The following is a 72,089-nucleotide window of genomic DNA, read 5'->3' on the forward strand; positions in this document are numbered from 1 at the left end:
TTAGCGGACGACTCAATTGACTAGGAACTGTTTAGAATATACAGTGATTATAAGATGTGTTTAATGATAGTCATTCAATTCTACTATCACATCTTACATGCACTCTAGTATATTCAAGGTCTTTATCTAAACATCGTATAGTACGTCACAACATAATAATATGATAAAAGATAAAGTAAATGCCAATATAAAAGTGTAAATTATATTAAACAAAGATTGTTTACACATAGAGTCACAAAAGCCCTTAGCCACAAGTTGGCTAACCGGGCACCCACTCTTTCAATGTATTCAAATCTGAAAAATGATACACTCTATCCTATAAGCTTCTCAACATGTTTCTATATCCTTGACATGCATTTAAACATCAATCTACATATCTGTAATACATGAATTCTCAAGTATAAATCAATACTCGACAACAACATATACAATGGTGCTTGTTGTTCTAACATGTTTACCACATTATAGACTACATGTCATCTTCCTAAAACCCGAGTCACCACTTCTAATCTTTCAATCTCGTACTATCCAAGCCAATTCTGACTTGATCATACCCCAACCTGATGCAATGCACACATACAAACAAAGAAACAACCGGATAACTCCGGTGAGAATATAATTCTCAGTATGAAAGACATGCATATACAGCATATAAGCATATTGAATATATATGCTATAAGAATTCTCAATCATCAAAACATGTAAGAACATGTAATCATAGAAATATACTCCATTCTTAAATTCTTAAAGCATAGATATTCATCTAAAGCAATAGCATATCAAGCATATCAATACATTCATATCTAGAATGACATATCACAACATGCTAGCATTTGTAACTGCATATTCTAAACCATAGAAATCTCTAGGTTAATGCATAAATGCAATGCATGTGTCAAGGAATAGGCTATCAATCTGATACCAATAAATTTTAGTTCTTGGGATCCCAGGAAAATAAAATCTTTAACCGACCACCAACTTACCCAATCGAGGTGGCGTTAAATATCTCAAATCCCCTGACTTTGGTGCAACTATAGTGAGTCTTCTAGATCTGGAAGTAAATCTACATTCCGTGCCACTCAACTACAGACCTCCAAACGTCATATGCATTCTAGGCCAATCAATCCTCTGTGCTGTTCAAGGTAGGGTTCAAGATGAATGCAACATAATCTGTATGCATTACTACTGTAAAACATCTTGAACACTCAAATCACTTAATCAAGCCAAGCAATAACAAACAACAATTCATATGAACGCATATAAACAATTAAGTATGTGATTTTAGGAAAACTCAAAAACCACCACGTTCTCGAGTTGTTCTACCTGGCGAAGATAATGTCGAATCATACCTTTGATCTGGTTTCAAAAATTTTGAATCGTTGCAAAGTCTTGCAAATGATGATCAATAGAAACTTGCCAAATCTGTCATCAAATGATGTTCTTATAAATCTTTGCTAATTGAAGGTGTTCTTGATTCAACTTCAAACACTTCAAGTCATTCAAACTCGAACTCGTCAATTCAACTTCGATAATCTTCAATTCAAATCTGAAATAGTTTATAACATAACTAAACATCAATTTCCAATCTGAATCGATGTTTCTTTCATGCTTATATAGTGATAAGACAATCGGAATTCAAACTGACGACGCAACGCTTCGAGTCCAATAATTCTAATGACTCAATCTCAAATTCAATTCATCAATAATACTCTTGAAGATCAGCTCTAAACATTTAGAATGTGTATCAATTCAAAATCTCGAACCGGCGGCGTAACGGATCAAAACCAAAAATTCCAAAAGCATAAACATCATCTTGTAAATCATTTAAGCTCAATATCATCACCAATTCATCCACTTATACACGTGATCAGAAGCTCTTAAAATTCATATTTTACAAAATTATTCAATAATTCGAAAACATGTCCAAACGTCGATATTTTCTCGATCCGTCTTAGATATACTATCGCCGTATAAACTAGAACACGTTTATACAATCAAATCTTAATTCTAACAACATCTTAAACTTCAAACATAGTAGAACTTCATAAAAATTACGTCAAAACGTAGCACTCAGAGCTGTGATCGCGAATATATGATCACTCGGAAATTCTACCGGGCGGATCAAAAGATATTGAAGCTTGAAAGACTTAAAAATGGCGTGAGGTTATGTTGCTGGTTTCTTCTCCCTTGAATTTGATGAGTTTCACGTTTAATTGATATAAATCAAGTCGAAATTTGGATATATATAATTATATTTGAAGTTTAGTCCCTGAACTTTGGCCTATTTGCAAATTAGTCCCCGAACAAGCGATTTAATTCAATTTCAATCCTAAATAATTTAAGAATATTATAATTTAATTCTAAACTCTAAATATTCTCAAATTAATTATTCTCGAATTAAAATTAAATCATTTCGGACCTTATCGCATTTTAGTCCTTGAATTTCTCAATATTTGCAAATTGATCCTTGCTCGGATTTCATCCTCAAATCAATTCTTGATATTTATGATCTTGGAATTTACATCGTAAATTCCATAAATATCAATTCAAATATTTTTAATCTTTTAATTCAAGAATTCCGGATATTAAAATCTTAAAATCAAAAAATTCTCAAATTACATATTTTCGATCTGAAATTTAAATCTCTAATTCGGATATTCCTCAAATTCATATTTTCTCATATTCAGAATTTAAATCTTAAATCCCGTAATTAATAACTTAATATTTTCGGGCCTTACAATTCCTCCCCTCTAAGGAATGGTTTAGTCCTCGAAATTGCATTCGATCTTACTGCTGATTCTCGTAAGCTGTATAGCTAACTGAAGTAATACATACTTCAATTCTGTGAGCTTTAGATATCTATTCTTATATCTTCTCTTCTATAGTATTTTATTCTTCTTTCTGATCGCTTCTGCAATCATATCTATTCTCATTAACATATAATCAATGAGTCAACTTATATCTAAGTTGCTTTTTCTCGTGATCTAACTCTGCATCGGTTAGTTGGCTTCTCTTACAATCTTATCGGCTTCTGATTTATCTGAATTGAATGCACATACATATTCTAGCTGATATTCTTCAGCCAATGCATATGAATAACAATTCATCTATCTGACAATTCGAGATTGAGTATTAATCAATAAGTTAGATCAAATACTCACAGAGATCAATTATTATTTCACTTCTGAACTCTCTTTCTGAACCTAATGATGCTCGAGAAAGAACTTCTTTGCTGATCTTTCTGTTCAGGCTTCAAAATCTATATATGTTGCTCATTTGCTAACTCTGTCTATGCTGCTCTGTTCTTATTCTGTTCAATTACTCTTCACATTCTCTATATTTTCTTGACTCATATCTGGTCTGATAGCTGATACTTCTGAAATATCGTTTCAATATAAAGACAATTCTTCTTTTCTTATCATCTAAAAATCAAAATACTGTCTCTATATCTATCAGATAGCTGTCACAGGAAATATAGTAATCAAGTGGAAAATAATCAATCAACTAGTACCAAATCTAGTACTATAGTTCTGAGCATATCCTCGAAAATTTGGATAATCACATCTAATAGTCCACTAATCGGAGGATGGTATAATGAAATCTCATACAACCAAACACTCAAAACATCTGACAATCAATGCCACAATCTAGAAAACAAACCTATAGTCTCTATCTCGACAATATATTTCAATAATTACTGTAATCTGATCATCTTGCTAACTTCGTAACAAGTATCTATTTATGTTTGTATCATGTTTAATACAACATATTCTTGAATATGTCGAAATCTACTACAATTTAAATCGCATAATCATGAAGATTTGAGTAGAGTCGAACTAAAATATTTCACAAAGTTGATCTTCTTTCAGCTCTTATGTAACTATTCTATTACAGAAACCACTTGGGTTCATCTTTTCGGCTTCTTTTACTGAAATTTTTAGTATTGGTAATGTCAATTCTGTCGTATCTGCTTTCATTTCTTTCACAAATACTGATTTTCAAGTCATGACTACATGTAAGTCTTACATGTTTAGACAACTGAATGGATAAAAAATCTGTTGTCATATGCCTCTTTCAGGATCTGATATTCCATATCTAAAATATCTGGCATCCTCAAACGATTATTCACCGTAAAATTCATCTGTTCTGATCTGCTGTCTTATCTGATCTGTGAATCTAGTGTTCTCAATCGAATTTTCATTGCTTGATCTAATATCAATGTTGTTGTAATCTTTCCAAACTAGTATAGCTTAGCTTGGATTGCAACACTTTTAATTATCCGAGTATCTGTCTAGCAACTCACATATAAAAATTACAGATCTGTAATCACTCGATCAAGCATTCATCTACTTTTCTTCTTTCTATTTCCCAAGTACTAGCAAATCATGCAATCAACCCATAAATATTGTGGATACTTTGAATCTGAATTTCTATCAGTTACGAGCCAAAAACTTCAAAATATATTTAATATACACATCAAATAATCAATGACTCTCAAATTCGAATCAAAGAAACTCGCTCAAGGAAATGTCAGTCAAAATCAAATATTCTGAATGACAGCGAGTGAATCAAAGCAGACTCTAACAAAAGAATAAGAGTCAATCAAAATCGATCGAGGTCAAATAACACAACCTCGGAATCGATATCAAGAAATTCAAGAATCATGATTTCTATGATGTAATAGCTTCAACAAAATTGAAGAGAAAGCTCGACTGTAACTGATTTTTCTTATTCTTTATTGACATGAGTTTATCAATTAATTCCCAATTGACAATAGTCGAATATCATCTTTTCGACTTAATTCATTGTCATAGAATTAATAATCAATTCGTTACTAGGATAAGTCTGCATTTTCTGAAGTTCTTCAGTTCAAGTAGTGCTTTTCTATACGAGTTGTCATAAGACTTTCATACTAGACATCACTTTCTATAGAACTCTTCATTTCGTAGAAAGGTCGGAATATTTCATCTGAATAATTTCTGTATAGTCTAACCACTGTCAGATCTGTCAATTCTAGGTTAGTTCTATACTGATCTAGTACATCTACTAGACTTTTTCCGACATTCTTTACTTTAATCTTGATATAATCAGTACCGAAATAAAAGGAATCTTATTTTTTAAAACTCATATAATAAATCTCTAGTCATTTCTATTGCTTATCTAACTTAATCATTACACTGAAAACAATCAACTGTTAACTGGTACTCAGTTATTGCATTCATATCTATAATGCATGCTAGCTTAGTACCCTAAACTTTTAATTATCGAATTAAATCTTATTTTCTCAAATCTGTATTGTATCTTTTCTGACTAATCTTATAAATGCGTTCCATCTACTCAAAGGCAAACTCTCAAAAAATACAATTAATAAAGGCTCAATAGATAAAGATTGTAGCATAACAAATCACTGTTCCATGAATGTATGCTATGCAATCAAGATATAAGCAGATTCAGTCAATTACTCAATTACCTGCAATCTCATTATCTGGTGCAACTTGAGCCTTATTTTTTGTACTTGTTTATTGCCTATGAAATTATCTGCCATTCAAATTTTCTCTTGATCTGTTTCAGCTAGGGTAGCTATACTTATATTTCTTCATCTGCTGGCGTTTAGGCTGAATCGATCTTTGCTGTTGTTGTCACTATCTCTTGCTTCATAAATATACTGCTATGGAAGTTGTAGTGGAGGTGATGATCATAGTTTTTCACAATTATAAAGGCATGAATAAAATTCTACTATGCTTTATACAACCGGTTTGTAGTTTCTTTATTCTATCTCTGGCTTCAATCAAGTCATTCAAGTTGATATGCTTCTGTTTGACACATTTTGCTTTTCTATGTTTTCTAGTACATATAGAAAGAAACAATTCTGTTTACTTACCTGCCAAACCATTTCAATACGTCTGCTCTTTCATAAGTTCTTCTGGAAAATTCACCAACTTCTTGCTAAGCCATGGAGTTGATATAAAATCTGGCTGGTTCTATGTTCATCTGAATATTCTTCACTTGAACAACTGATCCAGCTTTTCAACTCAACCCCTTTCTAGACATAGCATATTTTGTATCTTTCTGAGTTGGTGATTAATAGCTCTGGAGTTGTTCAACTAACATACTCCTTAGGGCAATCATCATATCGATCGGCTCAAAACCTTACCTCAACACTGTTTTGTTCTGTTTGAGGTTCTGTTCTGTCTGAGGTTCTCATGCTATCTACACAATCTGTCTTATTCGATAACATGAAGCAATATATATTGCAGAGATTATAAAATACTATGTCAGTATAACATACATATAATCTCATGCTTCTGAATAGAACACATACTTGCAAATGCTCATGCTTTTCAAATAATACATGATTACAACGAATTCACTTATTCTGATGAATTCAATATATCATGCATACATATCAGCATATAAGCATGTAATTCTCATATCGGTGAAGCAAGCAGTGTTCAATCAATATATCATGTTCGCATACAATTTCTCAATTCAAGTAAAACATAATCATGCAATACTATAAATGCATGCGACTCATTCTACCCCGCTCAACTTCTATCTTAGTCCAAGACTTTATGCTCTGATACCATCTGTTGTGGGGACCTCGGGTTGCTAATCTTTTCTTAGGGAAAATTAACAATTAATCATAACTGAATCAAACTAGAAACAATAAAATCAAAGACTAAATTTTTTTTTTATTTACAGGTTGCCTCGCGCGCGTGCGAGATAGGAACTCGCCCACGCACGAGCCACCATTCTAGCGGCCACGCTGAAAGCTCACGCACGCGGGATGAGGCCTCTCATGCGCGCAAATTCCTGTTCCATCGAACTGCAATAAACCTCGCTCGGGCGGAAAACGCACTCGCTTGAGCGTGGTTAAATATTCCATCAGCAGCATAATTTGCTTGTTCTATTGCTGTCAAATGCCATTATTCTATGTAGCACATAGCTAATTCTTTCAGGCACACTTTATCAAGTATCTAAACAAACATATGTATTCATACATTAATACATATGTATTCAAATCTGAAAAATGATACACTCTATCCTATAAGTAGTTCAAATATTAAAAAAAATTTAAAAACATGTTATTTTTTCCAAATTTGTTAATATGAGTAATTAACATGAATTGTTGAAAGTTAACGCTATTGTTATTATTTTTTGTTTAATTAATTAATTTTGGGTCAGGTCTCTTTTCAGACAATTTTTATCCTTGAGATCAGTCACTGATCTTGCTCATATTTACAAATAAAAATAAATTTTTTGACAGAAAAAATATTAATAATTTTTTATGGGTGACCTAAATAAGAAATTAATCTTACAAAGTTGACTCGTGAGACTGTTTTATTGGAATTTTTGTTTTAGTTTTGTTTCGACTTTTAATTACTCTATCGTATGCTCACCACGTGCAACACACGTGCATGTTATCTAGTATATATATATATAGAGAAATTCTCAACTGTCCAACCATGTTTTTCCACTTGGTCCGCGACCACTAAACCCGGTGGTGGGTTTTAGTGGTTTTTGTTTTTTTTTTCGCATCACTAAAACCCACTATACCGGGTTTTAGTGGTCGCGGACCAAGTTGGAAAATATGGTTGGGCAGCTGAAAATTCCTCTATATATATATATATATATATATATATATATATATATATATATTTCACAACACATAGATAATGGATGACTTTGGAATCCAACCTTCGTTAATCTGATGCTTTCAAAACACATCTTAAAACATTCTACATATATGAGAAAAAGGCGAAACCAGCTGCTGTTTAATCAACAACCAAATTATTTAGTCATATCTATAGATGGACTCGAAGGACATGGGGCCTGCTCTCATGTGCTGCCATTGGAATAATACTGAACTTACAATCCACCATCAAAGCCGATTGCACCGCGCTTTCTTGAATCCCCATTTTTTTCAATAAGTTGTAGTAGAATGCTTTCTAGCTCTGCTCCATCCATCCATTCATGGATGATAGTCGTGTTTTGTTTGCATATTTTGATGTTATTTTGTTAGTAATTTGCATGCATTTATTTGCTTTTGTTCTTGTTTGTTCTTAGTTTTGTAATTTGCATGCATTTAGCTTCATAACATATTTTCGGGTTTAATGTGTAGGAGGTGAAGAAGTTGAAGAAAAGGAAGGAAGAAAATCGAAGATTCTCGAGCGGATGAACTCGAGAGACCGAGCGCCGCGTCTGGTGAGGCAAAACAGAGAATTACATATTTTCGAGCGCTCGAGCGGATGAACTAGAGCGATCGAGCGGCAAAGAAGTTTGAAAAACAGAGAATTGCATATTATTGAGCGATCGAGCGGCCGTACTCCTGCGCTCGATCGCGCGAGGCTTTTCGGGAAGGATTTTGTAATTTTGGAAACTCTTTTATTTTGGACTCTAGGATTTATTAAGTTGTTAATTCCATTTTTGGGGGATTATTATCAGATTTTGGAGACCCTAAAAGGCGGCTAGGTTTTATTCTTTCAATTCTCTCTCTAATTTTCTTCTCTTCTTTGAATTTTCATGGATTTGGTGATGAATCTTTGTAGCTAAACCTTTTTACTTGGTTGAGGGAGACGAAACCTTGATATAATTTATTCATGAGATTTGAATTTCAGTGTTTAATTCTTGTTAAGTATCAATATTTGATCTGGTTTATTTCATGCTTGAATGCGAGATTTTAGGATTGGCCATCTTAGGATTTTGTTTTGCAAACTATAGCTAAATTAGAGTTCAAATCCGTAATTGTTTGAATTAACTAATTTGTGAAGCAACTACGTTTGATATTTTCTGCTGTTGAATTTATTGAATCGTAGGGTCAAGTATTGACTAGGATAAATACAACCGCTGGTGTTTGTATTGTCTAGGTTCGTCAGTTTTACTAGTTTGAATGTTATCGTAAATTTAAATCTAGATCGCTGGAATCCGGGTTAATTTATTGGTAAGGGTTAATCTAGAATGTTGTTTTCTAATTAGCTAAACTTAAGGTGAAACAGGAATTTGGTTTCAAATGATGAATATTTGATAGGATTAATTATTTTTAGGGAATCGATGAATGAATAATGAATATCAAGGGTGTAGTCGACTGATACCAAGTCTCGTCTCTTATTGATTTCTCTAGTTTGATTTTCAATCTTGCATGCTAGTAATCTTATTAATTTTAATTGCTTAAAATTTTCAGTAGTTAATCCAAATCTCAAAAACCCCTTTTATTTATTTCCAGTATTTTAAGAACACAATTAAATTTACCTTTTTCTCATGGGAACGATCCCTACTCACACTACTATATTTTTAGTGATTATCTGATTCAGTTGGGTAATTTGGGCGTGACACGATTAAGCGCTACCAAATTTTGGCGCCGTTGCCGGGGAACGGTGTTTAATTTATTGTGTTCTTTTTATTTTTATTTTGTTCTATTTTATCTCACTCTCTTCTCTTTTCTTTGTTTCTAGTTCCCTTTTGTTCATGCTTTCAGGTGAATTTGCTGAAGAGGACTTTCTTTACGACCCAAAGATTGAAAGAACTTTGCATAGGCGAAGGAGAGAACTTCGTAGACAACAACAAGAGGCAGCTGCTCGAGCTGATTTTCCAGAAGAAGAAGAGATGGCTGCTAATGCGAACCTGAGTCTTAGACAATTGGGCACTCCTGATCCCAATCAACAACCTTTATTCATTACTTTTCCTACACTAGAAAATAATGCTACTTTTGAGCTTAAGTCTGGATTAATTCACTTATTACCTGCTTTTCATGGTCTTGCAGGTGAGGACCCGAATAAACACTTGATGTAATTCCATGTGGTTTGCACGAGTATGAAGCCCCATGGAGTGACAGAGGAGCAGATTCAGCTGAGAGCTTTTCCTTTCTCTTTGAAGAGTGCTGCTAAGGATTGGCTATACTACTTGTCCTCTGATTCTATCAAAACTTGGACAGAGATGAAAAGAACCTTTTTGGAGAAATACTTCCCAGCCTCTAGAGCTGCGAACGTCCGGAAGGAAATCTATGGAATCAAGCAATACTCAGGAGAATCACTGCATGAATATTGGGAGCGGTTCAAGAAACTTTGTGCTAGCTGTCCGCAACACCAGATAAGTGAAAATCAATTAATACAATTTTGCTTTGAAGGTTTGTTACCTCATGATACGAGTATGCTAGACGCAGCCAATGGAGAAGTTTTTGTGGACAAAACTCCGGTACAAGAAAGGAATTTGATAGAGAGTATGACTGCCAATTCTCAACAATTTGGCACCATCAGGAATGAGCATGCACCAAGGAAAAACAACGAGGTAAATGTCTCTTCCCTTGAACAACAATTAATTGAATTGACGTCTCTTGTGCGTCAAATGGCTGTAGGGAATGGACAAACTGCAAAGGCATGTGGGATTTGTGCTGCAGTGGGACATGCTACTGATACGTGTCCCACACTTCAAGAAGAGTTGGTAGAACAGGTCAATGCTACTGGAGGATTTCCTAGAACATCACAGCGGAAATATGATCCCTATTCCAACACATACAATCCTGGTTGGAAGGATCATCCCAATCTGAGATATGGGAATCCTCAAGCAAATCAATCGGGGCCTCAAGCACCACTGCACAATCAAGCTTATAGGCCACCGTACCCTCAACAACACCAGCGACCTCAAATACCAACACCTGGTGAGTTTCTTGAAAATAACGTTAAGGATCTTGCAACTAATATTGTAGATTTTCAACAGGAAACAAGAGCAAGTATCCAAAACTTGAACGCCCAGATGGGGCAGCTCGTCACTGCCATCAATAAGCTAGAAACACGGCATTCTAATGCTTTACCATCTCAAACAATCCCAAACCCAAGAGAAAACGCAAGTGCAATCACTCTAAGGAATGGAAAGGAGTTGAAGATCAAGGAGAAAGAAGTGGACACTCCAACCAAAGAGGAGCTATGAGAAGAGTCGAAATTGACTGATGGCAAAGCATCCAAGGAAGAGACGCCAAGAGGTAAGTTTCCTCCACTTTCTGAGTATAAGACTGTTGCCCCTTTCCCCTTAGCACTTAAGGAATCTAGAAAAGATGAAGGGATAAAGGATCTTTATGAGACTTTTCGTAGTGAGGTGAATATTCCGTTGTTAGATGCTATTAAGCAGGTGCCTCGATACGCGAAGTTCTTGAAAGAACTGTGCACAGCAAAGAGGAAACAGACACTGAAGGGTTGTCAAAAAGTGAAACTTGGTGAGAACATATCTGCTGTGATCCAACGAAAGTTACCCGCAAAATGCAAGGATCTAGGTATGTTTTCTATCCCATGCACTATTGGGAACGTTAGACTTGAGAAGGCCATGTTAGATCTAGGAGAATCAATTAATGTTATGCCATATTCTATTTATGCATCCTTGAAACTTGGTCCATTGAAGAAAACTAGAATTGTTATTCAGTTAGCGGATAGGTCTAATGAATATCCTAGGGGAATAGTAGAAGATGTGTTGGTGCAAGTGAATGAATTGGTATTTCCTGCAGATTTTTATGTGCTAGACATGGAAAACGGTGATCATAATAGTCCTATTCTGTTAGGCAGACCATTCTTGAAAACTTCCATGACCAAAATTGATGTTCACAATGGCACACTCACTATGGAATTTGATGGAGAAGTTGTGAAATTCAATATCTATGATTCCATGAAATTTCCTGATAGTGATGATTGTGTATTTTCTGTTGATATTGTGGATTACTTGGCACAAGATTATTGTGAGCATGCAGGAAAAGATGATCTACAGGTGGCTATTGTTGCACCCACTCAGCAGGATGATGGAATTGGATTCAGCGAAGAAGTGAAGGAGATTGAGGGGATGTTGAATAATTCGCCTGAGCTACCCCAGTCAGGTAATGTCTCCTATTTATCTTTACCAATCCCTAATACTAGGCGCCTTCCATCTGTTTTGCAGGCAGCAGTGGTCGAACTAAAGACACTTCCAAAACATCTTAAGTATGTTTTTCTTGGAGAAGGAGAAACATTACCAGTCATCATCTCCAATAGTTTGGAAGCCGATCAAGAGGAACAGTTGGTCAAAGTATTGCAAGAGCACAAGACTGCTATTGGATGGACCATAGCAGACATCAAGGGAATCATCCCTTCTACATGCATGCACCAAATTTTAATGGAGGAAGGAGCGAACCCCTCGCGTCAGCCACAAAGGAAGTTGAACCCACCCATGATGGAGGTGGTTAAAGCTGAAATTCTGAAATTACTTGAAGTTGGGGTCATCTACCCAATCTCTGACAGTCAGTGGGTCAGTCCGGTTCAAGTGGTACCCAAGAAAATCGGAATTATTGTGGTGAAGAATAAGGATGACGAGATGGTTCCCACCCGTATTCAAAAATGGGTGAAGGGTTTGTATTGATTATAGAAAGCTTAATGCAGGAACCCGAAAGGATCACTTTCCTTTACCATTTATTGATCAAATGATTGAACGTTTAGCATGCCATCCTTATTATTATTTTCTTGATGGGTATTCTGGTTATTTTCAGATTGTTATTCCACCAGAGGATCAGGAAAAGACGACATTTACTTGCCCGTTTGGCACCTTTGCTTATCGACGGATGCCCTTTGGACTTTGCAATGCACCGTCCACTTTTCAGCGGTGTATGGTTAGTATTTTTTCTGATTTCATTGAGCATATCTTAGAAGTTTTTATGGATGATTTACTGTCTATGGTGATTCATTCGAAAACTGTCTGTCTAACCTTGCACTTGTCCTTAAGAGGTGTGTCGACACCAACTTAGTCTTAAATTCTAAAAAATGTCACTTTATGGTTGGGCAAGGTGTTGTATTGGGACATGTCGTTTCATCTAAGGGAATAGAGGTAGATAAGGCTAAAATTGATATTATTCAGTCTCTCCCTTATCCCACATGTGTGCGGGAAGTGCGTTCTTTTCTTGGCCATGAAGGTTTCTACAGGAGGTACATTCAGGATTTTGCCAAGATCGCATCCCCCATGTGCAAATTGTTACAAAAAAGATGTCCCATTTGAGTTTGATGAACCATGCAAAACATCTTTCGATAAACTCAAAGACTCCTTGACATCTGCACCAATAATCCAGCCACCGGATTGGAGCAAGCCATTCGAGATTATGTGTGATGCCAGTGACTATGCAGTTGGCGCAGTGTTAGGCCAAAAAGTTGGGAAAGCATCGCATGCTATTTATTACGCTTCGCGTGTCCTGAACGATGCCCAACGGAACTACTCCACCACTGAAAAGGAGCTTTTAGCTGTTGTTTTTGCATTAGAAAAATTTTGCTCTTATTTACTTGGTGCTAAAGTCATTGTCTATTCTGATCATGCAGCTCTTCGCTTTCTGATGTCGAAGAAGGAGGCAAAACCAAGGCTGATAAGATGGATACTACTTTTGAGCGAATTTGATGTGGAAATCAAAGACAAAAGAGGGACCGAGAATCGAGTTGCTGACCACTTGAGTCGCCTAGTTCATGTCGATGAGGAGCTGAATTTGCGATAAGAATTTCCTGATGAGCAGTTATTTTCAGCAAGCGCCGAATTACCCTGGTACGCAAATATTGTTAATTATTTAGTGACTAAAGGGTTTCCTTCTGAATTTTCTAAGGCGCAAAGGGACAAAGTGCGGAGCGATGCAAGGTATTATGTATGGGATGATCCATACTTGTTGAAACACTGCACTGATAAAGTTATACGTCGATGTGTACCCGCGAGCGAGGTAATCCCTATCCTCACATTTTTTTCATTCATATGCATGTGGTGGCCATTTTGGAGCGAAAAGGACAACAAGAAAAGTGTTAGATTGTGGATTTTTCTGGCCGTCTTTATTTTGAGACGCTTACGTGTTCTATAAGTCGTGCGCTCAATGACAAAAGACAGGTAATATCTCCCAACGTAAGGAGATGCCCCAGCAACCTATTTTAGTTTGTGAAATCTTTGATGTTTGGGGCATCGACTTCATGGGACCTTTTCCTAGTTCATATGGATTTATCTATATATTACTTGATGTGGATTATGTCTCGAAATGGGTGGAAGCAAAGGCCACCCGTACTGACGATTCTCAAGTTGTTGCAGAGTTTGTCAAACACAATATTTTCTCTAGGTTTTGGATCCCAAGAGCCATCATCAGTGATAGAAAAATGCACTTCTGCAACCGAACTGTGTCTAGTTTGCTTAAAAAGTACCATGTGACGCACAGGGTCTCCACCGCATACCACCCACAATCCAATGGTCAGGCTGAAGTTTCGAATAGAGAAATTAAATCCATCCTAGAAAAGACCGTGAATCCTACAAGAAAGGATTGGAGCTTGCATTTGGATGATGCTTTGTGGGCGTACAGAACCGCATTCAAGACGCCGATTGGGATGTCTCCATATCGGCTGATTTTTGGAAAACCGTGCCATCTGCTAGTAGAATTGGAGCATAGATCCTATTGGGCTATCAAAAACTTTAACATGCAGATGGATGAGAGCGGCGCGCACCGAAAGCTGCAGTTGCAAGAGTTGGAAGAGATCCGAAATGATGCTTATGCCAGCTCAAAGATTTACAAAGACAAAACAAAGGCATTCCACGACAAGATGATCTCTAGACGGGCCTTCGAAGTCGGTCAGAAAGTTTTTCTCTATCATTCACGACTTCGGTTGTTTCCAGGTAAGTTACGTTCACGTTGGAATGGACCGTGTGTTGTAACTAATGTATTTCCTCATGGTGCAGTCGAAATTCAAAGCTTGGACACATCCAAAACATTTAAGGTGAATGGCCACCGGCTTAAACACTACTATGAAGGAGTCCAAGCGAATGTAGGAGGGGACGAGCATGATATCACTCTCGATGCTCTGCCAATTGTCGACTAAATCGCGGCATGCAGTCGAGCTATAGACTGACTGCAAATTTAGCGCTGGCTGGGAGGCAACCCAGTGTTTCTTTCCCTTTGTGTTTTTATTTGATTTTTTATGTTTTGTTTTGGTTTATTTTTGCTTTAATTTGTTTTTCGGTAAATTTTGGAAAATTTTATAAATAAAAAGATTTTTTTATGGCGCGCTCGATCCTGCGTACTCACGCGATCGAGCGCCCATTTTTTTCGAATTCTCTGCCCCTGATTTTTTTAGGGCGCGCTCGATCGCCTGTACTCGCGCGATCGAGCGCGCGTCCCTGGGCGTGTTATTTTACTCTCTTTTCTTTCTTTTCTCCTCACTTCTCTTCACCCCTTCTTCTCGGCTAACATAGATCCCTAAACCCCCAAATTTCGAATTGTGCAATTTTCACCAATTATGGGCCTGAAACGCACTCGCAATCTCGGCAAATCTTCTCGCCAACAAACAAGAGATGACCCCGATTCACTCAACCTTTTCGGACGTTTCGTAAGCCAAGCCGCTCAAGAGAGATACGATCATGCGAAAACCCGTCGCTCACCTATTACTGAGAGGGGTTTTGCTCTAATGGGGTATGACAGCGATGTGGCTAATCAAGTCATGAACCGAGGGTGGGGGCCATTTTCTCGACAACCATCTCCGGCTATTGTCCCTATTGTGAGGGAATTCTATGCCAATGCTACGGAGCGCACGGATAGTAAGGCCTTCGTTCGAGGCATTTTAGTTTCATATGCGCCCCAAGATCTGAATAGCCTTTTGGAGATGCCCGACGTCGATGATAGTTTGTACCAGAGCCTAACCTCCGGCCCGGATTTGCACGAGATCATTCAACAAATATGCATGGCAGGGGCTACCTGGAAAGATCCTGTCAAGGTTCAGTGCTTCAAAGAGAAATATCTACATATGGATCCGGCCACTTGGTACATTTTTGTAACCCTCCGTCTGATGCCTATTTCTCACACGAGCGAAGTCCATCTTGAGAGAGCCGTACTACTTTACGCTCTTGATATCAATCTACCGATGAATGCGGGGTGAGTAATTCACGCACAGCTGAGGCATTCCATCACTACCAGGACATCGGATCTTTTCTTTCCGATGATTATCACGCAACTGTGCTTGTGCGCTGGTGTACCACATCGACCCGACGAGGAATGGTTGCAACCCATGCGCCCAATTGATCACGCCACTGTTGACGCCAAACGTACTTATCGGATGCACCAGGTCATGGTGGACGATCGATTTGTGCCAGCCCCCGATCCAGTACGCCCTCTGTCGCTCCCCCGTCGAACTACTACTGTCACTGTTCGGGAGTTGGCCCACCAGGCTCAATATCAAAACGCCTTCAATGCCGCTGTAGCCTCGAATTTTCAGGCATTGGACTTCATTTTCCGAGGCATTTCAGAGCGACTCGGGATCGACCCTACCACACTTCCACCGACTGTCCCATTTCCACAGCCTTCCAACTTTCATGGCGCCAATCCTGTCCTTCCTCCCGAGCATGAAGAGGAAGACGCCGCCAACCATTGAACCAGGGGAGTTTCGTTTTACATTTTCGCATAGCATTTTGTTTACTTTGTTAGGTTGTGTTTTGTGTTAGCATGCGTTGGGGACAATGCTTAGTTTAAGTGTGGGGGGTTTTGCATTGCATGCATATTGTTTTCTTTGTTTGTATTGCATTCTCGTGTTGTGTTACTGCATCGTATTTTGTTTTTGTCGTTTGTGTTGTTTGTGTCTTGTAATGCATGAGTTGGGGATGAGATTTTAGCCTATGATGAGATGGTTAAAAATAATGAATTTTTTTTTGAAAAAAAAAAATATTTCACTCTTGATCAGATTTGAGAAACCGTAGGTTCTTTGTTGAATATTCTTAAGCACGCATGTTTAACCGGTGAAGTGTAGCGATGTATTAGATATCGTGGATGTCTGTTGGACCATTGCACGACAATAGGTATTTGTGGAACATGATAGTCCTCAAGTTTCGATGATCTTGTTGATTTAGCATTTACTCTCTTGGGTATGTTTAAAAAAAACATCAGTTTTTATAGCATATTTATGAAGCAATCAACTACATCCGGGTTGTGAGCGATATGTTTGAAATCCTATTCATCTTGCTTGTGGCTAAGTTTGCGGATAAAATGGGGTTTAGCCTTGAAAAAAAAAAATTTAGTAAGGCATCAGTTCCATTCGGGTTATAAACAAGGGGATTGAAATTCTAATCCTATCTTAGTTATAGCTAAGTATGCTCATTGGGACTGTAAAAAATAAAATTTTTGGTGCGTAATTAGCTTAAGAGAGTTTGTGTTTTGTTGATGGATTGTTGGGAGGAGAGTTCTTGATTGTGAGGCTTACACTGAATTGTTATAGGTCGGCGAACAGTCTTGAAACTGTCTTTTGAAGTTGCATGTAACTAGGGTAACATGACACACACACGTTCGCATTCGACCGAATGTGTATCATTGATGATTGAGAGTCGCTATGAACTTGTTTTTGATAAAGTGGTTTTCTCTGAGGCTATATTGTGCATACTCATCTTTACTTATGTGTTTGTTTGTTGTTTCATTTTGTTTTTGCATAACTTGCTCGAGGGCGAGCAAGGATTAAGTGTGGGAGTATTTGATAGTCGTATTTTGTTTGCATATTTTGATATTATTTTGTTAGTAATTTGCATGCATTTATTTGATTTTGTTCTTGTTTTATCTTAGTTTTGTAATTTGCATGCATTTAGCTTCATAACATATTTCCGGGTTTAATGTGTAGGAGGTGAAGAAGTTGAAGAAAAGGAAGGCATAAAATTGAAGATTATTGGGCGCTCGAGCGACCGAGCGCCGCGTCGGGTGAGGCAAAACAGATAATTACATATTTTCGAGGGCTCGAGCGGATGAACTAGAGCGATCGAGCGGCAAAGAAGTTTGAACGCGCTAGGCTTTTCGGGAAGGATTTTGTAATTTTAGAAACTCTTTTATTTTGGACTCTAGGCTTTATTAAGTTGTTAATTCCGTTTTTGGGTGATTATTATCAGATTTTGGAGACCCTAAAAGGTGGCTAGGTTTTATTCTTTTAATTTTCTCTCTACTTTTCTTCTCTTCTTTGAATTTTTATGGATTTGGTGATGAATCGTTGTAGCTAAACCTTTTTACTTGGTTGAGGGAGACTGTGAGGCCTCGGTTCTAATCTTCTATTCTTAAGATAATATAAAAAACTATCATGCACCATCTATAAGTTAAGGCAACAAGAAGAAATAAAAAAAAATAAAAAATTTTGAATGAACAGTACTGCGCTCGATCCTATAAAAGTCTAGGATCGAGCGCACAAAATTACAAACTCTCTACCGAGAAAAATGCAGGGTGCCGCGCTTGATCCGGCAAAAAGCCAGGATCAAGCGCACCATTTTATGAAACTCTCTGTCTCGGAAATCACAGGGGCCGCGCTCGATCTTGCAATAACCTAGGATCGAGCGCACCCCCTTGCCCAGAAAAAATTCAGAACATGAAATGCCTTTCCTTCAAACTCAATCCAACAATAATCATAACAACACAAAATCAAGGCTAACCAATGCCATTCAAGCCATTCTATGCTTCAAAACATAAACATGCATTACAACTCAATTCTTCCAACTAGTACATAAAATTCTGGAGTTCAAAAACTGTTCAAAGTAGAGGACATGCAACAACAACATAACGATGAAGTTCGATATCTAAAACATGTTCCAACAACACTAGGTAGACATGCTGACACGCTTCTAAACCGAGTCTCACTTCTACATCTTTCCCTCGGAGCTAACCATGTCTCTTCTGACTTGTTCCTGCCCCACCTGTTGCCAAGTACACATACAAAACAAAGCAACAGCCGGATAACCGATGAGAATGATAATCCCAGTAAAAGCAACATAACAAGTAATACAACAATATATATTCTTTCAAGACAACAACGAAATCAATAACAACGTAATGAAATGCATGTCTTTAAATCGGGATATCAAATCTGATAAACGAGGGATTGCTGTTGTGCTTTTGGGATCCCGAGGATGAGATCACATAACGACTCACCGACTCTCCCAATCGAGGTGGTGCCACGTATCCCACTCCTCTAGACTTTGAGCAACTATAATGAGTATGCTAGTACAAGGCGAAACGACTACGACCTAGGCCACTCAATCATAGTTCCCAAACGTCTAAACAAAAAAGGGGCGGTTCTGCCCTCTAGAAACAAGATTGGCTCAAGATGAATGCATAACAAAACATAAACATAAGCCACATAAACAACTCAAATAACAACCAAAATACAAGTTCCACATGCTAGAACAAGTATTGATGCAATATGTGATTTGAAAGGGAAACTCGAGAACCAACAGTCCCGAGTATGCTATCCCGCTACGATGACTGCTTTTACCTTTCAATGCACTAGTTCCAACTCTGGAAAAGCTACAACAAAAGATTGTATCAAAGACTATAAAATCTAAACAACAACTACGGTTCAAGGTAATTCTCTTTACCGTTCTTCGTCCAACTCTCGACGACCAAATGCTGCTAACACAAGGCTCGACAAACTCCAACGAATCTGTACGAAGATAAGAGATGATCAACAACAACGATTACTCACGAGCCAAAGGGCAACAACTCAAAGGGTTCGAAATCTTGAAACTCAAACCGACGGCATAACGGCTATAAACTGAACAAACCGGAAACGCAGACAGCAGTTCAATAACGATATAACCTCATAACAATGCCCAAAACAACAATAACAAGGCAACCCCATCAATCTCAAAATCCAAGTTTTTGAAAATGGCTTTCAAAAATCATAACAAATCCGAACGTCGCTCTAATTCAAAACCTACAGATAATAAACGATCAGAACTCTGTCTAGAACAACATACTCGAATCTCGAACGATTCTAACAACATCCAAAAACTAGAATGTATCCGATCGTATAAGAACTTACAATATAACAGAGCTCTCACTGCAGTGATCGATAATCTGCCTTCAGAAATAAATTCCAACGGCCGGATCGAGCTCGGACTGAAATCTGGGAACTTGGAAATGCTTGGAGGCGCCTTCAATGGTGTTCTCGGTTTGGGGGAGGAAGAAGAGTGGATGACCAAGTCAATACAAGTGTAGATAATATATAAAATCCAATAATTGCATTTTAGTCCCTAAAAAATCCAATTTTTGCAAAAAGGACCCTGATCAAAATCAAGTCGGCTCGTGAACTCTGTAATCTCCGATTAACTCAAATAAACTCATTTAAGATAAAAACGGGACGTTACAATTCTCCCCCACTAAGAAGAGATTTCGTCCTCGAAATCAACAAGAACCACAACTCATAAGATAGAATAAAGAAATAAAGACAGTAAGAAGAACTCACGTCATCCGAATAACTCCGGAAATCGCTGTCTCATGTCAGATTCTGTCTCCCAAGTCGCTTCCTCGACGTCGTGACGGCTCCACTGCACTTTCACCAACGGAATCGACTTGGTTCTGAGTTGTTTCTCCTTCCGATCAATATCTGAAGCGGTCGCTTAAAGTAGCTCAGAGTCTCGTCTAACTCGGCTTCGTCAGGCTGAAGAATATGAGAAGGATCTGGATGATACTTTCGCAGCATAGAGACGTGAAAAACGTCGTGAATACCAGATAAAGACGGAGGAAGTTCAAGTCTGTAGGCAAGATCACCTATCTTCTCGAGAATCTCGTACGGCCCGATGAATCTCGGAGATAACTTCTCTCTCTTACGGAATCTGACAGTGCCTCTGAATGGAGAAATCTTCAGAAAGACTCGGTCTCCCTGATCAAAACTCAGAGGTCTACGCCTGACATTCGCATACTTCGCCTGTCTATCTTGAGCTGACTTCATTCTGGTCTGAATGATCTTAACCTCCTCTGCCATATCTCTAAGCATCTCCGGTCCCAAATCTGGTGACTCGAACAAATCATCCCAAAACAACGGAGATCGGCACTTTCTACCATACAAAGCCTCAAAAGGCGCCATACCAATACTCGCTTGGAAGCTGTTGTTGTAAGAAAACTCGACAAGAGGCAAAGAATCCTGCCAACTAGTGCCAAAGTCTAGCACTACCGCTCGCAGCATATCCTCTAACGTCTGGATAGTCCGCTCTGACTGTCCATCGGTCTGAGGATGATAAGTTGTACTCAGATGTAATCGAGTACCAAGTTCCCCCTGAAGACTGTGCCAAAAGTGAGAAGTGAATCTAGGATCTCTGTCTGAAACGATCGACTTCGGCACACCATGCAATCTCACAACATTGCTAACATACAACTTAGCCATCTGATCATGACGATACGTCATTCTGTACGGAATAAAACATGCAGACTTCGTCAATCGGTCGATCACTACCCAAATGGCATCGCATCCTCGAACGGATCGTGGTAGCTTCGTGACGAAATCCATGGAAATGTGATCCCACTTCCATTCAGGAACAGATAGACTGTGAAACAGACCTCCTGGTTGCTTTCGTTCTGCTTTAACTTGTTGATAGTTTAAACACCGAGATACAAACCTCGCCACATCGCTCTTCATTCTCTTCCACCAAAACTGGTTCTTCAGGTCGTTGTACATCTTACGACCTCCAGGATGAATACTAAACCGACTGCAATGAGCCTCTCGAAAAATACGCTGCCTCAACTCCGAAATATCAGGCACAACAATACTGTTATTCACAAACAAAACATCATCTCTAACCTGGAATTCAGACTGATGCCCAGATCTGACTTTCTCTACTGAAACCTGAATGCTCGGCTCAGACTTTTGTGCTTCTCTGATTGCAACAAACAACTCCGGTTCGGCTTGAATAGCAAACACTCTGATAGTCTCCCTATCTGTTTCAAACTCTAAACCAGAAGTGCAACAATCATCAATCAACTGAGAAACACCAATAGTAGAAAGAGATAAAGAACATAGCTTTCGGCTCAAGGCATCTGCAACTGCATTCGACTTTCCCGGATAATAATTGATTTCACAGTCGAAATCCTTCAACAAATCTAACCATCTTCTCTGTCTCATATTCAGCTCTGCCTGTGAAAACAAGTACTTAAGGCTCTTATGGTCAGAAAAGATCTCGAAAGACTCACCATAAAGATAGTGACGCCAGATCTTCAGAGCAAAGACGATCGCAGCTAGTTCAAGATCATGAACCGGATAACGAGTCTCGTGCGGTTTCAGCTGCCTCGATGCATACGCCACCACATGATTATGCTGCATAAGAACACAACCCAAGCCTCGGTTAGAAGCATCACAATAGACTGTGAAACCTCCAGTACCCTTCGGAATAGAAAGAATCGGAGCACTAGTCAGTCTCCTCTTCAGATCAACAAAGCTAGCCTCACAATCTGCAGTCCAGACAAAAGGCGCATTCTTCTGAGTCAGCTGGGTAATAGGCTTGGCAATAGACGAGAAACCCTCGATGAATCGGCGATAATAACCAGCTAAACCCATGAAGCTTCGGATCTCAGGTACTGATGTCGGTCTAGGCCAATTCATAACCGCTTCAATCTTGCTGGGATCGACAGAAATCCCATCTCCAGAAATGATATGACCGAGAAAAACAACTCGATCCAACCAGAATTCACACTTAGACAACTTGGCAAACAACTGCTCAACTCGCAAAATCTGCAGTACGGTCCTCAAGTGCTCTGCATGGTCAGTACGGTTCTTCGAGTAGATAAGAATATCATCGATAAAGATAATGACGAACTCATCTAAATAACGCTGAAAGATACGGTTCATCAAACCCATAAAAACCGCTGGAGCGTTGGTCAAACCGAACGGCATGACTATAAACTCAAAGTGACCATACCTTGTCCTGAACGCGGTCTTAGGAACATCTTCCTCTCGCACTCTCAGCTGGTGATAGTCTGACCTCAGATCAATCTTTGAATAGACAGAAGAACCCTGCAGCTGATCAAAAAAGTCATCTATTCGGGGTAAAGGATACCTGTTCTTAACTGTAGCCTGATTCAACTGACGGTAGTCGATACAAAGCCGCATAGAACCATCCTTCTTCCGAACAAACAGAACAGGATCACCCCAAGGTGATACACTAGGTTTGATGTATCCCTTGGCAATCAAATCCTCAAGTTGCTCCTTCAACTCTCTCAGTTCAATAGGTGCCATACGATAAGGAGCTTTGGAAATAGGTTGAGTACCTTGCACCAAATCGATGCTGAATTCGATCTCTCGAATAGGTGGCAATCCAGGAACATCTTTCGGAAACACATCAGCAAAATCTCTAACCACTGGTAAGTCAACCAAAGCTGGGCTAGATTTCAGTACATCAATCGCATAAACCAAAAATCCTTCTGCACCTCTCTGTAACAAACGAGTCATAGATAACACTGAAATCAAAGGAATTCTAGATCGAGAACCCTTACCAAAGAATTTCCACTCGTCTGCCATTTCAGGTCTGAACCTGACAACCTTCAGAAAACAATCAACTGTTGCCCTGTACTTGGTCAAAGCATCTATACCGACTATACAATCAAAATCTGACAGCCCAAGCACAATACAGTCGAATTCTAACAAATTCCCCTCAAAAAAAAGTTCACAGTTCCTGACTAGTCTGACAGAAACAATTCCTCCACCCAAAGGTGAAGTAACAGCTACTACTGTAGGCAACAATTCAGTTGGCAAAACATGCAATAACACAAATTTCTCTGAGATAAAGGAATGGGAAGCACCCGTATCAATCAAGACATGAGCAGAATAACAAAAAATCGAACAGTTACCTGCTATAACATCATCAGGTGCTACCTGAGCTTGATCCTCTGTCAGAGCAAAGACACGTGCTTGCTGTCTCGGAGGCTGTTTCGCACTAGAGTTACCTCCCTGTCTGTTTTGCTGCTGAGGCTGGAAAAGTGCACTGCAGAAGAATGCCTCTCGGGTTGAGCTGCAGGTCGAGATGAACTTCCGCTCTGAGCTCTATCTCTGCTACGCTGAGGGCACACCTTAGAGAAGTGTCCCGGTTGCTGACAGGTGTTAAAATTACCAAAGACTCCCACACACTGATCCGGTGAGTGTCTTCCCCCATACTTGCTGCAGTACATGGCTGAAGATCCAGAACTCTGTCCTGAACTGAATTGCTTCGAACCACTGGAACTAGAAGAACTGTTCCCCTGCCTCTTGAACTGTTTACCTCTTGCTTTGTACTGATCTTTTCTGTTTCCCCCACTGTTTCCACCTTCATACCTTTGCTGCTGGTTCTGATGCTGCGGTGGCTGATTCTGATACTAAGATGGTGGGTTCTGATACTGCCTCTGTTGCTGAGGTGCTACCTAGTTACCTCTTTGCCTCCACAAGCCTGCTTCTGCTCCCTTTGCGTGATTCATGGCATCCGAAAAGTTGTTAGGCATGTTGGTGTTTACCAACGTGAAGACGTCGGGGTTCAAACCATTGATGAACTGATCTGCCTTAGCTTCTTCATCTCCGGCAATTAGCGGTGCAAAACGCAACAGACTATCAAACTTAGCCACGTACTCTTCAATGTTCAGATTCCCTTGCCTCAGGTTGGCAAACTCTGCTCCCTTATCTTTGCGATACGAGATAGGGAAAAACTGCTTATAAAATTCAGATTTAAAAAGAGTCCAAGTAACTTCCGTACCTCTACTCTCCATTGCTTTCTTTGTCATGATCCACCAGCTCTTAGCAACCCCACGTAGCTGATGAATGACTAACCTGATTCTGCGGTCATCTGTGTAATCAATGGAATCGAACAGTTGATCAATATCATCCAACCAACTCTCGCAGTCAACTGGATTTTCTGAACCCATCAATAACGGCGGATTGAACGACTGAAACCTCTTCAGCAAGGTTTCCATAGGCGTTGCTGAAGCATCAAACTAATCAACTTCAGTGCTAGCTTGCTTAGTCGCAGGGATAACTGGCGGTGTGTTTCTGTTTATCACTCGACGAGGACCTATCTGAATAACAAAGGTTAGGGCACAAGATATCTCAATCGCTACAACCGGTGCCCCTCTACAACCGCTCAGAAAAACCGGATATCAATCGATAACATAAGTAGTTATATCTCAAGTAGATCATGCTTTATAAAAGTAAATCACATAACCATGTAATTCAAATAATTTTCAACAATAAAGCATGCTCGCATGGAATTAATTATACAGCTAAAATAATTCAAACACAAGCGAGGAGCCAATACACGCAGACTCGATCTACCCGCTCACTGTAGTTCAACCAAGAATCTTATCTCTCTGATACCACTTAATGTGAGGCCTCGGTTCTAATCCTCTATTCTTAAGATAATATAAACAATTATCATGCACCATCTATAAGTTAAGGAAACAAGAAGAAATTAAAAAAAAAAAAAATTTAGAATGAACAGTACTGCGCTCGATCCTATAAAAGTCTAGGATCGAGCGCACCAAAATTACAAACTCTCTGCCGAGAAAAATGCAGGGTGCCGCGCTCGATCCGGCAAAAAGCCAGGATCGAGCGCACCATTTTCTGAAACTCTCTGTCTCGGAAATCATAGGGGCCGCGCTCGATCCTGCAATGACCTAGGATCGAGCGCACCCCCTTGCCCAAAAAAAATTCAGAACATGGAACGCCTTTCCTTAAAACTCAATCCAACAATAATCATAACAACACAAAAGCAAGACTAACCAATGCCATTCAATACATTCTATGCTTCAAAACATAAACATGCATTACAACTCAATTCTTCCAACTAGTACATAAAATTCTGGAGTTCAACAACTGTTCAAAGTAGAGGACATGCAACAACAACATAACGATGAAGTTCGATATCTAAAACATGTTCCAAAAACACTAGGTAGACATGCTGACACGACTTCTAAACCGAGTCTCACTTCTACATCTTTCCCTCGGAGCTAACCATGTCTCTTCTGACTTGTTCCTGCCCCACCTGTTGCCAAGTACACATATAAAACAAAGCAACAGCCGGATAACCGGTGAGAATGATAATCCCAGTAAAAGCAACATAACAAGTAATACAACAATAAACATGCTTTCAAGACAACAACGAAATCAATAAAAACGTAATGAAATGCATGTCTTTAAACCGGGATATCAAATCTGATAAACGAGGGATTGCTGCTGTGCTTTTGGGATCCCGAGGATGAGATCACATAACGACTCACCGACTCTCTCAATCGAGGTGGTGCCACGTATCCCACTCCTCTAGACTTTGAGCAACTATAATGAGTATGCTAGCACCAGGCGAAACGACTACGACCTAGGCCACTCAATCATAGTTCCCAAACATCTAAACAAAAAAGGGGCGGTTCTGCCCGCTAGAAACAAGATTGGATCAAGATGAATGCATAACAAAACATAAACATAAGCCACATAAACAACTCAAATAACAACCAAAATACAAGTTCCACATGCCAGAACAAGTATTGATGCAATATGTGATTTGAAAGGGAAACTCGAGAACCAACAGTCCCGAGTATGCTATCCCGCTACGATGACTGCTTTTACCTTTCAATGCAGTAGTTCCAACTCTGGAAAAGCTACAACAAAAGATTGTATCAAAGACTATACAATCTAAACAACAACTACGGTTCAAGGTAATTTTCTTTACCGTTCTTCGTCCAACTCTCGACGACCAAATGCTGCTAACACAAGGCTCAACAAACTCCAATGAATCTGTACGAAGATAAGAGATGATCAACAACAACGATTACTCACGAGCCAAAGGGCAACAACTCAAAGGGTTCGAAATCTCGAAACTCAAACCGACGGCATAACGGCTATAAACTTAACAAACCGGAAACGCAGACAGCAGTTCAATAACGATATAACCTCATAACAATGCCCAAAACAACAATAACAACGCAACCCCATCAATCTCAAAATCCAAGTTTTTGAAAATGGCTTCCAAAAATCATAACAAATCCGAACGTCGCTCTAATTCAAAATCGACAGATAATAAACGATCAGAACTCTGTCTAGAACAACATACTCGAATCTCGAACGATTCTAACAACATCCAAAAACCAGAGCTCTCACTGCAGTGATCGATAATCTGCCTTCAGAAATAAATTCCAACGGCCGGATCGAGCTCGAACTGAAATCTGGGAACTTGGAAATGCTTGGAGGCGTCTTCAATGGTGTTCTCGATTTGGGGGAGGATGAAGAGTGGATGACCAAGTCAATACAAGTGTAGATAATATATAAAATCCAATAATTGCGTTTTAGTCCCTGAAAAATCCAATTTTTGCAAAAAGGACCCTGATCAAAATCAAGTCAGCTCGTGAACTCTGTAATCTTCGATTAACTCAAATAAACTCATTTAAGATAAAAACGGGGTGTTACAGAGACGAAACCTTGATATAATTTATTCATGAGATTCGAATTGCAGTGTTTAATTCTTGTTAAGTACCAATATTTGATCTGGTTTATTTCATGCTTGAATGCGAGATTTTAGGATTGGCCATCTTAGGATTTTGTTTTGCAAACTATAGCTAAATTAGAGTTCAAATCCGTAATTGTTTGAATTAACTAATTTGCGAAGCAACTACGTTTGATATTTTCTGCTGTTGAATTTATTGAATCGTAGGGTCAAGTATTGACTAGGCTAAATACAACCGCTGGTGTTTGTGTTGTCTAGGTTCGTCAGTTTTACTAGTTTGAATGGTATTGTAAATTTAAATCTAGATCGCTGGAATCCGGGTTAATTTATTGGTAAGGGTTAATCTAGAATGTTGTTTTCTAATTAGCTAAACTTAAGGTGAAACAGGAATTTGGTTTCCAATGATGAATATTTGATAGGATTAATTATTTTTAGGGAATCGATGAATGAATAATGAATATCAAGGGTGTAGTCGATTGATACCAAGTCTCGTCTCTTATTGATTTCTCTAGTTTAATTTTCAATCTTGCATGCTAGTAATCTTATTAATTTTAATTGCTTAAAATTTTCAGTAGTTAATCCAAATCTCGAAAACCCCTTTTATTTATTTCCATTATTTTAAGAACACAATTAAATTTACCTTTCCTCGTGGGAACGATCTCTACTCACACTGCTACATTTTTAGTGATTATCTGATTGAGTTGGGTAATTTGGGTGTGACACGATTAAGCGCTACCAATGGATTTCTTCTCTAATGCGTCCCAGATTTTGGCATATCAAATTCCACGCTGGGAAGTTCTTTCTTGGCATCATGAAGTCTCCTTCCTCCAGCTGCAAACTCGGGCAGAAATCGCCTAAACCGTCACCAAGATATATCATCCTCTTCTTCCCTTCTTTGGCTACAAAGCATTTTATCCTTTCCACAATCATACCCTTTCATTAATTAAACAAACGCAAGATAATCAAATTCAGGACTACACATTCAAGTAACAATAAAAAAAAACACTCAAACCATGCTATATAACTACGTACATATATTGTATTATATACATAGCTTGCACATGTTTGGAGGGCAAGGATTGATGCATTCATGAGGAGAAGACTTGAAATCAACGTAAGGAGAGATCCTCAACCTCCCTTCATTGTCCTGGTAGCTCGGGTTCGTGTTGATCTCGGAGAAGCAATCTTTTATTCCGAGGTGATCAAGAATCGTCTCAATGAAGAGGGCGTTGGTTTTCACTCACGGGGCACCTAAAAATTTGTGAAAACATAAATCAAAACTCCAAAATCTTGACGAACCAATTCACTATATAATAAAAGTTGTAATTTGAAGATCGATACACGTACCATGAGTGAGTTCCAAAGGATGGTGGGGAGAAGCTGATCGAACAAATCGGTGGCACCATGTTCGTCCACCGCCCAATTGTCACTGTCGGGCTCGTCTTGTCGAAGTCGAAAACCACCACGATTCCAGCCATGACAAAGAGAATTCAAAGAGTTTCTTGAAAACGTAGAATTTTTTTATGGACAATGGAGACTTGTGAGGGAGTGGGGTATATATTTGGGAGGAAATCCAAGTTGGTTGTGTGTCATACTACTCACAGATTTGACGTTCAAAATTGTTTTTGTGGTCGAATTCGAAATCAACCGCTGGATTAGGTTGATGTGACGGTTAGGTGTAATTTAAGGTTTGTTTTTAAATTTTGTTTTCAAGAAAAATTATCTGTAAATTTAACATTGAGTTCTTGTAAAAGAAACTAGCAATTCCACTTTCTTTTATATATAATATAATCATAAGTATGATAATGCTATGTGTACATAGAGTCTTATATATATGGTTACACATTTTATAAATTAGGAAAGTATATATCAAAATTATTTTAAAATATCTTTATTTTTAATTGTTTGTCTTGCTAAAAAAACTATTAACGAAATATTATTATTTTTTATTTTATTATTTATTGTACTCCCTTCGTCCCGATTACATTGTCCAGTTTTGTTTTTAACATAGATTAAGAAAAATTTATTGGAAAAACAAATTTTATATAAACTTCCTATTTTATCCCTATTTAATGTATTAAAAAATGATTTCATAATTTTCAAGTTGTAGTTAATAGGGGTATATTAATAAAAAAATGTAAAAAAAAATATTAATAAATATGGTATATTACTATATATTTGGGACAAACAAAAAAAACATGGACATTATAATTGGGACGGAAGGAGTACAATTTTAAGGGTTTCAAAATTGAACCTGACCAGAGTTGACCAGAAAATTTTCTGATTAAGTTTTAGGTTTTGGGGTTCGGGTTGGACCCGAAATATTTGATTTTTTTTTATTTTTAACAAAATAATTAAATACACATAATAATAATAATAAATATATTTTGATTTAAATACATAATAACAAAATCTCAATTCTATAGTTCTATATAATTTAAATTTGAAATTTTAATTGTATGAAATTTAAAATATACTTACTACACAAAATAAAACTTATTTTTAAAATTCAATGTTTTACAAAATAATTATTACATGTTGAAAATCTATGATACAATATATAATAAATTTTTTTCAAATATACAATATCTAAAAATATAGTAAATATTTCTTAATTATATAAATAAGTACAAAAAACTTTTTAAAAAATTCTCAAACCAAACTCGAATAAATCAATAGCGACCAACCCGAACTCAACTAACCCGATTATTCCAAACCTACATGATTTGATTTTTTTAATTTTGTTTTTTTAACCAAATATTAATTATTACACATAATAATAATAATAATAATAATAATAATAATAATAAATATATTTTTAATTTAAATACATAATAATAAAATCTCATTTATATATGATTTAAATTTGAAAGTTTAATTTTAAAATTTTTAAAATATATTTATTATGGAAAAAATAAACAATTATTTTTTCTGAACGGAGTAAAAAGTTATATATTTTTTCATAATTATTTTTTTAAAATTTTATAAAATAATGACTTTTGTTGAACTTGGTAAAATTAATTCTATAAGTAAATAATAAAATAAAAACTAATATTTTAGTGAATTTTTTTTTTTTTGAGCAAGACAAAAAATTGTAGGTTGAAAAGAAACAAATTTTTAAAGAATTTTAAGATACTTTATTAATATAATAAGGCGTGCAACACTTTATGTAAGACTCTTTGTACACATAGCATTATCCTTTAAGAATTGGTCTATTTTGACAGGATGAGTATTTCCCTTCCCTATCATCGTCAAATTAAATGATTTACAACAGGCTCCCATATGACTTGATTGCTACTCAATTGGAATAAAGCAGATCCTGAAAAGTTTTCGAAAATTAATTGAAAATCTTTCAAAAATTAATATATAATCATCTACATCATCACACACTAATTTTTAAAATTTTACAACTAAATTTTCAACATTCAACATTCAACTTTAAATAATTTTCAACACTCTCTCTTGTGATGATGATCGTGTATAGTGACTGTATTAATTACGTGTTTTTATATTGTCTCGTTAAAAACCTTACTAAGAAAAACCCATTGGGATAAAAATCATAGTAAAAAAAAAAAGTGCAGTCACGTAAACTCCCTCTCATGTTAACACAAACGATTTTTCATATATTTTGTAGATTGCGCATCTCAATGTTATATATATGTTTTCTGAATATCGTCATAGGAAGTGCCTTTGTGAATAGATATGATGAGTTTTCACTTGATTGAATGTAACAGATATCAATATCTTTATTCTTCTCAAACTCTTGGGTGAAGGCAAAGAACTTTGGGGGGATATGCTTGGTTCTATCACTTTTGATATATTCTTCTTTCATTTGAGCAACACATGCAGCATTATCTTCATATAGTGTCATAAACTTCTTGTACACTGACAATACACACGAGGTTTGGATATTTTGGGTCATTGATTTTAGCCACACACATTCACGGCTTGCTTCATGTAATACAATAATCTCGGCGTGATTTGATGAAGTTGTTATGAGTATTTGTTTCTGTGAACGCAAAGAAATTGCAGTGCCTCCACGAGTAAATACATATCCGGTTTGAGAAGCATAACCAATGATACTTTGATTGGTATCTTTTGAATACAAAAGTCTCAAATATGTCGTTCCTCATAGATAAAAGAATATATGTTTAATTCCGTTCTAGTGCCTCTTTGTTGGATATGAGCTGAATCTTGCCAATAAATTTGTAGCAAAAGATATATCAGGTCTAGTACAATTTGCAAGATACATAAGGGCACCAATGACACTTAGATATGGTACTTCTGGACTATGAATAACTTCACCATCTTCACATGGACGAAATAGATCCTTTTCTATGTTTAATTATCTAACAACCATTGGAGTACTTAAAGGATTTGATTTATCCATATTAAAACGTTTAAGGATTTATTTTGTATAATTTGACTGGTGAACAAAAATTTCACATTTTTTTTGTTCGATTTGCAAACTCAGATAATACTTGGTTTTTTCAAGGTCCTTCATTTCGAATTCTTCCTTCAAGTACATCATAACTTCTTGAATTTTCTTATTCGTTCCAATGATGTTTAAATCATCTACATAACAACAATAATTACACATCTGGATGTTATTTTCTTGATAAAAACACAAGGGTATATTGAATCATATACATATCTCTTTTTCATCAAGTGTTCATTTAGCCGATTATACCACATTCGGCTGGATTGCTTTGACCCATATAATGATCTTTGCAATTTCATAGACTAACATTCTTTGGGTTTTGAACTTTGTGCTTCAGGCATCTTAAATCCTTCAGGGATTTTCATATATATATATATATTACTATCAAGTGATCCGTATAAGTAAGCTATAACAACATCCATAAGATGCATTTCCAAATTTTTAGACACTTCCAAACTAATCAAATACTGAAAAGTAATTGAATCCTTAACGGAAGAATACGTTTCTTCATAATCAACTCCAGGCCTTTGAAACAAACCTTGTGCAATAAGTTGAGCTTTATATCTTACTATTTCATTTTTCTCATTTTTCTTTCGAATAAAAACTCATTTGTACCGAACAGGTTTTACACCTTCAGGTGTAAGGACTATAGGTCCAAAAACATTACGTTTATTTAGCGAATCCAATTCAACCTGGATGACATCTTTCCATTTTACCCAATTCTGTCGAGTTTTACATTCACCAAAAGATTTTGGTTCATGATCTTCATTCTCATTTATGACATCATATGTCACATTATAAGAAAATATCTCATCAATTTCTTCTAAATATTTTCGGTTTTATATTTTTTCAGTATTAATATAATTGATAGAGATTTTACAATTCTCGTCAGTTTGTGGTTTTGAAATAACATTTTCATCATCATGTGTTTTTTCTAGAACACTATTTTCTATTTTGTGATCATCATGTTTTTCTATGCATTTTTTTTCGAGGATTTTTATCCTTGGAACTGACTGGTCTTCCATGCTTCAAGCGTTTTATGATATCATGAGTGTCTTCAACTTGTTTCTTTAAAATTTCAATTCGAGCAGGGGAATTTACAACAGGTATATATGATTTTGTTATCCCTTTTGTGTCTGTAAATGCATCTAGCATTTGATTTGCTATGCTTTGCAAGTGTACAATTTGTTGTACATCTTTCTCACATTGTTTAGTTCTTTGATTCGAATATAACAATGATGGTACATACCATGTAATTTTTTTTTCGATGTGTTTTTTTTCTCCCCCTAACATTGGAAAGATTTCTTCGTTGAAATGACAATCAGCAAAACGTGTTGTAAACACATCGTCTGTCTGAGGCTGTTGCGATATTTACGCTCGCAAACACATGATTTTCAAGTTTTATATAGTGATGAATAGAGTATCGTTCCCACAAGGAGTAAAATTGATAAATATTAAGTACTTGTAATTAGAATAGTCTAAACTTTATCTAGATAATTTAACATTTGAAAGGTTTTTAGAAAAATAAAATAATCAATGAATTTTTTTAAAGCACGCACACAAATTTCAAAGAAATATCAATCAGAGGAAAAATGGTCTAGAGGTTTAGATTTCATCTTGTTTCAACAACAATCACTCCTAAGTAACTTATTTTCATGAATTCCTTTCAATTAATAACCAAGAACACTTAGATTATTCTATTTCCCTCTCTCGAGTGCCAAATAGAGTGTATCAACTACAGTTCAATATCAATATCCCTATTAAGAATCTAATTGCAGTGATATATGTAAAACGATGTTCTTTTTAAGGTTTTATTAAAGTTATATACTCTCCAAAGTTATATAAACAATTAACAATTTTATTTCTATCGGTCTTATTCAAAATCTCCTCTCCTGAGTGCCGGATCCCAAATAAATATAACAAGTCAATTATTGATCAAGTAATTGAAAATAAAATCAATACTAGAAAAACAATTAATCTAAGGGAATTCAATTCAATTAAATTAAGAACTCATGAAAGTGTCTACACCAAGTTCCATCCAACCCCTAGACTAAGAAATTTAGTTCATAATCAAATTCAAATAAAACCAAAACATATTCAGAAAAGTAAACATCAATTTATAAATTAATAAATATAAAATAAAGAAAACAAAGACGAATATTCGATGCCATGTCCGGACTATCGATCTTCAAACTCTGCTGATTGACGTTCTTTTCCTCCAAAATCACGATCAAAATTCTCCAATCTCTAGTAATGTATTGTGGCAGCTGATGATCTTGTTTCTGTCCAGAAAAATCCCTTTTATACGGCCTCCGAGTTGTCCAAGAAAAAGCCCATAAAAATCCCCGAGTTTTCTTAAACAGTCAAACTCTCGAAGTCTGAAAATCCCGTAGCGCGGGTGCGCAGTGTACTCGCATTCCAATCTTTCAAGCATTCCTTCGCAGCGCGGGCGCGCCTCAGTCTCGCACATCAGGTTCCTCTAAAATCTTCAAGCCGTTTTGTTCGAGTTTTAGCCTTTTTCCCACTTTTTCAACTCTTGATTTCCGCTCTTTTCTCCAATCTTTTTTGAAAATTTTCACTTAAACTCATCAAATTCCATTCTTTCCTACAATCGCAAAAACAACAACAAACTCACGCAATATCTCCCAATAAAACACAAAAGTCAAGTAAAACTATAAACAAATTAAGTGCATAAAATGCACTTATCAGATGCTCAAGATATCGAATGATTGATGTGCTATCATAACCAATATAAATACAGATCTTTCTTTGATGACCCATTTTTTTATCATTGAGGTGGTGCAATAGACACATATACCATAAATCCAAAAATTCTCAGATGAGAAATGTCTGGTTCTTTACCAAATGCAAGTTGCAATGGAGAGTATTTATGATATGCACTTGGTCTGATGCGAATTAATGCAACAACATGTAAAATTGCATGTCCTCATATAGAAATAGGGAGTTTTGTTTTCATAATAATTGGTATAGCAATAAGTTGTAGACGTTTAATCAGTGATTCAGCTAGTCCATTTTGTGTATGTACATGAGCAACAAGATGTTCAATAGTAATTCTCATTGACATACAATAGTCATTGAAAGTCTGAGAAGTAAATTCTCTAGCATTATCAAGTCTTATTTTCTTGATTGTATAATTGGGAAATTGATTTCGCAATTTTATTATTTGAGTCATTAATCTTGCAAATGCCACATTCCAAGTTGACAATAAGCATACATGCGACCATCTGCTAGAGGCATCGATCAATACCATAAAGTATCCAAATGGTCCACATGGTGGATGAATTGGCCCACAAATATCACCTTGAATACTTTCAAGAAACATGGGTGATTCAGTTTGGATTTTAGCTGGTGATGATCTTATAATAAATTTTCCAAGAGAACATGCTTTACATTGAAACTTATTATTTTGAAATAACTTCTAGTCTCTCAGTGGATGACCATGTGTATTTTTTTTATAATTCTTCGCATCATTATTGAACCAGGATGTCTCAATCGATCATGTCAATTGGTTAATATTGAAGATTTATTAACCACCATGTTTGATTCAATTGGACTTATATGTGTATAATGCAATCCAATAGGGAGCATTGGTAGTTTTTCAACTACATATTTCTTTCCTGATTTGTATGTGGTAAAACACATATATTTTTTATTTCTTTCGATTATTGTCTCAGTATCGTATCCATGAAAATATATGTAATTAAAACTCAACAAATTTCTTTTCGATTGTGGTGAATATAAAATACCATTTATCAGAAATTTTGTACCATTAGATAACAAAAATTGTGCTTTACCACAACCTTCAATCAAGTCTACAGGATCTGATATTGTATTCACCATTGTTTTTGTTGTTTTTAGTTCCAAGAATTATATTTTATCTTGAAGAATATTGTGCGTTGTACCACTATCAGATATGCCAACTTGCATGAGATTAGTTCCTTGTTTAGCTTTGCTCACACTGTTTTCCATATCGAACTTCAAAAAATATGCAGTAAAGAAAAATTAATGACAATATATGCAAAATATAACATATTTCATAATTATATAATAAAACAATAACACATGAATACATGAGAAATATAATATGTTACATTCTTGTTCCACCAATATATTAATCAATATCATTCATAAAATCCAAGACATCAAAATGAGTTGAATCACTCAATCGGCCACTATGTTCAGTGAAATTGGTATTTTTTTTATTTTCCCTTTATTGATGGATTATAGAGCTTACAAAGATGCTCAGGGACTCTGCAAATACGAGATCAATGTCCTGGAGTGCCCATATAAAACAAGAACTTTTAGTTCGTTTTGAGTAATTTTCATTCATACTCATATTATCATGATTCCTTTTCGGTGGGTAGTTCGTTACGTCTTTTTGAGATGAGTTATGAAAGTAACCATCGATTGTTTTCATATCCACGGCCGCGACCACGATCGCGATCATTTCTACGTCCATGTCCTCTTCTTCGACCTCGACCATGACCAAAATCTTGTCTATGACTTTGATTTTGATTTTGATTTTTACTTACGACATTTGCTTCTGAAAATACCGTTGATCCAGTGGGTCGGGTCTGATGATTTCTCATCAACAATTCGTTATTCTTTTTCGCCACAAGAAGACATGCGATGAGTTCAGAATATCTCGAAAATCCACGCACTCTATATTGTTGTTGTAGAATTATATTTGATGCGTGGAAAGTAAAAAATGTTTTCTCAAGCATTTCCATTTCAGTAACTCCATGTCCACAAAATTTTAATTGTGAGACTATTCGATACATCGCAGAGTTATAATCACTGAATTTTTTAAAGTCTTGGAATCTTAATGTATTTCATTCATGACGGACGGTCGAAATTATAACTTCTCTTATATACTCAAATCTTTCTTTCAATTCTTAACATAAAATCATTGAGTCTTTTTCTATGAGATAGCCACATTTCAATCCTTCATCAAGATGTCGACGTAAGAAAACAATAGCCTTTGATTTATCTTGTGAGGATGATATATTATTTTCTTTGATAGTATCATTTAGATCCAATGACTCAAGATGCATTTCTACATCGAGAGTCCATGACATATAATTTTTTCCAGTGATATCGAGCGCAATGAATTCAATCTTGCTGGTACTAGAAAAATAACAATACATTTATTAGTTAATTTTCATTATTATGACAATACAAAATAATAGAAGAACGATGAGTACAAGCATGTTTAAAAATAGAGAAAAATATGTGGTAAATAATCACTGATAAATACAAAACTCGTGAGTATGATAATCATATTAGTTATAAAAAATAACCTTTAAAATGTCATCTTCTTCTTCTTCGAAAAATCGAGGAGAAATAATTTTGAGAGAAAAAGTGAATTTTGGTGTGATTGAAATATGTTTGAGTGATCATGTTTATAGGGAAAAAAGTAGCCGTTTTATTATCTTTTATGACCGTTACTATATATACACAATAAAAATATATGAACAGTAATATATAGTATAATCATATCACATTATTATAAGGTGGTGTCATAGACATCCTTTTATATAATAACATGAAATTATACAAATATAGTTAGTATATATGCACAATAAAAATATATAAGCCGTAATATACAGTATAATCATATCACGTTATTATAATATGATGTCATAGATATCCTTTTATATAATAACATGAAATTATACAAATATAGTTAGTATATATACACAATAAAAATATATAAGTAGTAATATATAGTATAATCATATCATGTTATTATAAGTTGTTGTCATATACATCCTTTGATATAATAATATGAAATTATACAAATATAGTTAGGATAAAGTCAGGTTTTGTATATCACATCACAATATTATAATGAGATGTCATAGACTCCTTTTATATAATAGTGTGACATTATAATGATATAATTAATATATTATAATATATGCACAATAAAATATATGAGCAGTAATATATAATTCACATCACGTTATTATAATATGGTATCAAAAAAATCCTTTTTTATAATAACATGATGTTATATATTAAAATATATACAAAGTAAAAATATATAAACATTAAAATAAATATTCTTACTTGTTGAATATTTTTGTCTTTTCTTTGTGTTTTGGATATTTGAAAATTATAGAGAACCTTCGAGCGATCGTGCTGATAACGTGTTGTGAAAAAGTAAAAATTTATGGTAAAAATTAAAAAACTCCAAAACTCAAAATATATCAAACTCTACACTTTATAAAATTATGCTCTCTTAAATTGTGATTTTCTACACAAATGGAGAGACCTATGTATAGATCTCATTTGGAGATTAGTCCAAAAATTAATACATAATCATCTACATCATCACACACTAATTTTCAAAATTTTACAACTCAATTTTGAACGTAACTTTAAATAATTTTCAACAAAAATGACTTTATTTGGTGAAATTATATTTCAAATACTTGTTTTTTTTATAATATTTCAAATACTTATATATTTAGATTAGATTGATCCATCTGTGGGAACTTAGAAGTACCATAATACTAATGAAAAAGTGAAACGATCCTAACTCTATAATTAATAAATAAATATGCGGAAATTTTTTTTTTATACTTACTAAATAAAATATGTACATATATGCCCATACATATATGCACAGAATAAAAAGATTTAAAAATAAATAAATAAATAAATAACTCAAATAAAAATGCATTCTTTAATAAAATAAATATCTGAGTCAAATATTGAATTAAAATATTGCATAAATAAAATGATTAAAGTTTGCATTTTTATTTGAGTTATTTATTTATTTATTTATTTTTAAATCTTTTTATTCTGTACATATATGTATGGGCATATATGTACATATTTTATTTAGTAAGTATAAAAAAAAAATTTCCGCATATTTATTTATTAATTATAGAGTTAGGGTCGTTTCAGTTGGTATCAAAGCACGGTCCTTGGAGGGGTCATTACTGCTATGCGAGCTCAGAAATCCACGCTACCGGTCTGTAAGTTTTAAGTGTTTATAGTATGATTTATTTTTTTTTAAGGATTTAAGTTAGCATTACTTTTAAACCACTTAGTTATGCATGGCGATTTACGTAAAGAAATATGTGGTGGTGCAGAATGCCTCCCAGACCGATGAACAGACGTTGGGGATCTCCACCTACACCTCCACCTCCACCTCCACCTCCGCAGAACCCACTTGCAGCATTGGAGCAGGCCAATGCTACCTTGATGGCAGGAGTTACTGCTCTGTTAGAGCAGCAGGCTTCACGTCCCAGAATGTCCCATGAGGAGGACGTAGCTGAGCGGTTCCAGAAGAAGGGACCGAAGGAGTTCACTGGTACCACCGATCCATTGGTGGCTGAGGGGTGGATTCGCTCTTTGGAGTCCATATTTGCATACATGGGGATTACTGACGTCGACAGGGTGAACTGTGCGACTTATATGATGAAGGGAGATGCAACTCTTTGGTGGGAGGGTGCTGCCAGGGGAGTACATCTTCCTACATTGACTTGGGCGAAGTTTAGGCGTATCTTCTACGCCAAGTATTTTACGGAGGATGTGCGCAGTCGCATGATCCGGGAGTTTATGAGTCTCCGACAGGGGGACAGGTCAGTGGTTGAGTATGTGAGACAGTTCGAGAGGGGCTGTTATTTTGTGCCTATGATTTCAGACAGTCCACCGGAGAAGATGAGGCAGTTTGTGGAGGGACTGAAGGCGGATATCAAGCATGACGTACGTATGATGGAAGTCGCTACATATGAGGCGGCAGTTAGTAGAGCACTGAGGTCAGAGAAGGGTAGGAGAGAGATACAGCGAGAGCAGCAGGGAAAGAGACAGATTCAGTCTGGATTTCAGCGACCATCTTCGCAGCCTCCTGCGAAGAAGCAGTATACTGGGCCGTCTAAGGGCCCGAACCAGCAGCAGAGGCCACAGCAACAGAGGCCACAGCAGCCGAGGGGCGGGGCCCCTAATACTGGAGGTTTTCCTACTTGCACGAAGTGTCAGAAGATGCATTCGGGACCTTGTCTGTTGGGAGCAGGAGTTTGTTACCACTGTAGGGAGCCAGGGCATCAGATAGCTAACTGCCCAAGGAAGAAGAACACTGCTGGTAGAGTGTTCGTCATGCAGGCAGAGGAGGCAGACCCAGACACCTCCTTGATCACCGGTATATCTTATCCCTAGTATTTTATAATTTTTCCTTTGGTTAAGAATTTCATTTTTCTTTATGGAATTGTTGTTCTTTGGGTTATCTATCTGCATGTTAGAATAAGAAACATGTTTTACTTGTGATTAGAATTAAGGGTTAGTAGTGACTCGTTGGGAAAAAGTTTAGTAGTGGTATGAAATTGTTGGGAATTTTCTGCGTGCAGGGAGAATTCTAGTTGGAGGCAACTCCACGTTTGCGTTGCTAGATTCAGGGGCTACGCATTCGTTTATCTCCCTGGAGTTTATCATGCGGATAGGCATCACACCTGAGATTATTGACAGTGGGTATGATGTTACTATACCGTCAGGGCAGATTATTTCTACCTCGAAGGTTATTCGAGGGCTGGAGTTGGAGCTTCAGGGACAATCCATTCGCGCAGATGTGGTGGTTTTGCCGTTGAGTGGATTTGATTTGATACTGGGTATGGACTGGTTGGCAGTCAATGGAGCTTCGATTGACTTTCGTCGGAGATCAGTGTCAGTGAAACCATCAGAAGGCGACCCATTTACCTTCCATGCATCTCAGAGCAGTGATATTCCTCAGGTGATATCTCTTATTCAGGCGAGGAAGCTGTTGGAACGGGGTTGCCAAGGTTTTCTAGCAAGTATTGTCATGGCCTCAGGACCATCTAGCAGATCATTATCAGAGATAGAGGTGGTTCGTGACTTTCCGAACGTCTTTCCGGAGGATGTTGCAGGAATTCCACCAGTGAGAGATGTGGAGTTCAGCATCGACTTAGTGCCAGACATCGTGCCTATCTCTAAGGCACCATACAGACTAGCTCCTACCGAGATGAAAGAGTTGAAGGAGCAGATTCAGGAGTTATTAGAGAAAGACTTTGTTCGTCCTAGCTTTTCTCCATGGGAAGCTCCAGTGTTATTTGTGAAGAAGAAGGATAGCAGTATGAGACTGTGCATCGATTATCGAGAGCTCAATAGGGTCACAGTGAAGAATAAGTACCCACTGTCGAGGATAGAGGACTTATTTGATCAGTTGCAGGGAGCTTCGGTGTTCTCCAAGATCGACCTGTGATCTGGTTATCATCAGCTGCGAGTTAGAGAGGCAGATGTGTCCAAGACTGCTTTTCGGACACGTTATGGGCATTACGAGTTCTTAGTGATGCCATTTGGGAAACCAATGCTCCAGCGGTTTTCATGGATCTCATGAACCGGGTATTTCAGCCGTATCTTGATCAGTTCATCATAGTCTTCATTGATGATATCTTGATCTACTCTAGGAGCGTTGAGGAGCATAGGCAGCATCTACAGACAGCCTTGCAGACTTTGAGGGAGCATCGTTTGTATGCCAAGTTCAGCAAGTGCGAGTTTTGGCTTGAGCAGGTGGCATTTCTTGGCCACATTATTTCTAGAGATGAGATTGCAGTGGATCAATCGAAGGTTGAGGCAGTGCAGAAATGGGGTATTCCGAAGAATGCTTCGGAGATTCGCAGTTTCTTGGGTTTGGCAGGATACTAGAGGAAGTTCATCAAGGGTTTTTCCTCTATTTCAGTACCCTTGACTTCCTTAACTAAGAAGAATGCGAAGTTTATTTGGAGTTCAGACTGTCAGAGGAGCTTCGATCAGCTGAAGGAAGCACTCACTACTGCACCGGTTTTAGCGATGACAGTACCACACGAGGAGTTAGTGGTGTACACCGACGCATCTAAGCTAGGTTTAGGCGCAATACTTATGCAGTGTGATAAGGTTATTGCTTATGCGTCGAGGCAGTTGAAGATTCATGAGCAGTAACCCCGTGACCGTTGTCTGAGTCTATGTCATGTTTTGAATATTTTTATCGTGTTATACATTTTTATTTATTTTCAGTGGTGGATAGTATTACTCATCTTATTTAAATATTTTCAGTGCATGCAAATTTTATTTATTTTGCTTATGTCAGTATTTTATTAAATGTTAGACTCAGATATTTAATTTATTAAAGGTTGCATTTTTATTTAAGTTATTTATTTTTAAATCTATTTATTCTGTGCATATATGTATGGGCATGTATGTACATATTTTTACTTAGTAAGTATAAAAAAAAAAAAAATTCGCATATTTATTTATATTTAGAGAGTTAGGGTCGTTTCAAAAAGAGTTTCGGAATTGCTAAATTATTAACTATTATTAAATATATACATCAATTTCATTGCAATGTAATTATTTTTCCTTGAGATTTTATATATTTAATAATTATTTAAATTAAATTTTTTAGTTTAATTATAGAAGTGTATTATTTTTTTTACGATAAAACTCGTATTTAATTGAGAGTGAATAAGATCATCAAATACAAGACCAAACCGAAAATTTTACCGTTGAGTGGGTAAAGAAAAAGGAAAAAAATAAATAAATAAATTGTTTGCAACCGCATTCGCCAATCTACTAACCGAGGTCTCACTCTCACTCACCAAAAATTTCCAGTTTCACACACGCACTGTGAGTCTCACTCACCAAACATCCTTAAATTCTGCACCCGTAACAAATCTTCGCCCAAAACGAAATATACCTCATTTTTGTTTCACTTTTGATTTTGCCCCTTTTATCGATCAATTTCAGTAGAGAAGCAAACCAAGTTATGATGAAATCAAACATTTACGCAGTTGCTTCTGTAACAGCCATCTCCACTTCTTCCTGCAAAATTCACTTTCCTCGTGAGGTACTTGCTTTTATTATTATTATTATTATTATTATTATTATTGTATTTTAAATTTTCAGGATGAGCTTATTTATTTTGAAATAAAAATTGGATTCTGTCCGGTACGTTGGAGGAATAAATTGGTTTTCGAAGTGTTTTTTGTGTGTTTATTCTCTGATGGGTTTCGTCGATCTTAGTTAATTTCTTGTTAATTGCCAAGTAGTTACGAGCTATGATGAGGTTTGGATTTAAACGGGCTTCATAACTTATGTTGATCCTTAGGATCGTTTCGGAAAAATATCGAAAGTAACTATAATTCAGAAACGCTGGGTGAACGCCCAGGTTTGAAATTTTATCTGATATATTGGGTTAATCTTCGGTAGAAAACAAATTGTTATGTAATGATATTGACAAATTGTTATATATATTATATAGCTGATTTTCTCTAAAAAGTTGCCATTTTCCGTGCTCTTATGTCTAGTTTTTTCCTCTGCAGCTGCAAACCAAGCTCTCCTTTCATTCTTCTCTGAGGCTTTCCCCTCCCCCACTTTCATCCATATTTATGAAACCCTTAAAACCCGAGCAGCCAAATGCTCGCACCAACCAGATTAAATGCCTTTTCACAGGAATAGTTGAAGAAATTGGAAAAGTTGAGCAACTGGGATTTGACCAAAACAACAGCTTTACAATGAAGATCCTGGCAAAAACCATTCTTGAGGATGTTCACTTGGGAGACAGCATCTCAGTCAATGGCACTTGCTTGACTGTTACAGAATTCAACACTGTGTCGTCTGAATTCTCCGTCGGATTGTCCCCGGAAACGTTAAGGAAAACTTCTTTGGGTGAATTGGAAAGCGGGTCTTTGGTAAATCTTGAGAGGGCTCTGAGTCCTAGTACTAGAATGGGGGGTCATTTTGTGCAGGGACACGTAGATGGTACTGGGGAAATCGTGGAAAAGGTAGCAGAAGGGGACTCTTTGTGGGTGAAAGTGAAGGTTACGAATGAGTTGTTGAAGTACATTGTGCCTAAGGGGTTCATTGCTGTTGATGGGACTAGCTTGACTGTGGTTGATGTGTTTGATGGCGAAGGTTGTTTCAATTTCATGCTTGTGGCATATACTCAACAGAAAGTTGTGATCCCTTTGAAAGAAGTTGGTCAGAAAGTGAATTTGGAGGTGGATATATTGGGGAAATATGTGGAGAGGTTGCTCAGTAGTGGGTTTGTTGATTCTATTAAATCTTCATAAATTGTAAGGTATATGAAATTTTGGCGATCCAATATGTTTCATTTATTGATGAGATTAATGATATACCCGTGAGTTTTAAGAATATCTGTTTCGATTTATCATGTTTGTTGGGTTATGACACATTGAAAATATTCTATTTATATTATTGAGCTTGGATTTAGATTCAAGAACATGTAGTGTTCACTTCAGAGTGAAGTTTCATTGGTGTGCTTCTTTTTTCTAAACAAAGGGTGTTCCAAAGTATGAGTTCTTGCAATGCAGAGGAACCACCATCTGGAACAAGGTTCTTGAATTGTACGTTGCATAGACGAAAGTCAAGCCGTGAGTTTTAATACAAAATACTTGATTTTTCTAACTCTGTTTCATCTAGAGTTTTATTTTTAAGTTAGTCTTCAAGAAGTTTGTAATTTTATATGATAACTCTAGGCCAAGCATTATGTCATACTCTTTATCTTTTCTAATAGCAACACTTGAGGAATCATTGTAATTTTAGAACACCCGAGTTAGGTAACATTGCTCTTTTTTGATTGTAAACTGCTGAAGTGATGATGGAGAAGAAGATACCGTTATATATGGTAACACCTGCTATATTCGAGGACAACGATGACAGTGATGATGAGGGATCTCAAGATTCAATATTGGAAACTCAAAGTGTTTTAGATGGTGGAGAGAGTCAAGTGATGATGAGGGATCTCAAGTTTCATTGTGGTATTCACGTCGTTATAAAATAAAATTAATTGTAAATTAATAATTTATAGATTTGAATTTACATATGACTTTCTAATAGCAACAGAAAATTCTTTTATTGTTCGATAGATTGATCATTTGTATATATATATATAATTATTTGAAATTTATACTTCGTTAAAAATACTATATTATTTATTGGTAATATTAGAGTTTATTTAATTAATTTTTTTATTTGTAATTAATGTATAATTATAATTGATATTTAGAATATATTTATATAGTTATGTATTTTTCAAATTCTAGGTGATTTATTTTTGTTGATTAGTATGTCTTTTAGATATTTAAAATTCAAAATATTATTCATTATATTATATAAATAGTATTTCTATCAACTGGTCTGACTAATTGGACTATTTTTTAAAACTAACTTGTTCGATCATCGATCCAATTATAAAAATATTGGTTCGAGTAAGTTCAACAAGTGCCTAAATCATTACTTTTGTTTTTTTATAGGTTGGAGTAAGTTTTTGATGAGAACAAGTGCCTAAATCCTTACTTTTGCTGGACGTAACTTGTGTAATATAATCGAACTGAAAAATTGATGAAATGGTGTATTATATACGTACATCTATCGAGTGCAACTTTCTAAAAAAAATTGTGTATCAAGATCTCTATTTTTGATCAAGTAATAAATTGTCCTGTCTCCAAAACGATTAAAATGTAATCTTGATATTTATAGATAACAAACTTGTATCGCAGATTGTTATTTCTCAACAAATTTAGATAATCCCTCATAGTGATCGAACCTTTTTCTGCATTGTACTTGTCTGAAATAAGGCTTTGATCTTTTTCAGTATCACCACTACTTCAATCATGTTGATTCTTCGCTCCGGCGAAATGGCCAGACATTTCATAGCCAAGTCGAATATAGACGAGACACACAGCTTCTTTGCAGAGGCACGTTGGTCGTCTCCGTCGAGTAAACCGGCGGCAGCAACTTCAGTTACCATGTTTTCTTGTAACGCTTTGCTCACCCAATCTTTTATGTTCATTTCTTCAGTAAACATGTCGTCCGTCGGCTTCTTGTTCGTAAATAACTCCAGTAATGTGATGCCATAGCTATAAACATCACAGCTTGTTGATATTTTCCCTTCTGATGCATACTCTACTCCCAAGAATTTGAAGCAAAATACTCATTAGTTGACACGCAGTTCAAAATTGTTGAATGGAAAAGAAACCAAAAAAGAAAAAAGTGATCAAGATTACCTGGAGCCATGTAACCGATGGTTGCCAATGTGATAGTCTGATCAAAAGCTGGATCCCCTTCTCCAAAGAGTTTGGAGATCCCGAAATCGCCAACATGTGCTGTCATATCTCCATCAATCAGGATGTTATTAGGCTTTAAATCGCAATGAATTATCGGCGAAGGACTCCCATGATGAAGATATTCGAGAGCTAGCGCAGTGTCAATCGCTATGTTCAATCTCTGTAGCAAATCTAGAGACTTGTTAGAGGAATATAGCCACTTCTCCAGACTCCCATTTGGCATGTACTCCAAAACTATTGCTTTGAAATTTGCGTTGCTGCAGCAACTAATGACTCGAACTAAGTTCTTATGACGAATGGTGCTCATTACTTCACACTCAACTTCAAAGCTTTTGATAGCTCCCTCAAATTGCATGTTGAAAACCTTTACCGCGATACTTAAGCCATCGGAGAGGGTTCCTTTATATACGGAACCAAAGCTCCCTCGTCCAATGACATTGGCTACACTCAAGTCATTTGTTGCTCGTAGAAGTTCTTGGTAAGAAATCCTCCTCAAAGAAACAAGCGGTGAGATCTCAACTTGATCTTGTTTTTTGCTAGCAATACGCCTTTTTAGTAACCAGATCAAAAACACCACAGCCAAGATAGTTGATATAGTGGGAGCTAAGATGTATGTGATGAAGGAAACATGTTTTGAGCTTGACTTATCAACCCGTATGGCGTGACAAGGTGGGACTTCCAGTCGAACATCACCACAAAGTGCGTAGTTCATTGTAAAAGATTGAGCTGTAAAGTTTGAGAAAGGTCCTCCAACTGGGATTTCTCCTTCTAATTTATTGTAGGAAAGATTGAGATAAGTCAGAAACACAAGGGATTCTAATGACTTTGGAATAGCACCAGATATATTATTATGCGAAAGATCCAAAGATTCCATGCCTCGCAAGTTTCCCGTAGATGAAGGAATACTTCCTTGAAGATTGTTGTGTGCAAAAGATAAGTTCTCCAAAGACTGCAAATTACCAATATAGCTTGGGATAGCACCCGAAAACTGATTCCAAGACAAGTCAAGATTCCGTAGTGACCTCAAATTTGGAATCCCCGATGATATGTTTCCTCTTAAGAAGTTAGTGGACAAGTTTAGTTCCAAAAGATTATCTATATACGCCAGGTTGGGTACCACAGAAGTCAATCTATTAGAGTCTAAGAATACTCTGCTGAGGAATTTCAAATCCCCAAAGCATGCAGGAATTGTGCCATTGATCATGTTGTCGCTCAAGTACAAATCTCTCAATCTGCTCAGTTGGCAAAGTTCTATAGGTATGTATCCTTGCAGTCTGTTGTGTTCGAGGTATATCTGTTCGATTTGTGCTAGTTCCCCTAACGTTTTCGGGATTAAACCTGTTAATTCATTGTTATCTAAGGCTAAAGATGTGAGGCCTGTCAAGTTTCCAATTGTAGGAGGAATGGGTCCCTTAATTTGGCATCCAAATGCACTTAAAATCGATAAGGATGCAGATAAATTCCCAAGTGAACTTGGTAAGATACTTTTGAATTGGTTGAGGGATATCTCAATCAGCTTCAAATTGGCAGAATTGGTAAGGGAAGAGATGAATTCCATTTCTCCTGTGAGATTATTACCTCCTATGAAAAGCGCTTGAAGAAGTCTTAAATTGCCAAGATTCGGTACTCTACCGGTAAATGAGTTGGAGATGATGGCCATGACTGTAAGCTTAGAAGAGTTGTTGAGAGTATTTGGGATGGTTCCAGTGAGGTTGTTGTTGCCTAGATTGAGGAATTCTAAATCCGGAAGTGAAGTCCCCATGTTTCTTGGAAGTTGTCCTTTGAAGTAGTTGCCTGAAAGTTCTAGTTTTGTTAGTGTCGAGATGTTGAAAATGGAAGCCGGAATGGATCCTGTAAAGCCATTTTCAGGCAAGTAAAGCCCCTCAAGTTTAAGATTACCGAGCTCCGAGGGTATCTCACCTGTAATAAACGAAGCAAAGTCACCAAAAAGATTAGTTGTCAAACCAAATTGAGATTGTTTACGTGTTTTCATAGTACATAGCCCCAATTTATCAATCTTAATTCTTTTAAACAGGGTGCATGCCATGAAAGCACCATATTTTATAACAATGAAATCAATAATCTACATAACAATTAATATCAAGAAACAAGAAGCACAAATGAAACCTTTCATTTTGTTATTTCCTAAACCCAAGATCTTGAGCCGTGTCAGGTTCCCGACTTGCTTGGGTATTGTGCCTGTGAATTCATTTCCCGAAATAATTATACTTGAAACCTTTTTGCAATTAAGTAAGTTGGGAAAGATTGGTCCTCTTAGGTGATTGGATTGAAGATTCAGCTTCTCTAGATTTGGGAGGTGAATGTCCAGTGGGAGGCTTCCGGACAAGTTGTTGGAAGAAATTTGGAGCAATATCAGAGAAGATAAGTTGAAGATAGCAGATGGAATTTCCCCTGATATCGAGTTATTACTCGCACTGAGTATCTCTATCCGGGAGAGATTGCCTATCTCCACTGGAATACCTCCTACAAGGCAGCCAAAATACAAGTTTAATTTATTTAGGATTTGGTATTCATTAGATAGCTAGACAAGTTTAATATATGTATATGTTTCACGCACCTTCAAGATTGTTGTTGCCTAGGTATAATTCCTTAAGCATTGTCAACTCCCCGATCTCTTTCGGTATGCTTCCATTGAATTCGTTAGTCGACAAGGACAATATCTCGAGGGATTTACACTTGTATATGTTTGAAGGAATCATTCCTGAGAGACTGTTCGATGATAATGCGAGTACGTTCAGTTCAGACAAATTTTCGCACAAGTTGTTCGGTATCGTGCCAGAAAAACTATTGTTCCTGAGGTCCAAGAATCTCAGAAACGTTAAGTTTCCAAGATGTGGGGCAATGGTGCCTTCAAGATTAAAACTTTTGAGGTTCAGTGCTGTGATCCTTTGGTTGGCATCACATGAAACACCAATCCAGAAGCAAAATGAAGCTTTGTTGCTGGTAGACCAATTTCTTGTCAGTCTATCAAAAGGGTCTAAAGTGATTCTTGATTTGAATGCAAGAAGTGATTCTTCATCGACAGTTAAGTTGGGATTTATATTTGCAAAGGTTGTAGATTGAGAACAGATAATGAGTATTGTTAGAACTGGAAAAGCAATAAGAAAAGAGAGTTTCTCCATGTGAAATATGAAAAATGGTTCATTTGGATATAATGTGAAATTGTGTTTATATCTTCTTCTTATAATGTTTCACCAAAATCTGTGTTGATCGAAGTTGAAATTTGATAATTGATATGGCTTTTGTCAAAGTTGACGGTAGGTATGAACTTTCCACCATCTCTGGTCCACCACCTTATCACAATTTCCCAAAGTGTCATACTTTTTGTGGTTTCAAATTTCAGTAACACCTCGTTTGATTTGTGATATGATGAAACGACGGAAGATGTAATATACGTAGATGAAAAAACGGTAATTTTTGGTTTTAAAGGCGGATTCTTTACGCCATGTTCGGAGGGGCCGCGTTTGCATACAAAATGTCGAAAATAATTATTGTAAATTTGTTTAAGTTTCAATAACAAGAATATAATATTTTACAAAAATAAATATAATACCTAAAATTAATTAATATTAATAATATATTACCAAAAGAGAAAAGCCAAAAATATCTTAAAAGATATACTCGATTAAGTAACAAATTATGTTGTTGTACCTATATAAGATGTTGTTGCCTCTTAATATTATATTGGTAGATGAGATCCTAGCATATGGGTAATACCCAAACTATGCATCCAATGATTCTTATTTTTACACATACGCGTAATTAATTATATACTGTTGACGTGGCAAATCATGAGACATTGGATCTATCATTGAGGAATACCCATATGCTAGGTTGAAATCTATCATATTTTACAATTGGTTTTTTCCATCTACAGCCAGTAAATATATGTTAAGAGAGGGCCACAATCGCAATTTACAAAAATATTTCATTTCTAAATATTAGTAAAATAAATAAAAAAAACGTAACATGTAATAATCATTTAATAAATTAAGCTTTTACTGTATTTTGTAATTTTATTTATTTTGTAGACACTAGTGGATATGGATTTTTGATAACAAAAATAAAAAATGAGATTATCATCAATCTTGGTTCAGAAACAATGAGATTTACCAATCTTGATTTAGAAATAATGGGATTATCAACTACCAAAAGCCTCAAAATCTCAAACCTTAAAATCACTTTAAATACATGAAAAATCGAGCAAAATATTTGAAGCCGAGTAAAATAAAAAATGTAAAAATCTATTGCATTTTATTGTTTTAAATAAAAGATCCTAACTTTTCAAATAATAAAAATAAAAACACAAAAATTGTAAGAGTGTTTTAAATAAAATGTGCTAACAAAAAAATTAAAAAAAAAATGTAAGAGAGTTTTAAAGAAAAGGTGAGCAAAAAATTTAAAAGATGACATGATGAAGAATAGAACCTGATTCAATCAATCAAATGTTTGGAAGGAAAAACCAGACAACCACTAGGCCAAATGAAAATGTATGACATTAAGGGGGCCGACTATTATATATAAAAAAACAAAAAATATATACTCTATAGTAATAATGTTTTCAAAAAATTTCGGGGGGCCCCGGGTCCTACACTAAATCCGCATTTGGTCCTATATGTTTGTCACTTTGCGATTTCGATCTTTTATGTTTTCATATTTCAGTTATAATTTATCACTATTAAAAACTTTACCTATGATGAATAAAAAATTATTCATGAAAGGAGTTAAGTTGTTGGATGCTAAAGGGGGGAAAATCTATGCGGATTCTTCTCTTTATTCTTACTAGCGGTAAGATCAGTGGTATTATTTGGATTCAATCATGTTTAGTTTAGTTTTTTGGGTTTTGCATCATAGGATTAATTTGTTTGTTCAATGATAAATTTTGTGCTTTTTCCATCTTTCAGATACTTTTGGCCAGTGATATTTTACATTGACCTTTGTTTCAGATTCTGGGACTATTGTTCGTACCGAGTTTATTATTTTATCACAGAGTGTGACAATTTGCTTAATCCGAGGGTTTTTGATGTAGGTATAAAATTTGTCTATTTTTTGCAGAGGTACATGTAACAACACGAGGTTGAGCTTTCTGCTCCTAAGATGATAATTTTTTGACTTATTTTTTTTTTTTTTTTTTTTTTTTTTTTTTTTTTTTCATTTTTCGTGTACCAACATGTTATGTGTCATTGTGTTAGTTTTCCTACTAATGGTTTCCATTGTTTGATCGAATTATAATACATGAGGTTGGATATTGGTGAATGCTGGGGTGAAGTACGAGCTTCACAATAATACACGAGAGGACAATGATTGGATGTGTTCTACTAATTTTGCTCTTTTATTCTGTTTTGGAGTAACTTTCAAGATTAAATTTTATTCTCTTGAAAATATTTTCCTATATTTCAAAAAATAAAACTTAAAATTTAACATACATGTTTAGTTTGTTATTTCTCGGTTGGATTGTGAGATTATTATGTAATATTGTTACTTTGATAATTAATTTGCAATTCATTTGGTAATGATAGAAATTTTACATTTTACTGGGAATACGCATTTTAAATTGCATTAGCTATGTTTCTTTGTTTTATTATTGTCATAATTTATGTTGATTACATTTTGTTGGTTTGATTTTATTTCATTTGTGGTTGTCTTTGTTGATAATAAATAAATGATATTGCTCACAGGGGCATACGCGAGTTGGTAAGGCCTGAGGTGACGTGGAAAGAAATTTCTCAACGTAGCGGGTTCGATCCTCGTGTGGAGCATATTTCCTGCTGAAATATTGTGGGGTATGCTGTGGGAGTTGGCCATGTTGCTCCCTCCCTCAGGTCTCTGCCGCTCGTGCACATCCCTCGATTTAACCCCTGCATGAGCCAATGAGCCTATGACTCATGTAGGATGAGGTCTCCTTCGGGGTCAACCATTTTTGAAAAATAAATAAATGATATTTATCTCAAATATTATGTTTTTTTTAAAAAGAATATATTGTGTTTTTTTTATTATATGATATGTACTATATTCTTAATACAAGCACCTGATCTTACATTCAATTGGTAAGCTAGTGTTTGCAACCTCTAAAAATAAGTGATTATTGAGATTTTAATATTATTTTTATATTTAACAATGATTCATAATTACACAAATGTTATTAAATTTAATCAATTTTTCAAATTTAAACATACTAATCATATAGGTTATCAATATACTCATGTATATTACATTGTATATAACCAATTCGTATGCTATGTTATTACGTTACACACGCAACGCGTGTGCATCGACTGCTAGTACTATATTATTTATTGGTTTTTTTTAAAGGAAAGAGATGTTATAATATTATTGAATCAAATCCTTAATTACAAGATCTATCATCCAAAACGGAAATTGCCCACGAGACCAAACAAAAGGAATCTGGGATTTAAAAGCAAAAGCAGCTAGAGAAATTGCTACTGAATTCGCCTTATTATTCACAAGACGAAGAGAAACAACACCCTTTTGAGATAAAAGATTGTTGATAGCCAAAGCCAAAGATACAGAATAAGTAAGATCCTCTTCTTGAGAAGTGACTGCTTGCACTGCAATTAGAAAATCTGAAAAAATGAGATGAGGATTGATATTGTTAACCAAAGCCGTATGAAGACCTTCAGCAATAGCAAATAGATCAGCAAGAAGCATATTGTGATGGTGATTGATTTGACTCCCAAATGCAAGAAGTGGTTGACCATCAGAATTCCTCACGATTCCTCCAATAGCATAATAATTGAAGTTTCCATCGAAACAAGCATGAACATCCAGTCTGAGTTGAGGAAATTGAGGACATTGCCAAATTGATTCCTTTAAAATTCTGCAGCTCTTGTTTACAACAAATGAAATGCTTCTGAAATCTTTGAAGCAACCCAACATAGCAGCACACCAATGCATAATCGAGAAATTATTTGGTTCTATCTTTTTATGAATAAAATCCAAACGAGCCTTCCAAACAACCCAAGCACACAGGATAAGATATTCAACAGAATGTTTACTCAAACATGATTTCATCCATAAAAAAATATCAATAATATCCAAATTGTGAACCTGTTTAATATTATTCCAGAAGTTTTTTTGCTTCCATAATTCTTTAAAATGTTGACAACCAAAAAGTGCATGATTTGTGGTGTCGAGGTGAAGCTTGCATAAGGGACATAGAAGTGAAGCAGGAACACGATGAGCAACCAGATTAGCCCCCACTGGAATCAAGTTATTTACAGCTCTCCACCAAAAGATACGAACTTTAGGAGGGAGTGACAAAGCCCAAAGAAAGGACCACCAACTTTTGGATTTGGAAGAAGAGTTTGAAGAAGAGACATCATAAGCACCAATTTCCAGATTGTAACCTTCCTAGACTAAGTATTTTCCTTTCGAGTTCAGCTTCCAAAATTGCGAGTCTTCAGATTGGTATACAGATAGAGGTATACTGAGAATAGCCTGAGATATGTGAGGGAGGAAAATATTTTGAACCTGCTCAACCTTCCAATGATTGTCTTTGATCAAATGATGAACAAAAGTAACTTGATCAAGAGTAGGATGTTGATTTAGATGTTCAAAAGTGTTTGGAATCTGTTGGAACACGGTCGTTCTCCGGATCGAAAAATAAAGTAATACCCGGTGCAGCGGAAGTTTTAAAATTTTATATGGAACGATTTCATATGGGTATCAAATTCCTACGATTAAAATTGATAATATAAAATTTAAAATATATAAATTTTACCTTAAAATCTCGAAGCGAGATTATGGACACCAACAGATTAATCTGCTCTTGTTGTATATCCCAGGAACCGATGAACGAACAATTCTTCAATCAGGTCCACGAACAGAAGTTTAATACCTCTGATAGACTGCACTAGAAAGTCTATCAGAAGTTTCTACGAAGAGATAGAACAGATATGATCTGTTAAATCAGTCTGCAAATTCAAAAATTCACAGACTGAATTTTTGAACACAGTAGGGGAAGGGGGGTGGCCGAATTCTCTAGAGAGAGAGCTCTAGGGTTTTCAAAAATTATGACCTATGTTCTCTAATTTCTGTACTGCAATAACTTATTTATAATGTGGGCTGCTAACAGTTTAGGGCCCATTAGTCATAAGTTCAAGCCTGACAAGCAAAGCCCGCATGTTCAGAAATTAATATAAAATTCATCGTGACTCAGATTGATAAACCAATTTCACCAATGTGCACAGAAACCATTTCTGCATCTTTTAAAGTCAAGATAAATTTTCTGAATCCGAATTCAGTGGTTTCCAAAAATGTTTATCACTATGTCATTTTAGAAAATCTTAATCCCTCTACTTTTAAATAAGAAGTCCCACTTATTTATTCACTAAATTTAACTCTTTAAATTTAATTATCTCAACGGGGATTAGAAATCCATTACTTGTGTGACCCTCAATGGTTCAGGGATACAGCTAGTCGTGGGCTCACAACTCCTTGTGACTCAGAACAACAATTTCCGACTTGCCCATCGAATCATGGTAAGAGCGCCTAGCAACATCGCCCTATGATTCCCTAGGTATCACTGATAGTGCCTGCAAGAACCAATAGATTTTAGTTAGCGTACAGTACGGTCCCTTTATCCATATATCCCGATCGAATCAACAACCATTGGTAAATCGAGAGTCGTTCGAGATTCGATAACTATGCAATGCATCTTGAAGATCAAATAGTGACATCGCATGTGCTACTAGGAAACCAAGTAACCTAAAACACATGATGTACTCTGGCCAGAGATTCGTTACACTAATATCTCCTCAGATTGCATAGGATATCCACACTCGCAAGTATGTGGTGAATCCTTGACAACAAAGCATCGACTCCTATATGTGTCGTAACTGTACCCAATCCCGACACCTGATGACCCCAATAGAGTCGGTAAACGAGTCAAAATACAGTACTAGCCTATAGAGTCTCAATGATGTTTCAAGTAGTAAGGACTAATGGTGTACAACCAAAACCGCGGACTTTATCCACTCGATAAGTGATAACCACTTGGAAAGTCCGGATATGGTAGTTCGATCATTCATCATATGAATATCCATTTGCATGCTTTGAACATCTCTATGTTCCATACCAATGAAACGTGGTACTCGGCATCGCAAATGCTAGTCTCAATCTCGAGCGATCCTTATCCTTATTAACGGACGGCTCAATCGACTAGGAACTGTTTAGAATATACAGTGACTTTTAGATGTGTTTCATGATAGTCATCCCCATGTGCTACCACATCTTACATACACTATAGTATATTCAAGGTCTTCATCTAAACATCTTATAGTATGTCACAACATAATAATATTATAAAAAATATAGTAAATGCCATTATAAAAGTGTAAATTACATTAAACAAAAGATTGTTTATACATAGAGTCATAAAAACCCTTAGCCACAAGTTGGCTCACCGGGCACCCACTCTTTCAGAATCCATCTATCGTTGACAATGCTAATCTTTAGACCATTTCCTACATTCCAGCATAAGCCCTTCTCCATCAATGATCTGCTCTAGATAATAGACCTCCAAATATACGAAGGGTTATTCCCCATTCCAGCCTTCATCACATCTTGATGTCTAAAGTATCGAGCTTTCAAAACTCTAGCCAATAGGGATTGTGGTTCCGTGATGATACGCCAAATCTGTTTACCAAGAAGGGCTTTGTTGAAAGCAACCAACTCTCGAAAACCCAATCCTCCTATTCGCTTCGGAATGCTCAAAGAATTCCAAGATTTTCAATGCATATGTTTTTTTTGTTGGAAACGGTGATCAGATCAATCAGAATTGATACCCGGTGCAGCGGAAGTTTAAAAATTTTATATGGAACGATTCTATATCATGTGTATCAAAACTTTACGATTAAATTGTGCGTGTAAAAATTAAATAACAATTAAATTTTTACCTTGAATCTCAAAACGAGATTATGGACACCAACAGATAACTCTGCTCTTGTTGTATATCCCAGGAACTGATGGACGAACAATTCTTCAATCAGGTCCACGAACAGAAGTTTAATCCCTCTGATAGATTGCACTAGAAAATCTATCAGAAGTTTCTACGAAGAGAATTAACGAATTTGATCCGTTAAACCAGACTGCAAATTCAAAATTCACAGGCTGGAATTTTCGACAGAGAGAGGAGAGGGGCGGCGGCCACTAGAGAGAAAACCCTAGTGTTTTTCGAAAATTATGCCTCTGTTGTGTAATTTATGTACTGCAATAACTCATTTATAATGTGGGCTGCTAACAGCTTAGGGCCCATTAGTCATAAGTTCAAGCTTGACAAGCAAAGCTCGCATGTTCAGAAATTAATATAAAATTCATCATGACTCAGATTGATAAACCAATTTCACCAATGTGCACAGAAACCATTTCTGCATCTTTTAAAGTCAAGATAAATTTTCTGAATCTGAATTCAGTGATTTCCAAAAATGCCCATCCCTATGTCATTTTAGGAAATCTTACTCTTCTACTCTGATATAAGAAGTCCTACTTCTTTGTTCATTAAATTTAACTCTTTAAATTTAACTATCTCAACGGGGATTAAAATCCATTACTTGTGTGACCCTCAATGGTTCAGGGATACAGCTAGCCGTGGGCTCACAACTCCTTGTGACTCGGAACAACAATTTCCGACTTGCCCATCGAATCATGGTAAGAGCGCCTAGCAACATCGCCCCATGATTCCCTAGGTATCACTGATAGTGCCTGCAAAAACCAATAGATTTTGGTTAGCGTACAGTACGGTCCCTTCATCCATATATCCCGATCGAATCAACAACCATTGGTAAATCGAGAGTCGTTCGAGATTCGATAACTATGCAATGCATCTTGAAGATCAAATAGTGACATCGCATGTGCTACTAAGAAACCATTTCTTAAAACACATCATGTACTCTGGCCAGAGATTCGTCACACTAATATCTCCTCAGATTGCATAGGATATCCACACTAGCAAGTATGTGGTGAATCCTTGACAACAAAGCATCGACTCCTATATGTGTCGTAACTGTACCCAATCCCGACACCTGATGACCCCAATAGAGTCGGTAAACGAGTCAAAGTACAGTACTAGCATATAGAGTCTCAATGATGTTTCAAGTAGTAAGGACTAATGGTGTACAACCAAAACCGCGGACTTTATCCACTCGATAAGTGATAACCACTTGGAAAGTCCGGATAGGGTAGTTCGATCATTCATCGTATGAATATCCATTTGCATGCTTTGAACATCTCTATGTTCCATACCAATGAAACATGGTACTCGGCATCGTAAATGCTAGTCTCAATCTTGAGCGATCCTTATCCTTATTAACGGACGGCTCAATCGACTAGGAACTGTTTAGAATATACAGTGACTATAAGATGTGTTTCATGATAGCCATCCCCATGTGCCACCACATCTTACATACACTATAGTATATTCAAGGTCTTCATCTAAACATCTTATAGTATGTCACAACATAATAATATGATAAAAGATAAAGTAAACGCCATTATAAAAGTGTAAATTATATTAAACAAAAGATTGTTTATACATAGAGTCATAAAAGCCCTTCCACAAGTTGGCTCACCGGGCACCCACTCTTTCAATCTCCCACTTGCCCTAAAGCCAACTAGTCATACTACGCAGTCCCATTGCTTCGCGATGTTTGTCAAATAATGGTCCTGACAAGGGCTTAGTAAGTGGATCAGCGATATTGTCTGCAGAGGCCACTCTTTCGACAGTGATGTCTCCTCTTTCCACGATCTCCCGGATGATGTGGTATTTCCTCAGTACGTGTTTGGATCTTTGATGAGACCTTGGTTCCTTTGCCTGAGCAACGGCACCCGTGTTGTCACAGTACACCGGGACTGGACCAACAACTTCAGGAATAACGCCCAACTCTTGGACGAAATTCCTCATCCAAACGGCCTCTTTAGCAGCAGCTGATGCCGCAATGTATTCTGCCTCAGTGGTGGAATCCGCTGTGGTGTCCTGCTTGGAACTCTTCCAAGAGACAGCACCGCCATTGAGCATGAACACAAATCCAGAGGTTGACTTCGAGTCATCCACGTCACTTTGGAAGCTAGAGTCGGTATAGCCTTCCAATTTCAGTTCTCTTCCTCCATATACCATGAACATATTCTTAGTCCTTCGTAAGTACTTAAGAATGTCCTTCACGGCTTTCCAATGGATTTGACCGGGATTGGATTGATATCTGCTCGTGATACTCAGAGCAAATGCTACATCCGGTCTGGTAGATATCATCCCATACATGATACTACCTATGGCTGACGCATATGGTACATGTGTCATTTTCTCTATCTCTTCATCAGTCTTGGGACACATAGACTTGGATAGAGAAACTCCATGACACATAGGTAGATGTCCTCTCTTGGACCCATCCATTGAAAACCTTTTCAATATGGTTTCGATGTAGGTTGCTTGAGTGAGTCCTATCATTCTCTTAGATCTATCTCTATAGATCTGTATCCTTAGAATATAGGATGCCTCACCCAAATCTTTCATCGAGAATCTACCTGATAACCATATCTTTGTTGACTGCAACATCCCTACGTCATTCCCAATGAGTAGGATGTCATCAACATAAAGTACTAAGAATGTCACAGCATCCTTAACTACTTTCTTGTACACACACGGTTCCTCCGGGTTCTTGATGAAACCAAAATCCTTTATTGTTTCATCAAATTTCTAGTTCCAACTTCTTGATGCTTGTTTGAGACCATAGATCGATCTCTGAAGCTTGCATACCTTATGCTCGCTTCCCATGGATGTGAATCCCTCGGGCTGCATCATATAGATTTCTTCCTTAATGTTTCCATTAAGAAATGCAGTCTTCACTTCCATTTACCATATCTCATAGTCATACCATGCTGCTATGGCAATAAGTATTCTTATGGACTTGAACATTGCAACTGGTGAAAAAGTTTCATCATAGTCAACTCCTTGTCTTTGAGTATAACCTTTCGCCACCAATCGTGCCTTGTAGGTCAATACCTTACCATCAGGCCCAAGCTTTCTCTTGTAGATCCATTTACATCCTATAGGAACAATTCCATCGGGAGGATCTATTAAAGACCAAACTTGGTTTGTATGCATCGAATCTATTTCCGACTGCATAGCTTCAAGCCATAAATTTGAATTCGCATCAGAAATTGCTTCCTTGAAGTTTCTTGGATCACATCCAACGTCGGGTTCATCTTGATCCCCTTCAAGAAGAAGACCATATCGAATAGGAGGTCTAGAAGTCCTCTCGGATCTTCTAGGTATAGGCGTGTCCTCTGAAGATTCTTGAGGTATGGGATCATTATTTTGCATTTCGGGTTCTTCTCAAATTTCTTCGAGTTCCATCATCTCGCCTTTTTTATCCAATAAGAACTCCTTCTCCAAGAAGGTGGCATTCCTTGAAACAAACACTTTTGTTTCAGTAGGATGATAGAAATAATATCCGATTGAATTCTTCGGATACCCTACAAAATAACATAAGGTGGATCGACTATCCAACTTATCTCCCACTGTCTGCTTCACGTAAGCTGGACATCCCCAAATCCTCAAGTACGAATACTTAGGAGTTTTGCCATTCCATAACTCGTATGGTGTTTTATCCACTGCTTTAGTATGGACGTTGTTCAACAACAACACCGTTGTTTCAAGCGTGTAACCCCAAAATGAAGGTGGAAGCTCAGTGAAGCTTATCATGGATCGAACCATGTCCAACAAAGTTCGATTACGACGCTCCGATACACCATTCAGCTGAGGTGTCATAGGAGGAGTCCACTGAGAGAGAATCCCATTCTCTTTCAGATAGTCCAAAAACTCGGTACTTAAGTATTCTCCACCTTGATCCGATCGAAGTGCTTTAATACTTTTACCTAGCTTTTTTTCTACTTCAGCCTTGAATTCTTTGAACTTTTCAAATGCTTCAGACTTATATTTCATTAAATATAAATACCCATACCTTGAATAGTCATCAGTAAAGGTAATGAAGTAGGTGTGGCCAAATTGAGTACCAATTCTAAATGGACCACAAACATCTGTATGGATCAAATCCAACAGATTTTGACTATGCTCAGGTTTCCCCTTGAATGGAGATTTAGTCATTTTTCCTTTCAGGCAGGATTCACAAGTAGGTAGAGAGTTAATATCAGACATATCAAACATGCCCTCTCCCACTAGCTTGTTCATCCTCCTTGAGGAATTATGACCTAGCCTAGCATGCCAAAGGTTTGCCGGGTTTTGACTATCGATTTTCCTTTTGTTCGTTGTTACCGGTTTATCAACATAATTTATTGGAACGTCTTTTAATTTTAAGTTATATAGATCGTTTTCAAGTTGTCCATTTCCAATCAAACATTCATTCTTGTAAATATTGCAAATCCCATTCACAAAATTGCAAGAAAAACTATCTCTATCAAGCATAGAAACAGAAATAATGTTTTTAATCAAGTCTGGAACAAATAAAACATCTCTCAAAAGTAACTTAAAATCGTTCTGCAAAATTAAATAAATATTTCCCATAGCTATGGATTTAACTCTGGAACCATTTCCGAGCCTTGACTGGGTCTCACCCATCCTTAGCCTATTACTTCTTGTCATCATTTGCAACTCATTGCAAATGTGAGATCTACATCTGGTATCCAATACCCAAGAAGTAGTATTAAGAAAAACATTTATTTCAATGTAAGACATACCTTTTGCAGTTCGCAACTGCTCGAGGTATTCCTTGCAGTTACGTTTCCAATGACCGGGTCTCTTGCAGTGATGGCAAACTTGTTTAGACTTGTCCAATTTTGCGTGTAACATTTGGCCTTGAGATCATGGTCCAACCATTTCTCTAGTTCGGCCAACCTTTCGGCAGTTACATCAGCCGGGGCTGTTTTCGGAGAAGCATTTTCTAACACCTAGAAAATCTTTTCCGAACTTAGGACAATCTTAACTTATGGAATCATTCCGTATTGTTTGCGCCAGTAAGTTTGTTTTGTTCGAGAATTGAAACATGTGGATTACGAAGATTCATCATAATGATATACTGAGATGAAACAGACAATTATCGATGATTGTTTAATTAATTTACTAAGACATAAAATAGGCAAAATTTATTTTATGAATCTCACTCCCACTATTTTGACGATTTCACTACCCTCTAGTGAAAACGGAAAACTGTTTTCCTTAGTGGGAACATGGAGTCCAATTGACAAACTATGGTCCCGAATAATATCAGCCAACCATAATTTTCAAAAGGTAGAGCCCAATTGCTTCCAAAGCAACCTCCACGTTTTTACCTCATGTCCAATAAGGGCCCAATAATATGACGCCGTTTATTGTGACATGTCAAGATGAACCATCAATATTAAGTTGTGATGGACGGTCGCCATGTGGATCCCCCAATAATATGTGCCGATCCCATGGGAGTTCCACCCAACTTACAACATGTGTCGATCCAATGTACAGCTTTCCGACGAACGGGCCCCCTCAATAATATGAGCCGGACCGTATCCGCGGGTAGCATCTCATACATTGATCGTTGATGGAAGGTAGGAACATTTAAACAATATTTAAATTTCCTTTATTTATCTTGATATCAATTTTAAATCATATTTAAAATGAGGGATTTTAATTTTGAAAATTTGTCTCATCATTTAAAATTTGTATGCTTGCGGGATTCATACAATTTAGTTTAAACATGCATACAACGATAATATCATATATTATATTTTAGGATGATCGATTCCATTACTAATCGACTCGTGGTTGCCAATCACGAGTCTAAGTCCAATCCTAGGTGATATGCAAGTATGCAATGCAATCCTATTACATTGTGCTTCCAATTTACATTTCTTCAGTTTTTATTGTCTGCTGGGCCCACCACGCTTCCAATCTTCATCTCCCACTAAGTATAATGTATTTACAATAAATAACTATGACAAATAGGGGATACATTTTAAGGGGTGGGAACGGGCCATAAACCAGACCCACTTTTATTACATATGACAATTCATATTGGGCCATAAACCAGGTTCATTAATAAATCCAACAACAATAAAAACAAATGTAAATTCCCTAACATACACCTACAAAATTGGTCATGGCAATCGATCATCCTTATCCAATAATATTTAATTCAAAATTAATTTATTGGATAACATGCAATGACAATTAAATTAAAAAGGATAAAATCATATTCCATATATAAAATCTTATTTTACATACAAAATCATATTTTATCTTTTTATCAAATAAAATCATATTTTACATATAAAATCCAATTTTATACATAAAATCATATTTTACTCAATATTTCCATAAGATCATATCTTATCATCAATTGTACCAAAAATAATTAATTTCATAAAATTTGATTTAACGAATAAAATCTATAAATTTTCCAAAAATTCAAATTTATCCAAAAATCAATTTTAAAATTTTCGGACTCGAACAATTCGATCCGACGCCTCGTGGACCAATCAAAAACAATTTTCGATCGGACCAAAAATAGAATTTTAACATGTTAAAATTTTAATTAAAAAATAAAATTAATTTTCCCTGGCCGCCCGGGACGATCTCGGGCAGCCCGCGCCCCAAAAGGGGCTCGGGCCGGGCAGCCCGTCGCTGCCCATGGGCAGCGACCATCGCTGCCCTGGGCAGCAACGATCGCTGCCCGTGTTTTGCCCGTCAAAAATTTAATTTTAAAAATTTGTTTTGTTTAAAAAACCGAGGCTTAAAAATTTTTGTACAATTGATTAATTTAATCGCTTGATCTGAGCAACCTGTCTCTGATACCACTGTTGGAGAACGGTGATCAGATCAATCAGAATTGATACCCGGTGCAGCGGAAGTTTAAAAATTTTATATGGAACGATTCCATATCATGGGTATCAAAACTTTACGATTAAATTGTGCGTGTAAAAATTAAATAACAATTAAATTTTTACCTTGAATCTCGAAACGAGATTATGGACACCAACAGATAACTCTGCTCTTGTTGTATATCCCAGGAACTGATGGACGAACAATTCTTCAATCAGGTCCACGAACAGAAGTTTAATCCCTCTGATAGATTGCACTAGAAAATCTATCAGAAGTTTCTACGAAGAGAATTAACGAATTTGATCCGTTAAACCAGACTGCAAATTCAAAATTCACAGGCTGGAATTTTCGACAGAGAGAGGAGAGGGGCGGCGGCCACTAGAGAGAAAACCCTAGTGTTTTTCGAAAATTATGCCTCTGTTGTGTAATTTCTGTACTGCAATAACTCATTTATAATGTGGGCTGCTAACAGCTTAGGGCCCATTAGTCATAAGTTCAAGCCTGACAAGCAAATCCCGCATGTTCAGAAATTAATATAAAATTCATCATGACTCAGATTGATAAACCAATTTCACCAATGTGCACAGAAACCATTTCTGCATCTTTTAAAGTCAAGATAAATTTTCTGAATCTGAATTCAGTGATTTCCAAAAATGCTCATCCCTATGTCATTTTATGAAATCTTACTCTTCTACTCTGATATAAGAAGTCCTACTTCTTTGTTAATTAAATTTAACTCTTTAAATTTAACTATCTCAACGGGGATTAAAAATCCATTACTTGTGTGACCCTCAATGGTTCAGGGATACAGCTAGCCGTGGGATCACAACTCCTTGTGACTCGGAACAACAATTTCCGACTTGCCCATCGAATCATGGTAAGAGCGCCTAGCAACATCGCCCCATGATTCCCTAGGTATCACTGATAGTGCCTGCAAGAACCAATAGATTTTGGTTAGCGTACAGTACGGTCCCTTCATCCATATATCCCGACCGAATCAACAACCATTGGTAAATCGAGAGTCGTTCGAGATTCGATAACTATGCAATGCATCTTGAAGATCAAATAGTGACATCGCATGTGCTACTAAGAAACCATTTCTTAAAACACATCATGTACTCTGGCCAGAGATTCGTCACACTAATATCTCCTCAGATTGCATAGGATATCCACACTAGCAAGTATGTGGTGAATCCTTGACAACAAAGCATCGACTCCTATATGTGTCATAACTGTACCCAATCCCGACACCTGATGACCCCAATAGAGTCGGTAAACGAGTCAAAGTACAGTACTAGCATATAGAGTCTCAATGATGTTTCAAGTAGTAAGGACTAATGGTGTACAACCAAAACCGCAGACTTTATCCACTCGACAAGTGATAACCACTTGGAAAGTTCGGATAGGGTAGTTCGATCATTCATCGTATGAATATCCATTTGCATGCTTTGAACATCTCTATGTTCCATACCAATGAAACGTGGTACTCGGCATCGCAAATGCTAGTCTCAATCTCGAGCGATCCTTATCCTTATTAACGGACGGCTCAATCGACTAGGAACTGTTTAGAATATACAGTGACTATAAGATGTGTTTCATGATAGCCATCCCCATGTGCCACCACATCTTACATACACTATAGTATATTCAAGGTCTTCATCTAAACATCTTATAGTATGTCACAACATAATAATATGATAAAATATAAAGTAAACGCCATTATAAAAGTGTAAATTATATTAAACAAAAGATTGTTTATACATAGAGTCATAAAAGCCCTTAGCCACAAGTTGGCTCACCGGGCACCCACTCTTTCATTTTCCCCCTAGAAGAGCCCCACCAAAAATAAGAGAATTCTCGTTCCATTTCAGCACAAATTGATTTTGGAATGCGAAAACAAGCCATCACATATGTTGGAATTGCTTGAAGAATGGATTTGATTAGAGTTTCTTTACCTCCTAGAGAAAATAATTTATTGTTCCAACCTCTCAATCTTTTACTAATGCTTTCAACTAGGAATCTGAATTGCAACTTTTTGCTCTTCATCGAGAAAACAGGTAATCCCAGGTATACTTCATGACTATGGACAATTGGGATATTTAGCAAAGTTTTAATCATATCCATCATTAGAGGTCAATTCTACACAATTCCCTAACATCTTCCGCGTACAAGTCATCCAGGTTCTGCGAATCTTACTGCTGATGCCTTGAGTCGGCAGGTGAGACTTTCTGCACTTCAGACTAGTGAAATATCTCATATGGTTCAGGAGTGTTGTTCATTGAGTTTTACACTCAAGCACAAGAAAGGAAGAAATGGAATTCGTTTGTATACTATATTATCTGAGCCAGCATTGTATTCTCGGATCAGGGAGGCTCAGATATCTGATGTTAAGACTCAGCGTTTGGCACGTTTAGCCAATGGGGTTAATACATCTTGATTTCATTATCAGGCAGATGGTTTATTGTTCTTATCAAATCGAGTGGTTGTACCTGATGTTGCGTAGCTCAAGAATGATATTCTATCTCAAGATCACAGGAGTCGATTGTCTATTCATCCTGGAAGCATGAAAATGTATAAGGACTTGCGAACCAGATTCTGGTGGAAAGGGATGAAGCGGATTGTATATCAATTTGTTTCAAGATGTTTGGTTTGTCAACAGGTCAAGGCTGAACACCGACGACCAGGTGGATTACTGCAAAATCTTGAGATTCCCGAATGGAAGTGGGAGCACGTGACTATGGATTTTGTCACCCACTTGCCTATGACTTCACGTTAGTGTGATGCTATCTGGGTCGTTGTTGACCGATTGACGAAATCAGCACATTTCATTCCTTACAACCGAGAATATTATTATGATCGCATGGCACGCTTATACATCCAGGAGATAGTGCGATTACATGGAATTCCAGTGATAGAGACCCGCAATTTACCTCACGTTTCTGGGGTAGTTTTCAGCAGGCGTTGGGTACCACTCTGAGTTTGAGCACTGCATATCATCCGGAGACTGACGGGTAGTCAGAGCGGACGATTCGTACGCTGGAGGATATGCTACGTTCTTCTGTCATGGATTTTGGCTTATCTTGGCAGGATCAGTTACCTTTGATCGAATTTGCCTACAATAACAGTTATCATTGTAGTGTTGATATTGCACCTTTCGAGGCATTATATGGTTGACGATGTTGTACTCCGTTATTCTGGGATGAAGTCGGGGAACGACAAGTCGAGGGTCCTGAGTTGGTGCAGAAGATTGTAGACAAGGTAGATTTGATCAAGCGGAGGATCAAAGTTGCTCAAGATCGGCAAGCCAGTTACGCCAATATTCACCGCAGGCTACTTCAGTTCGAGCCTGGTGAATATGTATTCCTACGAGTATCAGCTTTCAGGAAGGTGATGAGATTCGGTGTGAAAGGCAAGTTGTCACCTCGTTTCATTGGGCCTTTCCAGATACTGGAGAAGATTGGAGATGTTGCTTATCGTTTGGCGTTACCGCCATCTCTTTACAGTATACATGATGTTTTTCATGTATCGTTACTTCGACAGTACATAGCTGATGAATCTCATATTATCCAGCATACTGATATTCAGCTAGAACCAAATCTGTCTTTTGTTGAACAACCACTCCGTATCCTAGACAGGAAGGAGAAAGTTCTTCAGAACAAGACTATACCACTTGTGATGGTACAGTGGCAGCGCCGAGGCATTGAAGAAGCAACTTGGGAAACCGAGAGCTATATGCGAGCAGAATATCCTGAGTTGTTTGCTTTGTACTTTTGATTCCCATGTAAAGATGTAATTACAGTTGTTGTAATAAAACATGGTTTGATGTTTCATATTGTTATCTTGATTTATCTTTAGATTTTATTTCGCGGACGAAATATCTAAAGGTGGGGAGAATGTAGTAACCCAGATTTCATTTTAAGATAATAATATGTTAAACATGATTAAGGGTTAGTAATTAACCAATTCCAGGGTTCAATCGGACTTCAGAGTTAAGAATTGGACTTTCAATATTTTAGTCAGTTCAGACGGTCTGAAGAGGACTTCGGACGATCCGAACTCAGCAACTCGGGGGCTCCAAATATGGCTTGTTGACTTCGGAGTTAAGGCAAGTTCGGACGATCCGAACTAGGATCGGACGGCCCGAACTTTACCTATGCCAAGTAGGCAGGATTACTCAGCAATGGATTTTGACAAGTGTCGGAATTAGAGCACTTTGGCTAGCCCGAAGTGAAGATCGGACGGTCCGAACTCGACGTGTTCTGCATGCAGGCGATGAGTTGGATCGGACGATCCCAACCCCAGTTCGGAGGGTCCGAACTCATCCGAAAATTTTCCTATAAATAGGGGCCTTCAGATTCATTTCTGAGATACGAATTCCGAGTTTCCTTCTTCAGTTATATAGTGTGAGTTATACACTTAAGGGCCCTATCGGTTATAATCGAGGTTCTGGAATAACCAAGGTGTGGTTATAGTCATCCGGGACTAGCGACTCTAAAGGGCTATCTACGGACGAAGGTATGGTCTGGGAATCTATTTAATTTTTGGGAGTACTTATTAGCTTAGTTAAGGCTTATAGAACTTGTGTAGTGATACGATGAACTTTTGAATTTAGGCTTGGAACCTAGGATCCTACTATACTTGAACTAGCCTAGAGGTACGTACACATTGACTGAGATTGCCAGCGAGTATACATGTTTATATGTTGCATTTATTGGCATTATTATATGGCATGATATATTATTTACCGTTTTCCATATTCATATGTCATGTGCATATACACGTTGAGCCTATACCTTGTTATACCTGATTATAGAGCCGCTCAGCTCTATACTCGATAGTCTGTCACTGAGAGTACCGCGACGGCGGGAACATGTATGTCTGACTACTCTGGTGTACTAGACGAGTGTGGTTGCACCCAAAGGTTGATCCGTGCGGTGGCAGCACTCATGTGGCGCCGGTACTGAGCATGACTTTTCAGATGACCATTTACCAGTCATCATGTTGCAAGCATTATATACATATGTTTACTCATGTTTATGTACTGGGCGTTAGCGCTCACGTCCTAGTTGTTATCTTGAACACCCTATTCCACGGGGCAGGTCGCAGGATGGACGGAGTTGGTAGTTCAAGGCAGGACTAGGGAGCAGGAGCCTTGAGGAGTTAATTATACAGCAGGATTCGATATAGCTGTATAATGTTTATTTTAAGTTTTTCCATATGGTTGTATCACTACAGTATTAGGCCTGGATTTATTACTAAGCTGATATGTAAATTATGGATTTTGTTTTCGCACGTTTTACTCTGTTAAGCATGTTGCTTTATTAAGTTATTGCATGCTATTAGTTGCCAGTTAGTAGGTGATTCCATGCAGGGTCACTACACTAAGGTCCAGAACAGTTATGGAATCTATTAATGTGGTTTTCGATGATGGTGCAGATCTCAAAAAAAAACTGCTGAAGATGATGTTGAAGGCTTGTTGGAAATTCCTCACAAAGAACACAGTGTTGTTCCGGATGTTGAAACACCAAACACAACACTGGTTCCTCCAGAAACTGGCCATGAAGAAAATTCTCAAAATAATGAGGAAACTGAGGTATCTATTGAACAGAACATTCCAAGCAAGATACAGAAGAATCATCCATCATCACAGATTATTGGAGATGTTCATGGAACAAGGCAAACCCGAGCTAAAGACAAAGTTGACTACCGTAAGATGATTGGGTTAGAATGCATGAGTTATGTATACTCACAGGTAATGCATTCCTGTTTTGTCTCCAATATTGAACCTAAGAATGTCAATGATGCTTTGAATGATGAATTTTGGGTAAATGCCATGCATGAAAAACTTGAGCAATTTGTCCAAAATGATGTGTGGTTTTTGGTTCCACCTCCTGATCATGGTAATGTCATTGGTATAAAATGGATTTTTTAAAATAAAATCGATGAATCAGGAAACATCATTAGGAACAAAGCAAGGTTGGTTGCTCAAGGGTATACGCAGGTTGAGGAGGTTGATTTTGATGAGACCTTCGCTCTTGTTGCCCGCATTGAGTCGGTCCGACTATTGCTAGCTATTGCATGTCATATGGATATAAAACTTTACCAAATGGATGTGAAGAGTGCGTTTTTGAATGGTATTTTAAATGAGGAAGTGTATGTGAAGCAACCCAAAGGCTTTGAGGATCCACACCACTTGGATCATGTTTACAAGTTGAAGAAGACACTCTATGGCTTGAAGCAAGCTCCACGAGCATGGTATGGTAGGTTGACCGAGTATTTGCTCGAAAAATTGGCTTCAAATGAGGTGAGGTTGACAAAACCCTTTTGATTCAAAAGGCCAAAGGTGAAATCTTTATTTGTCAAGTTTATGTGGATGACATTATCTTTGGTGCTTCTTCTCAAAAGCATGTTGGTAGTTTTGTTGAATGCATGTCTTCTACTTTTGAAATGAGCATGGTAGGAGAGTTAAATTTTTTCCTTGGACTGCAAGATAAGCAATCAAATGATAGGATTTTTCTTTGTCAAAGTAAGTATGCAAAGAATTTGGTGAAAAAGTTTTGCAAAGAGAATGTTAAGAACATGAAAACTCCTATGAGCTCGAGTGAAAAATTCGGAAAAGACAGTGTTGCGGCTGGTGTTGAAAACACCATGTATCGTAGCATGATAGGGAGTCTTTTGTATTTGACTGCTAGTCATCCTGATATCATGTTCAGTGTGTGTTTATGCGCTAGGTACCAATCTGATCAAATGGTAACCCATTTAAAAGCTGTTATGAGAATTTTGAAATATGTTTCGGGTACATTGGATTTGGGATTGTGGTATACGAGAGAAACCAACACTAACCTTGTAGGTTTTAGTGATGTTGATTGGGCTCGTGATGTGAATGATAGAAAGAGCACTACGGATGAGTGTTTTAACCTTGACAATAATTTGGTTTCATGGTATAGTCGTAAGCAAAATTGTTTGTCACTTTCGACTGCTGAATCTGAATATGTGGCAGCCGGAAGTTGTTGTTCACAACTTCTTTGGATGAGCCAAATGATTGAAGACTATGGTTTTAAGAGTGAACCCCCATTGTTTATTGAGATAATTCGAGTGCTATTGATATATCAAAGAATCCATTTCAACACTCACGCACAAAACACATTAACATTCGTCATCACTTTATTCGAGATTTGGTAGAGAAAGGTATTATTCGAATGGAGTTTGTTGGAACCAATAACCAATTCGCTAACATTTTTACTAAAGCATTAGATCATGAGAGATTCTCAACCCTTCGGAGGTCTCTCAGCATGTGTGCATTATAATCCTTTGCATGTGTTGTCTGTGGTGTTACAACACTACCGACAACACTGTTGTTTTTCTTGTCATGCATATTTAGGATTTTAGGCATTCTGCACTCACTCTGTTATGTGTAGTGCTTAAATATCTGTTTCATTGATTCAATCGATGCCAAGTTTTTCTACCAAATTTTTATTGAAACACACTGGCTCTTGCAAATCGAACTCTGACTAAACCACTAAGTAGTTGAGGGATGTACGTGTATTTCATGTTCTTGTCCCATGTGAAAGGTAGTTTCGCAAATTCAGTGTTTAGCTTTTTACTAAAGTTTGATGACCAATGTCATATGTACAAGCTTTATAAATAATCGGAAAAAAATGGAAAAAGCTACCTAATTGAGTCCAATGAAGACTGTTCTTTTAGTGTGCAGACTACCACTTCTGGAATTTTTCTAAATCAAGGGTAATCAAGTGTGTAAGTCTCAAATGCTTTTTGAAAAACTATGGTGTTGTTGATGATGTTGGCAACATGAGAGGCAACACTACACTTGTCAACATATGATTTGCTTGTGATTGCATTTTTATTTTATGTTACACTATGTTTAGGCATAAAATAGGTCATGCATATGCATTTTTGCCAATAGGGTTCTGTTTTTGGGTAAAGTTCTAAATAAACAAATTTTGATGATTTACCCTATTTACTCAAAATTGAATTTTTGTGATTGATTTTTTCAGTGGAGTTCAGTCGATGTGAAGATAATTCTGGAAAATTTGGGCTGAATTATTTATCTTGGATTATTGTCTTATGGGATTTTATCTCTTAAATCTCGATTTTTAATATTATGGTCGTTTAGGAAAAGTTACCGTTTGTAATTTGGGGAGATAAGGGATCAGGGTAATTATGAGTTTGTTAGAGGGAAAATGTTACCGTTTGAGATAGGATTCCTATATATTTTGTTTTCCTTTTTATCGGGCTTTATCATCTTCTTCATTCTTCAAAATCCCGATTGAGTTTTCTGCAAATCCTACCTCTCTCTCACTCTCAAATTTTTTTATTTGCAATGGCAGGCTTTGATCCTCAAGACATTCGAAGTGAGATGGGCCATAAAGAACCCAATGTTGATGCCGGTGTTACAACACCAGAAATCCCATCCACGGTGTCTTCTCTGCCGATTGTTCAAGTTCCCATGGAACCCGTTCCACTTGCTGTTCTCATGGCGGGCGAACCTGGGAACGCCATTGATCTCAAGAATCCACCGGATTTTTCTTTCCTGAATCGTGTAAACCCTTCTCCACCGATGGCTCGCCGATCGAAGAGGCAAGCTGGGTATAATCCTGATTTTACCCAATCCAAGAGATTTTACAAGGGTCCTCGTATCTCCATGGCCGAAGAAGATTGCAGCTCTAGTGATGATTCAGAGGATGCCGATTATGAATTTGTGGCAAGGAAGAAACCCTCTTCTACTGCTGCTTCTGCCTCCACTCCTGTTGCTGAATCTGCCTCTAAGAGCGATGCTTCAAGTGCTTCTGATGCTGTTCCTTCTAAGGACACTCCCGCAGATACTGTACCTCAAGTGACCTCGGTTTCTGATGAGGATGCCACTTTGGCTCAAATTTTGGAAAGTCTCAAACAAATCAAGGCTACCTCGTCTGTTCCTCCTTCTGTTCATCTCTCCAATGATGAACCTGATGCTGAAATGATGAAGGAGTTTGCTGCAAGCAAAGCCCATCAAGCTAATGATCCTTCTTCCTCTTCTTCTTCTGCCGACTCTGATGCTGACTCTTCTGATAAGAGTGCTGATATTGGAGATGAAAAAGACTCTGAAGATATTTCCAGCATGGATGCTGATAAAGAGCCTTTAGAGACAGAGAATGTTTCTGCTACTGATGCCAGTGTTGTTGTTGGTGTCGTCAACACCACAGACAACACTGTTGATGAGGACTATGACATGGATGCTGCTCATTCCCTCATGTTTTACTCTGGTGATATTGCTGATGTCTGGCCTCTCTTTACTCATAGAGGTCTACTGGATGAAAGAAATATAGATGTACGCTCCTATGATAGGTACAATCTAATTGATTTTTTGAAGCTTAGGCAACTTTATTCCACTGTTGTTGCTGTGATACCCTACTGTAAGAGGGTGATTCTAGAATTCTATGCCAACCTGACCGCAAGCATTGAAGATCCAAAGTCTGCAAAGTATGGCTTGGTGTAT

The 72,089-nt window shown here is 36.9% G+C and overlaps 2 protein-coding genes and 1 pseudogene across 2 annotated transcripts; 1 reads left to right on the forward strand and 2 right to left on the reverse strand.

Moving 5' to 3' along the window:
- Nucleotides 1–7,805: 7,805 nt before the first annotated feature.
- On the reverse strand, nucleotides 7,806–28,676 carry LOC140878838 (inorganic pyrophosphatase 1-like; annotated as a pseudogene).
- A 13,577-nt stretch (nucleotides 28,677–42,253) lies between these two features.
- LOC140884037 (riboflavin synthase-like) lies at nucleotides 42,254–43,829 on the forward strand. Its single transcript, XM_073290704.1, has 2 exons — nucleotides 42,254–42,506; nucleotides 42,982–43,829. Exons 1-2 carry the CDS (start codon nucleotides 42,426–42,428, stop codon nucleotides 43,729–43,731), a joined length of 831 nt encoding a protein of 276 aa, XP_073146805.1. The 5' UTR covers nucleotides 42,254–42,425; the 3' UTR covers nucleotides 43,732–43,829.
- Nucleotides 43,830–45,063: 1,234 nt separating this feature from the next.
- LOC140881286 (uncharacterized) lies at nucleotides 45,064–48,945 on the reverse strand. The gene is made up of 4 exons (XM_073286473.1): nucleotides 48,326–48,945; nucleotides 47,875–48,231; nucleotides 45,688–47,667; nucleotides 45,064–45,586 (listed from the first exon to the last, which is right to left on the reverse strand). Exons 1-4 carry the CDS (start codon nucleotides 48,888–48,890, stop codon nucleotides 45,213–45,215), a joined length of 3,276 nt encoding a protein of 1,091 aa, XP_073142574.1. The 5' UTR covers nucleotides 48,891–48,945; the 3' UTR covers nucleotides 45,064–45,212.
- Between the last annotated feature and the right edge of the window lie 23,144 nt (nucleotides 48,946–72,089).

This window comes from Henckelia pumila, chromosome 2 (assembly GCF_033568475.1).
Source record: "Henckelia pumila isolate YLH828 chromosome 2, ASM3356847v2, whole genome shotgun sequence".
Classification (NCBI taxonomy): Eukaryota; Viridiplantae; Streptophyta; class Magnoliopsida; order Lamiales; family Gesneriaceae; genus Henckelia; species Henckelia pumila.

What these genes read in the sequence shown, in the direction of transcription:
- LOC140881286 (XM_073286473.1), bottom strand. Translation starts at nt 48,890, where the DNA reads ATGGAGAAACTCTCTTTTCTTATTGCTTTTCCAGTTCTAACAATACTC. An exon ending in AGGAAATAACAAAATGAAAG is followed by an intron (nt 47,668 to 47,874) that starts GTTTCATTTGTG and finishes CGTTTATTACAG; the next exon opens with GTGAGATACCCTCGGAGCTC. An exon ending in CATCGGTTACATGGCTCCAG is followed by an intron (nt 45,587 to 45,687) that starts GTAATCTTGATC and finishes TCTTGGGAGTAG; the next exon opens with AGTATGCATCAGAAGGGAAA.
- LOC140884037 (XM_073290704.1), top strand. Translation starts at nt 42,426, where the DNA reads ATGATGAAATCAAACATTTACGCAGTTGCTTCTGTAACAGCCATCTCC. An exon ending in AAATTCACTTTCCTCGTGAG is followed by an intron (nt 42,507 to 42,981) that starts GTACTTGCTTTT and finishes TTTCCTCTGCAG; the next exon opens with CTGCAAACCAAGCTCTCCTT.